This window comes from Lampetra planeri, chromosome 11 (assembly GCF_965212315.1).
Source record: "Lampetra planeri chromosome 11, kcLamPlan1.2.h2, whole genome shotgun sequence".
Classification (NCBI taxonomy): Eukaryota; Metazoa; Chordata; class Hyperoartia; order Petromyzontiformes; family Petromyzontidae; genus Lampetra; species Lampetra planeri.
In genome coordinates this window covers 9378981-9451069 of record NC_136117.1, presented here as the reverse complement: position 1 = coordinate 9451069, position 72089 = coordinate 9378981, and the positions used below count along the sequence as shown (strand labels likewise).

At 41.8% G+C, this 72089-nt stretch overlaps 1 protein-coding gene and 1 long non-coding RNA gene across 2 annotated transcripts; one reads left to right on the top strand and one right to left on the bottom strand.

Annotated features, from left to right (window-relative positions):
• The first annotated feature begins 21109 nt into the window (after positions 1-21109).
• LOC144721281 (semaphorin-3D-like) lies at positions 21110-65281 on the top strand. Its single transcript, XM_078598778.1, has 19 exons — positions 21110-21503; positions 29087-29283; positions 34056-34216; positions 35123-35185; positions 35749-35868; positions 36373-36466; positions 37008-37136; positions 38991-39133; positions 41018-41132; positions 42388-42457; positions 42976-43120; positions 45849-46071; positions 49000-49088; positions 49687-49728; positions 52138-52295; positions 53385-53455; positions 57059-57198; positions 60305-60548; positions 63085-65281. The coding sequence occupies exons 2-19, from the start codon at positions 29118-29120 to the stop codon at positions 63306-63308; spliced, it is 2397 nt and encodes a 798-aa protein (XP_078454904.1). The 5' UTR covers positions 21110-21503; positions 29087-29117; the 3' UTR covers positions 63309-65281.
• Positions 38404-68516, bottom strand: LOC144721282 (uncharacterized). Its single transcript, XR_013585875.1, has 5 exons — positions 68291-68516; positions 53240-53302; positions 42952-43112; positions 40752-40801; positions 38404-39237 (listed from the first exon to the last, which is right to left on the bottom strand). It is a non-coding gene; the product is annotated as an uncharacterized LOC144721282 (long non-coding RNA).
• Positions 68517-72089: the final 3573 nt, after the last annotated feature.

Sequence of the window (72089 nt, the reverse complement as noted above, 5' to 3'; positions counted from 1 at the left end):
GCACCGTCAAACATACCCTGGCTGATCATTTTACTTAATACAAATAAGTTTATGCAAACATTTAACTTTTGAAGGGTTTGTCTGCTGATGAATGTATCATAATGGTGACTGTCCATATGCCAATTTAAGACTTTTAATCTAAACAACACTTAAAGTGAAATTATCATAAAGGTGTTCCATGCAGTCCCCAAACATTATCTCTTTTATGAAGAAGGGCTATTGTCCGAAACGTCACCTATTTGAAATATCCTCTATATAATTTCTTCCCCCTTTTAGTGCATTTTTATTTACAGATATGTTCATGTTTTTATGTTTATACTCCACAGTATTTGACCCAGAGGATCAGCCCACTAATCAACATTGATAGTAGGAAAGTGCATGTGCGTTTTCATAAGAACAAACAAGGTATTTTTAAAAGGCAAAGGGGATTATTCCATTTGGGGGGGGGGCAATGTAGCAGCATGCAGTGCAGTTATACCGCTAAACACAATGCACCGCAAAACGTGAAATCAATAAGAATTAAAAATATAAATTGGTAATTCATCTAAACTGCTTGCTTTTGGAATTTCTAAAGCAAAGCTGTGAAAGCTGAACTAATTAGCACGATAAAACCCGATTCGGTTTGCGCGTTTGTGCATCCTATTAATCATGGTAAAAATACTGTACGTACGCAATTTTTTTTAAGTAATAATAAAAATACAGATTGGCATACGGCCCATTTTTGGCGAGTGTATACACCTTGATGGCAGAGATGATTGCCAAAGGGTCTCTGTGAGGTGCCTTCGGAAGAGCGTTGCTCTTGGGCTGCCCTGCTGTGCAATCAGCCAGCTACTGCAATGTGCTCTGGCTCGCTCGTGCTGAAGAGGCCAATCCCAATGATTGCGCTTGCAGCTGCCATCGTTGTTTCATTACCTCAGATAGGCCCATGAACCCTTTCATGTGCACCCCCGTGCCATCCTAAGACCACATCCCACGAGAGCACGCGTTCTTGGTTCCACCCAGTGCAAACTCGTTGTAACTAATTTGCCAATATATATTTTTGTTCCTGTAACATAATTTGTCATGGAATGACGGCCATTTTTTTCTATACTCCGTATATAGAGTGGTAGTTTAAACAAATGCTACAAACACTTAACTATTCTAAGACACCCATAATACAGGTTTTTTGGAGGGGTTAGATCACGTAAATATATAAATGTGTCGTTAAACCTGCCACCACCCGACACAGCCAATTAGTAAGGTTTGTCACGTAAACAGAACATGCCAATTCGTTACTAGTACAGCACACCGGTGTGTTGGCATGTTCTGTTCACGTGACAGCCCTTACTAATTGGTTGTGTCGAGTGGTGGCGGGTTTAACGACACATTTATATATTTACTTGATCTAACCCCCCAAAAAACCTGTATTATGGATGATATTCGTCGCGAAAGCCTACGTGTTAAACTAATCTAAGACACCTGGTCTGCATGGAAGAGTGGGCTCAATATCATTTGGGGTGGGGATCTCTCTTGAACGTCCTCTAGTGAAGGACCCTACTGCCAGTAGTGGCGTGAAAGAAAAGCAAACAATTGCAGGGCTCCACCTTTACCTAGTGCACACGTCTGATATGTATTGTAAAAAAAAGAACATGGACCTGTATTGAAAGTGTAAATTCTATTCATGCATTTGAAACGGCACAGGAGAGAGTGTTCTTGATAATTTTTTTAGCCATTCTCAACTTACTCCAATCGCATTGACTTGCAAATGTGATTGGCTGTCAAGAAGAGCTGTTCCTTTATAAATAAGTTGAACATTTTTGTCTCCTATTGTTGTTCGGAATACTTTGTTCAATTTAATTTCAATAAATAACATTTGCAGGTTTATAGAAATTCTAAGAAGTCGTTTTTTTTTACACTTAATTATTATGTTCTGCATGTTCAGTCTCATGGCCATGCTGTGAATTTTCAAAAGTCTCTGTGGGCAGCATGGTAATGGCAGATAATTCAAATTTTATAACATTAACTTAATCGGAAAAAATATAATACGAAGCAACCTATACCCACTCTCACCAGATCAAATTGCTTGTCCATTTTTTGTTGTTGTTTTGTTTCAAAGTGATGTGCTACCTTACCAATATTTAAAAAAGCAATACATTTGTCAAAACAATGTCATTTCTTGAGAATTTTAAGATGACATATTTAGTACTTAGTCATGCATTTGGTTATACAGCACAATGAAAGTGTCCAATCAATTTTTCGATTAAATATGTCAATTTGACTTGCCAAAACGTATCATTTTAACATTCCATCTGAAGTAGCTAATAAACAATCACCACATAGGTGAACAATATTTGGCACAAGACAAATGATTACGACACCCTAGTCGAGTTTCACTTCCATATTGTTCAGGTTACTAAAGGTAAATATTTAATGATTGTATTTCTTACTTTGTATTATTCCTCATCACAGTTCAGTGAAGTATGGCTAAGCGGTTTGACTCCAGGGGCAAGCTCATTTTGGGCTTGCGGTTCACGCTTAAAGAGAGGTGGTTACATAGGAGTCGTCAGGGAATAGATCTTCCTGAACAGCATCAGCATCAATTGTACATTCATCGCATTCAGTAAGTGTGCAATTTTAAGTTGATTTTAAAATCTTCCTTTTATGTAATGCTGAGCACACTGGACTCGCAATCCAAAGGTTGCTGGTTCGATCTCTCTGCATGGCTATTGTAACGATGGGGCCAAGTTTCTTAAATCCACTCAGCCTCTCCACCCAGCGGTGCAAATGGGCACACACACCACCAGTCGATGAGCACGTAGAATGTGGCGAGGTAAAGTGTGGGCACTCGTACGTATTCCAAGATGTATGTATGTTGAACTTCTTTCGCACCGTACGTAGATAACCGTGCTAATCGGAGGTACGGGGGAAAGATAACAATTCTAGATTTGAAGTTTTCGTGACTGCAAGGGTCCATACTCTTTGGTTTTTTCGGTAAAGTCACGTAGGTGAAAAAAAAGAAAAAGAAAATAAAAAATAAATGTCTATCTACCATTGAGTAGTCAAAAAATTAACCCGTAAAACAAAGTTTTTCACTATAAATCCTTTATATGCGTGGCGGCTAGAGTCCGCTCGTCCTCTGGCTTGAGATGGCTGCCACCTATGGGTCAGATGATTGCCTGCCACCATTAAGCAATTGGTAATTAAAATAAAAAAAAATCCTAATAAGTGTAAAATTTTGGAGAAAAAAAATTCACGAAAATAAATTGTCACGCACAACGAGTCTGTGTGCAAAATGTCAGCTCGATTGGATCACGGCAAGTGTGTTAAAAAACGACCTGAAAGATTTGCACGGTCGTAAGCGCGCAAGCAAGCGAGTGAACTTAATATAAAGGATTTAAAAATACCCTCCAGGGAGCGTCTCAAAAGCTCCCTCGAGTGGAGGTGCTTCCTCCAGCAGTGGTGTGAGCAGGACATTGCAGGGCTGCTCATTTGCATTCACCTTTCTAATACCCACTTGTGGACATTATACCTAAAATGTAATATATATGCATTGAAATTCCCAATGGATGAATAGAGGATCAAATCACCACTCAGTATCGTTGATTTATATCTGTACAATTAAAAGGAATTCATTGTGACCATGTGACATGACAATAATACCTATGTAAATACTATAGTTAATATGTTGATGTGTTTTTTTATTTGCAATTTCCACAAGGCGTCAGATTTGTACGGAATACACTTGTCATAGTAGTTCAGGCAATGAAGACGTCAAAATAACGAGAACAAAATTGAAAACAAATCTTTGGTGGAAGCATGTCCACTAAATACATCTTGACCACTACTAGCACGACATTTTGGATTCTAAAAATGGGTTCCACTTGCAAGAGACGAAGCCACGTAAACTTGATTATCTGTATAAAATACAAGCATTTTAATGTCTTTCATGTCATAAATAAAATCATACATTTACCATCACCTGCTATAAAATATGCATTATAACTTCTAAAGCGTCCTCATTCTAAAAAAAAAACTGCTTTGAAAAATATTTAACGAAGAAAAAAAAACGATTGCATAACCTTTGAAAGAGAATCCTACATTTTCAAATTCCTAAGAGAGAAATCAACTGCAATAAACATCGAGCACTTCACTCCCAAAAGGCTGGTAATGTGTAAGGTTATTCTGCTGATGATGTCAATTACCTTTAACCTACCAATCTCCTTGTCACAGCATTACCATTAGAAAAAAAAGAAAGTAATGATGTTATAATAGCTACATCTGTATAGCTCCCGGATGTGGTTGTGGATTGTGCCACAAGTTGGTCGGCATTGTATGCGACATTTTGCTCCGTGTGCTGCAAGCTTCTTCAGAAACTGAATGGAGCAGCTGACCTTTTTTGTTCTGGTTTTTAAAAAAAACTTCCAGCACGTGGAGTAAATCATCAGACACGCACCGAACAACACGCAGTATAACCCGAAATCACATCAGAGAGCTCTCCAGCTTGCAAGTAGAAGAAAAAATAGATACCGTAGAAGCTAAAACTTTGTTTTTCAATCTGAATGTCATTGTTGTCATCATCATCATTAATAGCCATAGTGTATCAACTGCTGGATGAAGGCTCCCCATGCTGCGATTCACTGTTGCATTTATAAAGGATATTTAAAAAGTGACCAATTCAATAATAACCCCGTGCTGAAAATGAAGATTGTGAAACCAAACACCCAGCCAGCGCTAAGTGACAGGGCTCCAATACCAACAGCAAGCAAAGTTGGGCTAAATTTCTTATGAATGAATTGCGTTGGGTAATCAATGGAGAGTGCCCACAACACACGTGGTCTAAACACTGTGCTTAAATAGAGCGGAATCGATATTATAATATTATAAAAAAAAAACAGTCTCCCCCCCCCCCCGCCACATCTTAAAAGAAAAGTGTTTTGCATAATCAACTGTATGGGCAGTCTTGGATATACAAATATATCTTCTTGGTTCTTTCGGTAAAGTCACGTAGAAGGGAAATAATAAAATAATATAAATAAAACATAATACAATAATTCTCACGACGTTTCGGTCACAACGCAAGCAGGTCTGTCGGGGAAACAGCGTCTGAATGTTCAGACGCTGTCTCCCCGACATTCAGACGCTGTCTCCCCGACAGACCTGGTCTTCACCTGAGGACGGCTGCTTGCGTTGTGGCCGAAACGTCGTGAGAATTATTTTATATGTTTTATTTTTATTATTTTATTATTTCCCTTCTACGTGACTTTACCGAAAGAACCAAGAAGATGAATCCCTGCAGTCACGAAAGCTTTAAATAGAAATTTATACAAATATAATTTAAATTCATTTTCAAATTTTCGAGCCATGATTTATTCCATTTATTCCAAGTGTGGCTGGTCTTTCATGTGGTAACAGTGCGCAAGCAGCAACTTGCCCTCGCTATAGGACTCGAGGCATTCAGCCAATCCTGTGGGCTATGGGTGAGAGGAGATAGTGGAAAGTCAGTGGGAGCTGGCCACATGGGTAATTGGGACATTTTTGAACCATGTGGTGAAAGGCCTCGAGCAAGGAACTATGAAGGTAGACACAAAACGTTTAAACGAGAGTACAAAGGCAAAGTAAGCCACAGTGTATATCAACCATGAAGAGTAGATGTGGCATAGTATAGACATGATAAAGTACTATTTGTAGAGTTTTATTAAATTTCTTGTTTACCTTATGTTCGCATGTTGACCTTTCGCACCGCACGTAGCCAACCGTGCTAATTGGAATAACAACAAACTAAATCAAAAAAACGTACGTCCTAGTTTTGTACTTTATGTTCATCGTTACTATAGATGAAAAGGCAAGATGGAACATGGACACAAAGGATAGCTTTTATCCGTGGTAATGTTGGAGTTACATTTGTGGATCCTATTATCTGTGAGGTTATCTGCAATATCACTACCATTATCTGCAGGAAAGACTTACAGATAATTGTGGACAATAGGATGAATATGGTGCTTAACTCCTCTTGTCCATGAGCACTTTTCGAAAAATATGAAGCTGTTTCACAAAGCAGGATGGGTAAAATCTCGGATAATAGTCAGGACTAGGGTTGTGAAGCGAATTTTCACGGACCCTACAGCTGCCATGGATAATGGGAGTCACGGGTAATAGAGTGGCAGAAAACAAGTGTTCTCCTGTAGATAGGTTTTTAGATCTATCTGCAGTCTGTGTAATACGATGTGCTCTATCAATTATTCAAATAAATACAGTATGTCTAGGGAATGCTCAGGCATGACAGTGTGATCTGCAATAAGGGAGAGATGAGGAATGATTACATGTGCGTATATATGTTAAACCACTCATACTCAGCTTGAGAATGCTAATGGTGATGAAGCATGCTTTGGATGGATGGACATGGAATAGGGTAGACAGGACGGATGCTGAATGGCAATTTCACTTGCTAGATTATCCTTGCTCCATGTATTCATGCAAGTATCCTTCTACACAAGGCTCCACTATTGGCTCCAAAGTATTGTTTTATTTAAAAAAAATAGCCTTCTTGCTGACACCATGAATAAGCAGTGCTTTTAATTGACTTTTAAATGTGAGCATGAAATGGTACGGGGTTACAAAAAAAGGGTTGCCATTTCATTTGGGTCGCAATACACCGTCAGTATATCTTGTACTTTCGCTGGTGCATGGATGCACGCATTAGCGACATTATCTTTTAATGACATTGCTTTGCGTTTGTTTAAAATGTCACATTTGAAATCACCTTGTGAACAAGCCCAATGACCCGACTTAAGACGCATTAGTGAGCGCCCTCAGCCACGGCACGTGTGGACCCACGTTGTCGTCTGGTCACGTTGTCCCAGTCATGAGGCAATGGCAAGTTTCGCTTGGTTGCATTGCTAGTACAAAGTTAAATCTAATTTAGTTAATGTATCATTATTATTGTCCACGGCATTCTCAGAGCGCAAGGCTAGCACGAAGATGTTATGTTTCAAGGACTGGTATTGTCTTCCAGTAGGGGGAGACGTCACAATGTGAATTGCCTAAATAAGTAATTTGCAGTTAACCTATCATTGCTGGCAACTATGGACCATGATGTCAGCACAAACGGCTTGACGATGTTTCGAATTACGTCACGGATTATTTAACGTCCTCTGTGAAGCAGAGAGTGAATATTTATTAAGGATACACCCGTGGTATTAACCAGGGCAGCCATCTGGTTCAAACTGTACACCTCTGAAGCAAAAGGCAAAAGCCCTATCACTTGACCATGTTTCTTTAGTGTGTGTGTTGCGTGTGCTTATGACATCGTGGGGAGCGGTAGTGTAGCGGTAACAGACCTTTGGGGCAAGCGCTGTTAGCGAGCACCTATGAAAGCCGGCACGGCACACAAGGGGGTGAGTGGCCAACACCACGCCCTTTGTCTCCCGAGTGGCGATCTTTACACACCGCACCAGGTACCAATTTGAGGCTGAGTCGACCTAGGGGAGGCCTAAGACCGGTTCAGATAATTGTCACCGGTGTTGGCCATGAGCGGGAATCGAAATCGGGTCGCCAGGTTCGTAGCACAACGCGCTAACCGCTACACTACCGCTCCCCTCATACAAACACGTCTTTGACATACGGGTGTATGTGTGTCCATCTTGCAAATGCCACATCCGTTTCATCCACCAACCCCACTTGCAAGTTGCATGTATGCAGAACATCTTTCGCACCGTACGTAGCCAACCGTGCTAATTCTAGATTTGAAGCTTTCGTGACTGCAATGATTCATATTCTTAGGTTTTTTCGGTAAAGTCACGTAGGTAAAAACATTAAAAAGTAAAATTAAATAAAAAAAATAAATATCACGACGTTTCGGAGGCAACACAAGCTTCCGTCTTCAGGTGGTAACCGTGCTAATCACAAGTAGTTGGACTTCACGCATAATGCACCACATGTCCAATAATTCATCAGTCATTGTTAATCCACTGCAAGATGATGATCTCTCCCAAAGCTGCCGCTAAATCCACCCAGTACCTGCACATGATTTGATTCCATCGCTCCGTCTCCTCAGTTGACACGTGCTCTCACACACGTTCCATTCCTTGGCTGCCACTCCATCATTATTCTCGACTGTCGGTCATCGTTCCTTCTCGCAACATATCCTGCCCAGGCCCAACTAACTTTGCTTCACAGTTTGAAATGTGTCTTTATGCAGCATTGTTTCCGCCAATCCATGCTTTTCCCTCTTTCGGTCTCTAAAATTAATTCCGAGCTTTCATCTGTCCACGATTGTTTGCTGCCAACACCTGGAGCGAAACGTCGGACATCGTGCCGAACGAGGAACGACGCAACCAGAAACCGCACCGGGGAACAGGTGGCCCCTCATGCTGAAAATCACCGAGAGACTATTTGCTCACACTTCTGAGTGACTCTTTTCATTCGCGAATAAGCGTGGCCAACGGGAAGAATGGACGAGTGGGTAAATATTATTTTCTGAAAATGAATTATGTGACCTGAATGAAATACAAGAGAAGAAAACGAATTAGGCTTAAGAGTTGTATTCTTGCTACGTATATAAAATCAAATGGCCTTTCTGAATATGTGAATTCCGTCGATTAGAAATACGTGCAACAGTGAGGAAGCCTATGACATCTAGGTTGTCATACGTGTATGTCATAAGGATGACATTGGTGATGATGGTGATTGATGATGGGTCATTTATTTTAGATGCTGATTTGACATGAGCAATGTTGCTACAAATATCTCTTATTGCGCCCACAAAGACCGTCTTGCTTGGCCTCAAAACCTTGTATCATGAAATTGCCTTCAATTCTAGCAAGGTGGTATATACTGGTAATTCGTTTTCAGATTACAACGAAATGACACAGGGCAATAAGAGATGCAGTTTCATTTAAATGCCCTACTTGACCACTCAAGCAAAGAAAAGTATATTGTGTTCTCTGAAGGGAAAAAACACATTGAATGCTTAATCGTTATCGTGTGTGTTATGGCCAAGCCAATAACACAGCCCTCTCTGCGCAGTGCATCTGGCAGAGAGCCCACATTTTAATTAGGAAAAAAAATCCTGACATTGTAGCTCAATTTATTTTTTGTAAAAAAAAAAGTCAATCCCTGAAAAGTCCATGATACGGAATTCATTAGACATTAAATATACATTAAAAGGCGCTAAACACTATTCTTGTTCAAAATGGTCTGTTGACTTGAATGAAAAATGGAAGTTGCGCGAAAAAACACTATCAATAATTCACGTGAAACTATGCATAGCTATATCCTCAAACTCGAAACAATTCGAGGTGCGTTTTCCTTTTCTGCTCGTTGAACATATTTTACTGATCATTGTGCATTTGACCTACAACATGAGGAGAGTTCAAGCAATTAAAATGCACTGGTTTTTCGTAAAAAAAAATCTATCCTATAACGTGGCATCTAAGCCAATTGGTTATAGAAAGTCAAGAGTTTCTGAACCAAATAAAAACAAAATTGTTATTAAATTAACAATTTTGCCGTGATAATCTAACAATTAAGATCTCCTGCTAAGCATGTTGAAATCAAAGACACATGAAGCACTAATTTTAGTTCACAGTCATTAGCTTTTATTACTTTGATACAATTAAAGGGAAATGCCGTTTCTTGCATTGTAGGGGAGCAAATTAACTACTTTGTCTTTGTCACAAAGATAATTGTTGTAATTAGTGAAGCCGCTGGATGTTTAAACTTTGGATTTAGAAGCTTTTTTTACATGTTGACATATCTCTTGTGCGTACTGTATGTGTATAAATAAGCACACATGGAAACATATACATGCTCCATTCTTATACATATTGAATCACATGACCATCGTTTCAATGAAGCAAAAAGCACAACCAAATAATAAAACGTTTCCACTGAAAACTAAAATTATTTCATGTTCATTATCAGTATGTATGTGTTATACACATACATACCGTGTGTGCAGTGAGTGCCATCTAGCGTGCACTTTAGATATCACCCGTTGAGGTGTCAGCGTCTTACGTTAAACTATATACACCAATGCTATTTTTAGAAACGTAAATGAAATCCTTACTACAAGGCAAACAGCGACAATGTACTGTGCCTTGCATGCAGATTCCGAGATGACGCATTGTGCCCGAAGGGGTTTCGTGTGATGCGAACACGTGCGGACAAAAATGTCAGTGAAAAAATGGCATTGTGTTCATGGAAGTCATATACAGCAAATAAGTGAAGTTATTTTTTCCCTCCACCTTGGGATGCACCACTGCACGAGGTTACCCGTTCCTCCATACAACACAGTGGGGTGAGCATTATCAGTCATCAGCCATGATAAATCCGCTGCTGGATGAGGGAGAGCTGGGAGATTCTCTCACCAGATTAAGACCGTGGGCCGATCCGACTTCGAGTCGTGGACCGAGAGGTTACCTGTGGTTTTTTTTGAGAGCCTGGAGGGGAGGGGAGGGGGTGAGGGTAGGGCCATGCCCTGCCAGCAGACCCTATGCAGAAAAATACGAAGAAAAAAATTACCCATAAAGGTTTTTTTGGAGGGGTTAGATGGCATGAATATAAATGTGTCGTTAAACCCGCGACCACCCCACACAACCAATGCGAATTAGTAAGGTTGGTCAAGAAAACAAAACGTTCGAATCAGTAACTACTTCAGCGCACCGGTGTGTTGGAGAGTAAACCCACAACATTTATAATTCGAGTACCTTAACGGTTCGCGTGTGATTACAGCCAGCATCATCTGGCGATAGCAAAACAAAAAGCCGAAGTGTTAAACAAAATAGAAAATACCCTCAAAAGTGATCCTAAAATCAGCCTAACTAAAACCTAACACTAACGGTGTGATCGGCGCAAGTGGGCAACAAGCTTTACCAGCCCCTTGAAGATCACCCATGGAGAAGCCAACTGAATCAACCCACGCGTGTGTGCATAAAACAAGACTTGCAGTGTCGCACACAGCATCAGAATATTCATTTATACTGGAGGAATCCGATCAGCTATAAAGCACTTTTTCGCAGATGTCCAAAGGGGCGGTTAAGAACGTTACAACATCAAACGGTACAAAAACACGATAGTCGTGCAAAGTGCAAAAAAGATTAAACAAATCACTCAAACGCATACAAATGAAACTTAACCATCCCCATCCTTTTGTCAAGGCGCTCTTCCCCCCTCCATCCCAGCTTAAATAGACGCTCCAAGCCTGGGGTGTGTCATTCAGACTCTGTCTTCTCGACAGACCTGCTCTCCACCTGAGGACGGCTGCTTGCGTTGTGGCCGAAACGTCGTGAGAATTATTTTATTATGTTTTATTGTTATTATTTTATTATTTCCATTCTACGTGACTTTACCGAAAGAACCAAGAAGATGCATCCCCATCCTAGCAGGAGAAGCCCACTGAGGTATTAACTTATTATTCAAAAGCGACCTGGCCACTCAGACGCTCGGAGGACCGCGCCTTCTACAGACCGTCCTTGGGACACGATCCCAGCCTGGGACCACTGTGCGGGTTTCCATGAGCTGGCAGAATCGTTTGGGACCCGCGGGTCAATGAAGGTTATCAACGGTGTAGACAGGGAGGGCTCACCCGGTTCCCCACGGGTGCGAGCAAGAGAAGAGATCGCCCATGACGACTGCGTTGCAACAAATTCCACCCAGCACATATGCACGAAATAAAGAAGGTTGCAAATTTTGGGGTTTTCAAGATAAATACCGCGAGCAAAACAAAAGTCACGCACGATTGTCCACAAACGACTGAAGATAAACGCTGGAGTCACACAACTGAAAAGTACATCGGTGTGAACGTACAGTTATTGAAAGTGGACTGGCATCGCACCGAAGAAATATAAATGCGGACGAGAGCAGGCTTCAGTGATTTTGAAAAAAACAATGAAAAGCAACATTGCAAATATGCCAAATTGTCTTGCAGGCATGTATGTATGTAGAACTTCTTTCGCACCATACATAGCTGACTGTGCTCGTCCAAAGTGCGGGGGAAGGACAAAATTAAATAAAGAAGCGGTTCTAAATGAATTAGTTTTCAATCTAGATTTAGCAGTGCATAGCACCAGTGGCTTCCTAATATCGGAAGAGCGTTCTAAACGGCCGCAGAAGCGCATCTGAACGCGCGATGCAGTAAGCATCTTTGTTAGATGGCTAGCAAAAAGCTCCTGCGAGGATGACCAGAGTTCACGTGATGGTTTATGTTCCTTGACGAGATCAGCAAGGTATTGAGATTCATTTTTGGCAAACATCGTGGTTCATTTGTAGCATATACACGAGCGTGCATTGAGCTTTTCGTTTAATTAACTTTTTTCATTGATGTACAATTTCCCTGCACAACACACGCATGGGAATACCCACTGGTCCTGGTATAGTTTTTTTTTCCCACCAGCTGCAATGCACACAACATGCATTTATTTAATTTGTGGTCTCAAAAGGCCCTTTTGTTTGTGAAACTCCACACCAGAACATTTATGAGGCCACAGGAGAGTTGCCCATGTGAGCCAATTGTGAGATTAAACAAAAACGCTTGATAAAAAGCTAACACACTTGGCACATTTTCATTGCGCAGTGAAATGTAAGACCATAACGTTTGAAAGAAAATTTGCCGACTATTTATCAAGTGAAAAAAACATGCGACTTGGGCGTAATCTGTATGAAAAGCATTTCACAGTACAGCAAGGGACAGACAATATTTTCTAAAAGCGCTCGCTCTTTGGCAACTTTGTAATAATGTACAGGATGCAATTGGGCTGCATGGTGGCCAGGTGATGGCAGCATGGCAACGGATTGCATCCTATTACTGCGCAGCCGTAAAATTGTTAACGCGCGTACGCGCATGGGTTCCCTTCAGATACTCTGTTTTAATGCCACCTAACAAACCCTCATTGACGGAATGGCCCAATCATAATAATGCAGGATCCTCCTGGAAATGTCTTGAAACTTGGTGAGGCTTTCCTCGGTTGTTAATTTACATCAGTGTTTTTTTAGAAATACGGTCCTACATATTTAAGATATTATGATTATGCCCTTTGTTTCCCCAAGTGAGCCTTAAGATTCTTTCAGGACGATCCTTCTTTTGTATGTTTGGATAATTCCGTGAACAAGTGTTTGGTATGTGGGAGGAAATTCGAGTTCTCAGAGAATTAATGTTATTAAAAAAAAAACTTTGTTTCCTTCTTACAGAAAATAAAAAAAATGGTTTAATGTACGTCCAGAAAAATTGCATTTGCAAATATTTTTTATTAAGAGATATACCATTTCAATTGCATAACATCTGCCACATGTGAACGAGATGCTTAACTTTCTATTAGAAAAATAATAAGGAAATGTAAACACGATTTCCACAACACAGTATGGTACTTTTTATTAAATTAAAACTATTGTGATGTGTGTGTAAGCTATATAATTTTAATTCACCTTTGATAGGGATACATGTATTGAAAGGGATATGAAATACAGTACTGTATTCATATCGAACAGTTGCATAATTTCAGCAATCGGTATTTAACTCAAATAATTCATGTTAAGAATTAACAAATGCCGATGAAGCCAATTTAAGTAATAATTTCCATTGGTTTTATTTTGTACGTCTTGGAGGCCCTCTGGGTTAAACGACGCAACTCTCCATTGATATCTGAGAGCAGAGAGGAAGTGAAGCACTGTCTAAGCGTGCCTTTAACCCCCAGGTATTGTCTTCTTCGTGTTTGGCGACAGGGAAAAAAACTCGGTTCGCTTGACATTTCCCATTGCCGGCAGCTAAGCAAAAGTTCAAGCGTCAGATGCGATGATTGAGGACACCTCACCCTAAGCATATACGCCGCTGCACTCACGTATGATTCGCACATTGGGCATTTTCGTGATGTCCTCGTGAAATAAAACAGCACGCGTGCTGCTGCTGCTGCTGCAGTGCAGCGTTGTCGGCTGTCTTGCACAGACACAGCTCTGTCACGTATTCCTGCTGAAGGTAATTAAAGCTCCAGCCACCACACTGACCAGTAGGGGGCAAATGATTGCAAATTAAATTGCAGTGCAGTTTCGCTACGCTTTGTTTATTTTCGCGGCCCTAACCGGAATGTATTTAGTTGCTGCGTGTTTCACATTTCGGCGAGCAGTAGCGCAGGGGTTAGTGCAATGCGCTGTGAACCTGGTGACCTGAGTTTGATTCCAGGCCACAGCTTACATCAGGGGCCAATGTTATCTCAGCTGATCCTGCGCCAGTCTTCAAAAACCCACACTGATTCGCGTGATGGAATTGTGGTTTAAAAAAGCAACCCATAGCTCACGGTGTGGAGAGGTTTTCACCCAGCAATAACTCAACCAATGGCTGCAGAATAGCATTATTTAACAACATTTGAAGATGTAATTGCAAAAAATTATTTCCATGTAAATCGTTTGCCAATATCTTTAACTAAGTTTCCCTCTCTGTATACTCTTTGGGTTCCTTTAATCACACTCGACTGACAGATCAATGGTCAGCCCAAGAACAACGTACTGCGCTTCCAAATTTGTGGTGGTGCATCAAAGTCCAACGGGAAAACCTCACGGCCGAATTGATCATGAGTTTCTTGGCAGAATGCAATCAATAGCTGTTCGCTCATCGTTTATATAAACATATGTACTGTCTAACATCCGGACCGTTGCAGGTTTCCCACGATGTACAGCTTCCGAGCTCATTGGACACTTCCTTCCGAAATACATCAAATGTACAGTAAAACTAAATGAATAATAAGCCTTTTCACCCGTGCCGGATTATCCTAGTAGCAAAAGTACGGGTCCCGCACTTTCAAGGGCCCACGCTAAATGCTTTCAAGATATCAATTCAGGTTCAGTGATTCTGCACTCGCTCTATTACTATAGTACTATACTGCCTTCAACTTTTATGAACGACTGGGTGTTTAAGGTTAGCGATTTGTCGTATTATATGGCTATATAGCAAATGAAAAAATACAATTACTTTACTGTGCAAGTTAAAAATGTGTTTTAATATTTGTGTGTTTTTATTTTATTTAGGGCCCCTTTATAACATATGCTACAGGCCCCGCACTAGTTTAATCCGGCACTGCTTTTCACAATCCACAATTGGTTGACGACCTCATCACACTGTTTCGGCCATGGTGGTTGTTGCCCATACTTAAACCACGTTGGCCATTGTGGGTTGGTGAAAAACAACCAGGTTGACGTCAGATATATCACGCAGAGGTTAGCCATGACCAGGAATTGAACAATGCACTACCACTCACACCCTTGTTATATAACATTTTTTTAATATATATAGTTCAATGATTTTGAATCACAAATATGACCCAGGGTTGGTTGCCATACCTGCTTCCACCTCATCATCATCACTCCATCGCCTTGTCTGCCAGTACTTGTATGGTAAGTAGTCTTCTGAAGTCTCTACCATTCACCTGCCTGTCAACACACTCACATTACTCGCCCCTCTCATCCTGCCATTAAAAAAAGAATGTTTCCTTGCTGATCTGCGTCACGAAGTGCATTGCCTCTTCCTTCAGATCCTGCAATTCTACATCCTGGAACCCATTACCCACCTCTGTCTCACCACCTGATAATAATTTCAGGGTTTTTTGTAAATAGTGATGTCAACCACTTAGAACTCTCCAAACCACATTGCTGGTGTAATTAGTTTCACGGTGACTTTGAAATCAAATTAAATACCGTTTAAGGCGATGCGCGCAACATATTGCATATAATGCTGCAAAGCCCAAAATTTTTTTGGATTGTTCAGTAAACAATTAGGCTCTGAATCCTAAGTTGTCGAGTTCAAATCCAGGTTGTCTTAGCCAAGTCCAACTCAGCCGAGCGTCTCTCTGTGTGCTCGGGAAAAAAATAGCACCACCTGGTGAGGCTCCAGAGTTTGGTGAGAAGTCAAAAGTGGTTGCGTCCTGGTGAGGCTGGATATTAAATACAACATTGAATCGCAAAGACTGGAGCAGGCCCACAAACGGAAATGAGCAACACCCACATTTTGCAGGACACAAGGGAACGTCGTCTCATTGATGTCACTGATGTCATTTATTTTTTTAACCATTAGGAGAAAAATAAATAGTCCCCCGATGTACATTGTCAGTGTCATAGCCTTGTACAAAACAGACACATTTTGCTAATGTTTTGGCTTGCGGTGCAACGGCTATCTGTCCCTTGGTGCGTTTGTCCCTGCGATGCACGTCCCGCCCATTGTTTTGATACGGCCACGCCAAAGATCACCCACAAGACCGACAGTTTTAACCCACCCCTTAATGCCACCTGATCAGTCAAGTGCACCACTGCACCTTTAGGTTAATCGCAGTGCGTTAGTGTCAACCTGCCAAACCCTGTTGCAGGAATGCAACGCTAGTTTGGTGCACGCAACAACCTGCTATTGTTTCTCATTCTGTCCTTCGGTTTTTCTGTGTGCGCGCTCATCTGGTGCAAAAAAAAACGCTGTTTGGCACGTAGTTCCGCCTGAGCCGTTTCGGGTCATCGGAGCTATCTGGTTGGATAATTTGGGCGTCAGACTATTTTGCCAGAGAATGGGTTCACAATTAAGACATTAACTGTCGTTCAGGCAATTGTGTGCAATTAGCTTCCCAGCGTATGGAGTGGTTGCACACATGGGCAGACATGTGGCTGCAACAGCCTTCACATTTAATCCAGACTCCAACATTAGCGATCTTTTAAGTGGACGATTTACGAATCATTCCACCGCTCAGCTTCGGGGAAAGTTAACACTTTCGGGAAGTGCATTATCCATTTTCTTTCGGGTAAAACCCATGTTTTATTTGTTTTGGATAGTTGTTTTTTTCGATACCAAACTCTATCTTTTTTAAATCCTTTATATTAAGTTCACTTGCTTGCTTGCGCGCTTACGACCGTGCAAATCTTTCGGTCGGTTTTTTAACCCACTTCCCGTGATCCAATCGAGCTGACATTTTGCACACAGACTCGTTGTGCGTGACAATTTATTTTTGTGAAAAAAAATTTCCAAAATTTTCCACTTTTTAGGATTTTTTTTTTCATATTTAATTAAAAATACCAATGTGATAAAAATGAAACTCTTACTCAAGAAAAACAGAAATAAATAATAAAATAAAACCGATGCCACGCATATATAAAGGATTTATAGTGAAAAACTTAGTTTTTACGGCTTAATTTTTTGTTGGTAGATTAGCTTCGGCTCTGAGCGCACACTTTTCAAGATCCATCCTGCCATCTGCTCACCCGGAATTTAACTTGACACATCAGGTAATCATCCCTCGACGGGGAGGCTGAGTGTAAGCGGAGGAGTGTACTTTCATCTCCACCTACAGGGTTTTACCTCCAGCCTTCCTGGCTCAAGCGCTCTCCCTTCCTGCAGTGCCGTCTGGGAGGTTGAAAAGGCCAAGAGGCTCATCTCTTCATTCAACAAGTGGGGTGGGGTGGGGGGGGGGAGGTTTAAAGGAGGTAGGGCAAATACTGCACACGACAATTGGCTACTTAAAAGATATTTACTTTTAGATGTTTTCTTTTTTTATATATTGGCAGACAGGAAAATGTTTTTAACAAGTTAAAGTGAAATAATAAAAATAATTAGACACGTAGTATACAGTAGAGCCACATACTTGCTGTAGCAGGGAGTCGCTGACCTTGCTTTGACTAAGAAGACGTTCATTTTGGCTGTGGATATTCACAAACATAACGTCAACAGCCTTATTGCCAAATTTCGAAATAAAACAAAAGAATACATGTTAAAGATCAGGAATTGTTAGTTGCTTGAAACAGTTCGTGAAGGTGTAACGTTTGCATCCCCATACATTGTCCAGATGTTATCTCTTTAGTATCACTAACCTCCGATCAACACGGTGGGCCACGTGTGGTACAAAAGAAGTTCAACATACATACATACATAAATAAAAATTATTAGAATGGATATATAACAGGAATACTTTTCCAATAAATCAGGCATCAATGTTGCATTGATTTCATTCTGAAAGAGAAAACTGCAATTTAGAATACATGCTCTTTTGGCTGGCGAAATCTTTCACCTGCGTTCGTTAATGGCCTATTAGCACTTCACACTCGGGTTTCAAACACGTACTCTGCTATCACATACATATGCAAGCCTAGATTGCAATTTCCATTTCACTCCCGTGGTTTCATCGCAAGTGTTTGCTACCATATACAACAGTGTGGGCCAGAGGAGTGAGAAATCCCACCTAACCCAAATATAATTGTACATACCGTGTGTATGTAAAGGCACAGCTCTTCTTGACAGTCAATCACATTTGCAAGTCAATGTGATTGGAGCAGGTTGAGAGAAGCTTAAAAGATGATCAAGAACACACTCTCTCTCTCATGCCGTTTCAAATGCATGAATAAAATTCACACTTTCAATATAGGTCCATGTTATTTTTTTTTTAATCCTTAATATTAAGTTCGCTTGCTTGCTTAGGACCGTGCAAATCTTTCGGTCGTTTTTTAACCCACTTCCCGTGATCCAATCGAGCTGACATTTTCCACACAGACTCGTTGTGCGTGACAATTAATATTCTGAAAAAAAATTTCCAAAATTTTACACTTTTTAGGACAAAAATATTATATTTAATTACCAATTGCTTAATGGTGCAATGCAATCATCTGACCCATAGGTGGCAGCCATCTCAAGCCAGAGGACGAGAGGACTCTAGCCGCCACGCATATAAAGGATTTATAGTGAAAAACTTTGTTTTTACGGGTTATACTTATTTACAATACATATCAGACGTGTGAACAGGTAAAGGTGTAGCTCTCCAATTGCTTGCTCACGCCACTGCTGGCAGAAGGGCCTCCACTAGAGGGACCTCCAGAGAGCCTCTTCTGATGTTAATTTGGCCTACTCTTGCATGCTGGCCTGATATCGTGAAAGAGAGGATATATGAATTCATAAGAAAAAATATTACATATTTTTCCAAGGAACACCTCAAGGGAGTGATGACTTATTTCTGAAGAGCCCCCGTATGTATTTAGTCAATAGCATTAATAGATTCCGAATGTGAGGGCAAACTGGAGTAACCGGGCAAAAAACTAAATACGAGGGAGATGGTGGAGCCATGTTGAGTTGCCTCCAGCGCATGGCCCCACTCGCCATATCAGTTTAACACGGGGTGATGGTGCGACTCTGAAACACCCCGCACGGAAATCTGCTCTCTTATCAAGAACGCTCATTCATCGAGCTAAGAAAGTGGCAGATGGTGACAGTCTGAGAAGCGAAATTCAACATGTTAAAGAAGCGCTGCAAATGAACGGTTACAATGATGCACAAACCAACAGGGCATTGAATGCCAAAACCAAAGCAAGTAACACGAGCATTGAAACTGCCCAAATAATTAAAACGATCAAAATACCGTACTAGCCAGATGTTTGGAAAACAAAACATCCGAGTCAGATTTGGCATGGTACATAAAATACAGAAATTAATATCTGGTACAAAAGATGTATTACCGATGCTATCAACAGAAGGTGTGTACAGCATTAACTTCACGTTTGGGAAATGCTATGTTGGGCAAACAGGACGAATTATAAGCAGGAGACTAAAAGAACATCAGATAAATATAACATTATCCCAAATACAACTGTCAGCAGTAGCAGAACATGCGTGCCAACAATCAATTTATTTTGATAATGTTGGAGTTCTGTGCAAAACTTGCTTCTACTGGCCAAGACTAATTGAACCTTATGGCGGTACCCCGGGGTACCATAGTACCCCAGCACTCGCATAACGTCCGTGATGCAGTCATTTTTAGTCTGTTGATGGTCGGCGATGCGGCAATCGACTCATCTCGACGAGCTGTACACGGTGCACCACTATAGTGCGTATGTACGTTCAGGGTTTTAGTGCAATCATCCTCGCTGCGTTTCGACATCGCGGAGTGAAGTACACCCCTGGAAAGATAGTGTCCCAGAAATAAAATATGTAATTGCCTAGGCCATTTAGTATTATTTGGTACCCCGGGGTACTGCCATGAGGATCAATTAGAGAATCTATCGAAATTGAAAGAAATAAAATAATTTTGACCGTTCGGATAGCTACCGCCTTAGTGCTGGTGGAAGTAAATAATCAAATAATACATTATTTTAATGAATATCTATAGGGGGCAGCATAATTCTATGGGGATTACCGTTGGTACGGCTATTTTATTACACACAATAGACAGGAAGGATAATGCACATGCATAATGTACGTTGACTCAGCAATCCCCCCCCCCACACACTTTGTGTAAGAGCGCATAAGTGTGGTCACCACATCTACGCCTCTATATAAGGAACGAAATAGTTCGACTTCTCTACAAATCTGTCTGTCGCCTGATGAAGCTAGTTGTAATTACTGGCGAAACGTCGTACTCAGATTGTAAATGTTGTGGCTTGGCTCTCAAACACAACCGGTGTGCTGTACTAGTGACGAATTGGCCACGTTCTGTTTACGTGACAACCCTTACTAGTTGGCTGTGTCGGGTGGTGGTGGGTTTTAACGACACATTTATATATTTAAACCTGTATTATGGAAATCATATCACCCTGGTCAGCCCCGGTGGTGACCGATCCAAGTGTGGTACTAACGAGGCCCAAGCCTGCTCAGCCTCCATGCCAGGTCTAATAAGATCAGGGTACATTTAGGGTGATTTGATTGCAGGAAAAAAAAAATGTAATTGAACAACCGTAACCAGTACCTTACAGTGAACACGTTTAATTAGTGAAGAAGATTCAGCTTGTTGTGTTGTCCAGTAAAAATAACAACATTAAAAATAAAACATCCATAGGATTTGTATTTTAATATCTGTATCCATTTACATCATTATGATATTATTTCTGAATAGACGTTCCCACTTGTTGCTTCTCTGAATGTTTGCGAGCGCCGAGGTTGTATTTTTTTAATCTATTATAACATATATATCTTTACATTGGCCGCTCCCAGCTATTGCAACCACACTTTGCGGACAAGTCTGGGTTCTCAGCCAACGAGCACGCCTTTGTGCCAACTTGTCCGCGTGCATTACAACGCCACACGAGTTTTGTTTGAGCATCCCAAGCCCTCTGGCTGCGGCGGCATTGCTATTACAGAATGTAAACCAAACCGCAAAAAGCGCCACACCACCAAAATCCCAGGAAGGCCAACCTCTCTGTGCGTCGCCCCACCCTACCCGGGACCGCAACCCCATGGCTTCACCGCCCTTGCCTCTTCCTTTCGTCGTCCTACATCCCCCCCACGCCTCTCTCTGTCTCACTCACGTCCAAAACCAACTGCTGGGGTCTGGTAATCAGACCCACCCCACACGCCCTCTCAATTCCCAAGTACAAGCTTGCTGTGTACGGGCAGCTGGAGCACCAGCAACGCTTTACTCTGAACGAACGTGTGAACCACGGACCGGGGAAGAAAAGACTAAATCAAGCATGTGTGCGTGAACATTTTTGGAAGGTAATTCCTGTAAGAAGTTGGAATCGAACGGATTAAATAAACCCGAAGAGACCGAAGATTCATCTGACACTTGCGGTGACAATTCTCAAGTCAAGTAAGTGCTCCGGTATTGCTTTTTGATGTATTGCAAATCATATTTTTTGGTGACTGAAAGCAGATCGATATATATATACAATCTCACCCAATGTATGAACGTTTAATAGGTTGTATTGCTTTTAGTTAGTTTTTTAGGGCTACTACAGAGTATTAGCATTTGCACTAAACTTTTTGAAGTATAACTTTGGATAATATGTAGACAAATTAATTTTTTTTTTATTTGATCATCATTACATTCCACAATTGCCATATATATGTCTAAACTCAACATCGTTGTTATTTGCCACATTGCGAAAGTCTATCCACAACGTTGTAACTGAACGGTATTTGGTTTGGTTGATCAGATGCTTACCGGCACATACAAGCTAAAAGTTAGTTTCTTCCACAAGGAAAGTTTGTGACATACAACACATCGTGACAATTATGCTCAGCTGAAGTTCTAGATTAAATTCACATTCAGTGAATCAGCCGTGTAGCAAATATAAAACGTATACATCATTTTAATGTGTTCACATGGACATATCAATATACTGCTGGATGAAGGCCTCCCCACACCATCAGGGCCATAAAAGTTATTTGACCATACTTCACCATGCTGGTCAGTGCACATTCATGAATGTTGAAAGCACAGATATGGGAACACATAAATCCAGCACATCAATGTTTTAATGTTTTAACCGGGCAGCGGCAGCTATACACATGGCATGTAATCCAGCACTGTGGAGGCAGCGAGGGTGTGTGGGTAGCACAGATGTTGTGAAACTCCCTTACCATGGGCGTCAAGGTGCCATACCCTGGCTCCCAGGAGAAGGCAGACCGGCAAATGGACTAATCGCCATCCGTTTCCATCTGCACGGGGATAAGGTGTTGCCCCCTCTCGCATGCGTGGGTTTTCTCCGAGTGCTCCAGTGTCCTCCCACTTGTACAGTAAACGCATTAATTAGCTGAAAACATCTTAAAATTAAAACCCAATGCAGAACTTTCCTAAAAAAGAGTCATTGGATTAGATGTGGCTTTCCTCGATAAATAAGTCATTAAAAGTAAATAAATTCTGCACTCCCCTCTTCCAAAATTGGACGAGACACGATGCGTTTCCAGGTGATTGGTCCATCAGCATGTGCATGGACTACAATGTGTCAGCCACAAACTCAATTGTGCTAAAGTAGCCTTCAAATTTAAGTAGGACTGTATGTCAATCTGTTCTGCATGACGCAGTAGGGGTTGACAAGCCAGTCAAGCTGTTCATTAAAGATAAATTAAAGACAACACCTATGTAAGAAGACGTGTTCCAGTATCAGAATAAACGTTTCCACAGCTTAAACATACAACACATGCACATATATTTTGAAAGGGCAAACCTCTAATGATCTGCTGAATTCTCTATATTACAATGTATCATCACACATTACAGCAATGTGTCTTGGAGGCTTTGAGTGTATATTTAGTCTCAGTGAATGCATAAAGGATGACCGAGCATGCTCATAGTGGCCACTTTAGTTCCCAAACTTGGCTTTACGCCCCATATAATAACACCCTTAAGAATTCACACTTCCACAACTCAGTCTGTTTCCTCAGTTGAAGGGTTTTATTACAGCCATTCAAGACATCAAAATCATGCAGCAAAGTGCAAGAATAAATATTGAGGTAACTGGTGACCTCCACGTGCTTGATATAATTGGCACGCTGCTCAGTGGCAATGAGATAATTGTATAGGTTTTAATTTGACCAAAAACCACAGCTCTACTGCCTAAAGCTTGAACAAATATACCGCCTTACATTTTCAGCAGACCCCTTACATTTTTAAGTGTTGATTTGTTTCAATTATTCAGCTTGCTGGTTAATATTTACATTTTTGATCTCTGGAATTGTAATATCTAGAAAACGCTTCAGCGGAAGTAATATAATTATAACTTTTAATGATTCCAATGTATCAATATTAACGTACCATCATTATTTATTTGCGGTATTATTATCCTCAGCAATTATGGAGTTTGAAAGTCCATTGATATGTTTTCCAAATGTTTTGAAAAGATTACTGAATGTTGACTGGGGAGCTAAATTACTAAATTTATTTATTCATTCAACAACTTATATTTCCCCTTTTACACGCTTTTTTTTATTCAGGCTTCAATTATATGGACCATTATGCAGATTAACCCTCATTCAGATAAGACAGTGTATGCCCATTGTAACTTAACATATAATTTTACAACAATTCAAACCATGTGTTATTGTGACAGCATCCTCTCTTGATTGAGGCACATGCTGGCACCGTTTGAATTACGAACAAATGGCAGCGGTTGTCAGATGAGCCGGGAATGTGAGGCATTCGGTGCACTCGCATCAACCATGGCGATGGCAAATCATGCCAATCCCACAAATTCCACATCTGGAATTCTTCAACCACCCCTGCGTCATGCATCAGTGCCGTGTGCCAACATTGCGTGAAAAAAAAAATCACTTGTTGAAAAGCCTGAATCTCAGGCTAAGAATGACGGACACCATAGTGCTAAGTCGTTAAAGAGAGAAATTGTGGTCAGCGCTGCTGAGGGTACACACTTGGTTTTGTGGCTCGGAACGAGAAGCCGAATTATTACTGGGCGGTCAAAATCGTACGCATGTAATGTTTTTTTGTCACCTCAAGCACATGGTTACTTGGGTCGCGCGTTAACTGCTCATTGCAGAGGATCACTGTTCATATCCAGCGGCCGCCCTGATCATTGCTGCGGTGTTAAAGATCACATGCCGTCATTCGTAAGAGGAGGCCATTGTGTGTCAGCGTCATGGTACAGAAGTTTATCACATTTTTTTGGTATTACTCGCGGATTCATTGATTGTGATCATACATAGGAATCATCCTCTCCACCTGCCCTTGCTGCGAAAACTTTCCAGGACCCGAATACAAAAATAATTAGACTCAGTTTTGCGAATAACTAGCAAAATAATAATATTGTGCAACGATTGAATTCGGAATAGAGTGTTTTTGGTGCCACCCTATCGCGCCAGTAACAGCATCATTTGTTCCCACTTTTAAAGTTATATTTACATAATTCCCTCTGTCAGGGTTAGGCAATTGTACAGAGGATTGATTCTAAGTTAAGAAGCTAAGATATGAAAGTGTGCCTTTTGGATTGGGAAAAAAAGAAGATAATTCAAACAAGTCCATGACATTTCTAACAAAAAAAATGAAGGAGAAAATGGAATGTGTTTATATCGTAAAAGCAATATCATTTAAGAGTTACATTAAAAAGTTAATTGTCAGTATATTAAAAAAAATCCATTTTATAATATTCACTGTGTTATAAAGTGAATGTTACACACAAACAAACACGAATGCCAAAAAAAAAGTTGGAACTGGTCCTATACTAAATACCCAAATACCCCAGTATCAGATTTCAGTAAATAAATACTTTCAAAATAAAATACAGAAATATATATATACATACATATATTCGTTCCAAGAAGGGGGGAGAGAGCACAGTATAATTCTTGAGAAATTTATTTTGAAAAGATGACTAACAAAGCTGACATTACGTGCAGGCAAATCAACATGGCTGTATGCCATGGTACCCAATGTTTGCTTTGCATCGAGGAGGATTTAAACCAGGATGACTCCAGGCAAGTTTTTCACCGTGCATTTAGATCACATAAAGGGAAATCACGATATAATTTAGCTACAAACATACGATACGGAGTGCCATACACACGAACCATTTGAATGTCACTTTTCTCAACCCATATCCACTTTTTCGTTTTTTTGTATCACAGGGGGGTTATCGGAAATGGTTATAATATGGGACCCATTTTCACGAAATTTGCGCAACATCTATGGGACGTTTATGCTAACCTCAGCGGTAAGGTTCACCGCATTTTTAGTCGGGCTCAGCTGTATTTTATGTCAACTTGCTTGCACTTACATACCGATATTCCCCATATGGGGGCATTTTTTATCGGTTTGGCTCAGGAACAGGGTTGAGATTCGCTAGTCTGGGTCTGAAGGTCACGTCTTCCCTTCACCGCTTTAAATGTAAAAAAAGCAGTTTGCAACAATGACAATGACCTCTATCAGAAAGCACATGGGTGGTCTGAAGAGTGAGAATGCCCACTGAGCAAGATGTGCCATGAGCATTACTTTGTAAGCTGGGAACACCACAAGAGGGGAGACTGACTGGGGCGTATTTAAAAATCCACAAAACCACAAAAGGGTGTTTCATGAAATAAAATGAAATGTAGCATTTTTGGATTAGAGTGATGAACTAAGAGCACTTTAATCATGTTCTCATTTAAAACTCAGCTTGGTAATGACTAGAAAAAAGTTCATTAAGGTTAATGGTTTAAGTCCCCCAAAAAGCCATAAGTCAGCTATACACACATGCATACACCGAAAAAGAATCTCCATATATTCCATATAGCCATTCAGAGTATTGCGACGAGTACAGATGTCCTCCAATCCATGCCGAGTTGTCCTCTTTCTGCGTGTGATTCCAAGCACGCATCTTCCCATGGTTATTTGCATCGTTTTCAGCTTCATTTTTTCAAAATTCTTCATCTTTATCCATGTTTCTAATCCACATATCATAGCAGACAATATGCAATGTTATAGACAAAAAAAACATCTGCCAGAGGCATAATGAGATGTTAATATTTTTTTTTTATCAAGTTCAGTTTTACAAAAGCACTTCAACCTGCTTTTGCTTTGCCTTTTTCTCCACCTGGATTCCGATCCCTCTTAAAACATTTCTCTTAGGAATTCCAGGATACATTTTCCAGTTTTGTTCCTCCAACAATTGTCTGCATTTTTTAGACAACTTGTTGGTCGTGAGTTTTGTTTTAATCATATTTACCTCGTGTTTATGGAACAATTGATGTTCAGAAGCCCATATAAATAAATAAATTTGAGTATAGTTTTAATGTTTTCATTATTTATGGTGTGCATAACATTAAGTGGCAGAGGGATGTTGAGGAGAGGAAAGTATAGTCAGAAGTTAATACACTGCCAGACTGAGAGTTTGTGATTACCATTGAGTTGAAGTTTACCATTGGGAAACTGTGGATTCATATTTCCATGACACCTGGGCAATGGAATCTGCTATTTAACGTTATCCAAACGGTATATGTTTTCTAAGTTATCAGTCGATATAGAACAATTATAATGATGTTATTTGCTTTTGTTTTTCACAATGAATACATGTACTGGGCTTGCGATGTGTATACCCTTCAATGTACCGCCTTTTTCTGATACTTTATCGAAAATATTACCTTGCATAAGGTACACTGCTACAGATTTTACGAATCAAACTTTTTGTTCCAAGCTTCACTTTCATGGTCACCCATACTTTTTGCCATTTTATAATCGATTACATGCAAAATATTGTTATCCTCCCTTACGTTTCATGCGAAATACCCTTTCAGAGTATGGAAATCGTAGCATATCAATCCTCTCTACTAATTTTACAAAGGTGTAATTAAACAGATTTAGTAATGGCAATATACATAGTTTATGTCATGTATATAATAAAAATGACACATCATAAAATTATACCTGGGTGGAGCAGTGGCACGGTGGTTTGCACACTGTAATATGAACCTGGCAGCCTCACCTTGATTCCCGGCCACAGCCAACATCAGTGGCGAGTAATCTCAGCACCTGTCCAAACTCCACTGCCCCCTTTTCAACCTGCACTGACCAGCGTGGTGAAGTATGGTCATAGCACCACTCTGACCGACACGATGTGGTGGAGACTTTCTTCCATCAGTGGATTCACAAAGGCCTGAAAACTAAAAAATTATCGCAACGATACCGCATATATATGTAAAACATCAGTTGGCACCACTGTCATGCATCCCTACTGATCCTGAGCAGCGCTCAACGATGCTCAGCCAGGGCGGTCCAGAGAAAGTAGAGAGCGATGGAGAGAGCGATGAAGAGCATTGGGTTGATGTTTCAGTTGAGAGTGGAGCGCCGCCCGCTCAGCCGCTGAATGTTTGCCTTTTGGCGTAGCTTGCAAAAAAACCCTCGGCGCGAGCACGAAAACGCCCAGGGCCACAACAACTGCCCCTCTCCGTGCAGCTTGGGAGTCTGGCCAGGATTAATAACGGGGGGATTTGTACAGCCCAGCTACAGTCCAGCTGCTCGCTCCAAACAATGATGTTAGTCCAGCTTTGGTCCGCGAATATAAAACAAAAAAAATGTCCCTCTTTGTATTGTAAGGTTTCATGAGCTTTCATCCCAGCGTGCCGGGATCTGTTTCCACTTAGCTCCAAGGTCAATGTAATTGTACTGCAAGGAGAGCCTGTTCCTATAGATATGCATTTGTTGTGATGGGCTGGTATGTTCAACGACAACATGCCACATTTTGTTTATAAATTGGGATGTACACAAATTATGGAAAATCTTTCAATTTATTCCAGAGATTATTCAATTTTCTTCTGGTGCAAGGGGTGAACATCCATGCCAGAATAAAAATTGTTGTTCGTTTCCTATTTTTTTCCAAGAAGTAGCTTGCAATAACAAATATAGAGGTATGTGATCTTCAACGTAAATTGTCGTTTAATTGTAAAAAAAATGACAGCATGGAGCTTTTTTATATAATTACTGAAGTGCAATAAAAACACAACCACGGATTAAAATTTACCTTATCTCTGCGGTGGATTATACATCTGAGAGCCAAGGGTTTACAAAGAGTTAACGGTGGGCTCAGATGATTTATTGTTCACACACATGCATGTTTAAAAAATAAACAGAAACAAAACCTCAAAGTATTTCTCTGTTGAAACAGCCTTTGGCATGTTTTCTAAAAATGCATTGAAGTGCACTTAATTAACGTAAAAGTAAACAAAACATAGATAAAAAATACCAACTTTTGAACAATTGCTTGGCTTGAAAAGGGGTATTTACTAGATCAACATAATTGGCATTTCAAAGTGACAGTTCTTATTCTTGGCTGAGGACCATATTCAACCTATGTACTGATGTGGACATACACATTTCTATGCATAGCTAACGGCACGTTGTACCCACATACTAATAGGACCACACATTAACTGAAAATTTCCAAAATCATAAACATGTAGTGTGTGAAACAGATATGCTCAAAATGCTCTTACATTCAGTTTCCAAAGCATCCCTTCAACCCCCCAGTGTCAATTAAAGTAAATGTGGATGGACTTGCCACCACCACAAAAGAAGTGGAAATATCCACCCCTGGCTCTAGGCTGTTAAAAAGAAAATTAAAAGAGGCTTGCAGTCTTTTACATGAAGTCATTATGAACATTCCTTATACGAGTACTACTTTGAGGAAAAGTTAACAGCAGTTATCCTCTGGACAGACTCGTCCCCGTCATGGGAATGTGAATTTCCACCACTGGCTCAGGGCTGTAAACAGAAGAGGAGCACTGCCTCAATGCTCATTTGAAAATAGTTTTTTTTCATTCCTATATGCATTATATATTACACACAAAGTCTAACGCACGCGCATCCACGAATTCAATGGATAAACGTGCCGATACAACAATGTACGTCCTCTTTATACACTACTAAAGCATGTATACTGTTGTGCTTTTGCATATTTACTGGAGCAGCTTCGTGTGCGGGCGGCGAGCAAGCGGAGCCATGAGACACACAGGCAGAGGGTACCTCCCCATCGGAACACGGTCCTTTGGAAGGGCACCCACCACCACCACCATCGTCGTCGTCACACTGCTCGTCTGTTTGCAATTCCCTGCTCCCGGTGACACCTGGCGACAGACTCTACCCCGCCTGAAGCTCTCCTACCGAGGTACGCCGATGAGGATGGTGCTCAAAAGCCGATACCGCTTCGTGCCATTTGAGAACCTTGCTGAGAAATTGTTACATCGGCTCTACGATTCCCAATTCTTACTTTTTTTTGTTCCTCAAATTCAGCTACACCGTTGAGCGACATTAGAAAAAAATGTGTTTATGCTTGCAACAGCAACAAAAAAACCCACCTGTGCCCTCAAATATTTCTGCAAACTATCACAAAACTATCCTCGCTTTGATCTCTGTCCATGGCGTTTGCTTAAAATGTGTCAGTTGCTGGACATTTTTCCATTTTGCTGGGGCAGTTACTGCATAGCAAACGTGGGGCGTGACAAGCTTGAAGAGAGACAAAGGGGGACAGGAATCTAATGTGCAGGGCACATCGGGCGTGGGCTCGAAGCCGTACTGTAGAAACAGGTGCGCGTATAAATTGAGGTGAAATTTTGCTTCCTTGGAATTTTAAATGAGTATAACATTACACTGTTTAAGCAGCAAGGTTAAACTCTTGTTTGTTTTATCCCCCTAAGATTTTGTTTTCGTTTGCAACAACTTATATTAGTGAGTTTAGAAACCACGTAACAACTCAATTTTGTTTTTCATTACGTGTTGCTACATGTTCCTCGCAACGTTATTGTTGGAGGGAAATTATGAAAATTAGTTTGACAGAATGACAGGTACAATCCTTCATTCACCATTTAGAAATTACCACAACACCGCACATGATTGTTCTTGTGAAAAAATGTGGTTAAGTAATCAGTGCTTTAAAATAAAAAAAAGATTGAATACTTCTACATAGCAAACATTACATTTGCTTTTACAAAATACAATTTGCAGCGGAAATTATTTAAAGTTAAAAGATGTATTGGATTAAGTTTTGAAAGTATATAGTTTAATATAGATTTGTATGCTTTTTTGTATGAGCTCGGTTGATGAAAATTATTTTAAAGCTAAACAGAACCAAATACTTTACCCCAAGTACTGGAGAATGATTTATGTAATGCATTTACCTTCTCATTTCACATAGGCAGTCTAATCCGCTGACAGGATGACGTTTATGCAAGAACGAATTCCTTGCAAAATGGACACATCAATTTTCAAACACTTCCACTCCCCGAACACACACTAGCATTTTGAATGCACAGATATATTACTCTGATTATGAGAAGCTATATATACACACAGTATATTACAGTGAATATAAGTTAGAGAATACATTTCTGCTTTAACTTAGCATGACATAAGAGATCTATGCCACATGCAGCTACAGATAAAAGTGCACTGCAGACACACACCACTCATGAGAGATTTGAGTGTTGAGCGATCCTCTTCATTACACAGGAGTTGTTTTTTTCCTGCGCACTTTGATTTTCTTGCCCATATTCACTCTTATTCATGATATTTTCTAAGCATCCCAATGCAGGACTCTCTTGACACATTATTGCCACTCGTTGAAGCATTTCTAGATGATTAATTGGCATTGTTATTATACTTAATAGGGTTACAATATTAAACAAAGGGTCTATTCAATATGGGGACAATTCATAATGTAGCGTTGCTTGTACTCTTGACACTGCAGTTCATTTGAATAATGTCTCCATATCTTAGCATGCACGGTGTAAATATTTAGTTTGATTAAAATTAGTTGTATCTGATTAATAAGACCACCCTAAGCCCACAAAAAAAGTGAAATGTCAAAACAACTTCAAAGTTGTAGATGGATGGAAATAATAAACCGTTTGCTAATGTGGCCACACACCCATACCTCATTTTGCAGGTTTAACACTTGGCAAACCCAACCGCAATTGGATTATTCACGTTGACGCCAGTCTGATAAGTTTATTAAATAAATAAAAATAAATAGAACAGCAAGTTTGTACTGCTAATGATGTCGGGATCTAGCTGTTTTACATTATAACTCGGCGAGAAGAAGCCATGATGCATGTGTCATTTTGCAGCCAAAACACAGTGGCAGCGGTGTTCAAGAGCATGCCACAGGTGCAAATATTTTTCCATGAACCGATGGAAGACTAACATTATTTTACACAACACAACTAAGCACAGCTCCATGGGGAAATAGGAATGCTGTAGAATTTTTATTTATACTTAATTTAAATAAAAAGTTCATTGAAAAAAATCAGGGTGGACCAGCCAATAGTCCGAAAATCGTTATTGGTTGTTACAGGCTTACATTTTATCTCCATTTAATGCTGTTCCTGACACTGACAACGATTATCAAGAGGTGAACTAAACTCGAGACTTCGTTTTCCAATACCTGCGATATCCAATAACCGAGATAGCCAAGGCAGATTACATTAACATATACACGCAATTAAATCCAGCCAACAAAGGGATGAACCTTTAAATGGAGACAAGATTTAAGAAAAAAACCGAATGAGTTCAGGGCAAGCCAAGCAATGATTGTACAAACGGTGCTTGAATTGCAGACGGTTCAGACGATCGTTGCGAGTGATGGGCACTGATGGACGCCACTTCGCAGAGGCGAACAGCTGACATATCTCAAAAAGACACGACGGACACGAAAGAGAATAGGCGGAGGCTGATCATTTCTTATCAATGAAACATGAATACGAGCGGCGTCAACCTTTCCTTGTGACCGTGATCTTACCATCGTCGAGTGTTAATTACTCGCAGATAACTCGACACAGAGGTATTGGGTCTCTGTGTGTCTATGTTGTGTGTCTCTCTCTGTGTGTCTATGTGTGTCTCTCTCTGTGTGTGTCTGTCTGTGTGTCTATGTTGTCTCTCTCTGTGTGTGTCTCTGTGTTGTCTCTCTCTGCTTATGTGTCTATCTGTGTGTCTGTGTTGTGTGTCTCTCTCTGTGTGTCTCTGTGTTGTCTTGCTCTGCCTGTGTGTCTGTCGGTGTGTCTCCGTGTCGGTGTTTTGTCTCTCTCTCAAATTTAGTTCTACCTGATGACGGTTGCTTGTGTTGCAATCGAAACGTCGTACTCTATTATTTAATTTATTTTCTTTCTACGTGACTTTACCGATAGAGCCAAAGAGTAATTCCTGCAGTCACGAAAGCTTCAAATCAAGTTTTTACTCGCAGATTTCCTTTCCTTGAACGTGAACTTAATGGCGTGTCAAAGGTCAGCGCATCAGCCGCGCGTTCCAGGAGTCTGTGGGCGATCGTCAGTGGACGAAGCGATACGACTTGTCCGCGTGAAATACCACAATCGTGGCCCACAATTTGCCTTCATTGTTTTTGCATGTAATCATCAAAGAAGAGGCCAAGTGTATGGCATTTGGTTTTGATTTCACATTGTGAAATTAAAACACTTGCGGGCCACGTAAGAACGCGACGCAGTAATTGTGTTTGACATTGAGGTACAAACTGTTTAACTTATGACGCATGTGCAAGGGACAGGTTTGAAGTGCCCTCAACATTCAGCGGCCGAGTATCTTGACCGTCGGGTAAATAATCAGCAAACTAAAACGTAACGGGGCGAGAACCAAATGCTTGCTGCATATTTAGATGCTGCAGAAGCGAGCGGCACGTGGAGAGAAGCTTCCACGCGGACAGCGCGCGGAACGACACGAATACACATCTCGCATGAGGGGGATAACTCTGCGTTTATGCTCAACGCCATTGGTCCGTTCTTTTATCCAGGGGCAGGGAACATTTTTTCTGCCAAGGGCCATTTGGATATTTATAACGTCATTTGCGGGCCATACAAAATGATCAACTTCAAAATTATCCTGTTATATTTGGTCAAACGTTTAATTAACTCAACCCTAATGCGATGGCTGGAACTGTTTCTCTTTGGCGAGGCGTGCGATGTTAGCCGGTATTGATGATGTTGCTGCTACTCGCAACTGCTTTTCCAGATTTGCTCCTAGATTAATTGAATTTCGAGTCCCGCCTGCGGTTGCCTTGGTAGGGCCAGACCCAAATGATTTTGCGGGCCTCATACGGCCCGCGGGCCGGACGTTCCCCACCCCTGAATTATACCAACGCACCTTGCAGCAATCTACATTCGTCTTGCTTGTAATGGGGCCTTGTTGATTGCCAGCTGAGTACATTGCTCAACATGGCAAAGAATAACAGCATTCGAGCAGCTGAAAACACCAAGCTCAGAGGCCCAGCGGAATGACGGCATCGACAAGGGAGGCTTTGGGAAGTGGGCACTGTCTTTGCGAGTCATCGCGAACGTATAAGTGCGGTGTGCTAATTATTACTTCGTGTATTTCTTTGAGATGTTTCGCCAAATTGTATCCAAATTGTGCCGTTAGCGTCATCTGTCCAGATTGCTCTCAAATCAGTGCAACTCTTCAAGTTAATGAACAGCGTATATCACATAGAGCTACCTCTGAAATACCTTCAAATGACCTCTGGTACAAACATCAGAAGGGCCTGCACTCCCTCACCCCCCCACACTTCTGCATATGCGAGTAATGTTCATTACATGACAAACTGATGTCTAATGCTCAGGAGCTAGCATTTAGCCAAATCAAGTGAAGACGCATTTCGGTTTTGCGTGTGCAGTCATTGGCGACCGGGCTGTATCGATCCAGCACCTCCGATTAGCACGGTTGGCTGCGCCCGGTGCGAAAGAAGTTCATCATACGTGCATGCGTAACATCGACTCTGAACACTTGAGAAGGCGGTTTAAATCACGAGGCGATTGCCTGGGATTCAAAGCCAGGATGACAGCGGTGTGTGCCATCCCAGCACCTCCGACCTCCTACCTGCCCGACCACCTCGGCACTTGGTGATTCCCTAACGATCGCTGTACATTTTTTTCGCTGCAGAGCTGCTCCTGTCCAACAGCTCCGCGCTGTTCCTGGGCTCCCACGAGAGCTCCGACTTCCAGACGCTCCTCCTGGATGAAGAGCGCGGGCGCTTGCTCGTCGGCGCCAAGAACGCCGTTTTCTTGCTCAATCTTGACGACCTCAACCACCAGCCGAGGAAGGTGCGAGGGGACCGCAAGAACCTAACGCCTCGTTAAAAAAATATATATATATAAAAGCACAGCAAATGTGTCTATTGATGCAATTGTGTTTGTGAGGGTGGCCCGGGTAGAGAACGTTACGAGTCAGTTCTAGATTTGAAGCTTTCGTGACTGCAAGGATTCATACTCTTAGTTCTTTCGGTAAAGTCACGTAGGTAAAAAAAATGAAATTAAAATTAATTAAAAAAAATAATAAAAAAAAAAATCACGACGTTTCTGAGGCAACACAAGCTTTCGTCTTCAGGTGAAACTGTTACAGCAAAATATCTTGATGCCTCCGAAACGTCGTGATTTTATTGTTTTTATTTTTTATTTTTATTAATTTTAATTTAATTTTTTTACCTACGTGACTTTACCGAAAGAACTAAGAGTATGTTACTAGTCAGCTCGATGACAGCTGAAGGAAGGGGGTTAATTCAAACCCAGATGGGAGATGCACCAACTCGCGTGTGGTCCACTTGACGACTTGACGTCTGGTTTTCCCGTAGGGCACACGTGCAATGCTATCCTTTCACATACAAATGCTTGGTGCCATATGTTAAGTGGGCACTGGGGCATTGATGTATTTAGTTAACGTTAACAAAGGCATTAATCCGGTGACTTGAGTTCGATTCCTGACCACAGCTACCATCAGTGGTTCGTGGTATCCATACCGGAACTGGGCACCAATAACCGTGCCCCATACGTAAAGTGATTCAAATCACAATTTACTTTACAAAATATAAAAACCTCTTTTGTCCCGAGTTGTAATCCTGCGTAGGTTTTCACGGTTGTGCTGTACAGCTCTCCAATGCAGTTTCGGTTTGTACTGCGTGTAACTCAGCATGGTGTCCCGTGGGGTTTGTATTTTTGTGATATTTTCTGTAGATGGTGTGGAACCCCAACAGGGACCAGATGAAGAGATGCTTGCTGGCAGGAAAGAGTGAACAAGTGAGCAGTACATGTGACGGGCTGATGAACAAGTCGAAACGTTCATGCTATTTTGGTTAAAAGCGCACACAGAAGTAATATTGTTAAACAAGTAAATCCAATGAGACACACCTAATACATTCAAAATAATTATGTTGTTAGTAATAAAAACGTCTATTAAGCCACGTAGACAATCAGAAGGAAACAAGGGACCAATCGTCTCTTATTAGAAAACTCTAGGGTTTCTTATTATAATGACTGGACATTCTTCATAACATTTGCTTTCATGCCATGCAGCTGCATATTGTTTTTCTCATTCCAACATTGCTCACAATTTGCCAACCCAACGAATTAAAGCGGCGGGCTGGCGATTTGTAAACCCTTTTAGCGCATACCAATTTGTAAAGTAAAATTGTGTCAATTTATGTTCTTTTTTTCACTATTTATTTTGTGTTATGACTAGCCTTCAAAATATGTATTCGTCGGTAAAAGGGTTTTAAAATATCGGTTAAATCTGTAAAGTTGGCAAGTCTAGCATGGCCTGAATTCCTAATGCCGATTCTCATTTGACATCTTCATTACAGACGGACTGTGCAAATTTCATCCGGGTTCTGCACTCGTACAACCAGAGCCACGTGTATGTCTGTGGGACCGGGGCTTTCCACCCGACTTGTGCCTTCTTGGAAATGGGCTTCAGGGTAAAGGTAACGTGATTGATTTGTTTTTAAATGGGCTGGCAAGGGTTAACCCTTGCAATCGTTTACAGTGACTTACAATTAAACCCAAACGTACGTTGTACCCAAACTCGTTATGCGGTCCTTTCTAGGCGAATTCATAAATGCAAGCAGAACGCTGTTATGTTTCTCCGCATATTAATAAAACAAATATTTGTATGTCAAGAGCCTATTGGCTTTCCCGACCAATATTTAGTTACATTTTACTTCATTAAACAACAGCTGGTGGGTAATATCGATCTTCAAAGCCAACAGGCCAATGGACTAGCACATATTTGTATAACTATGTGGAGACAGAAAGAATGTCTGCCTAGAAACACTCAAAACCCAGATAATAAGCGAAGTTGTCAGGCAATGGCCATTATTCAGAGGAGAGGACCCATTGCACTGATGTATTGGCAATGCTGTGAGTGTGTAATTGGTTGTTCGGATTGTTGACATAGTTCTGTTATTGTTTGTCTTTGCATAAAACAGGAGCCTTTATTTATGCTGAACTGGCACAGTGTTGAGTCTGGCCGAGGAAAATGTCCCTATGATCCTGCACAAGCTACCACGTCCGTCATGGCTGGTAAGTTGTAGAAAAGAGAAAACAAAATTCAACTTAAACACTGCCTGCATACTTGCCTGCAGTACAACAGAATAGAAATGCTAGGCACAGCCAACACATGAAGATTTAATGGTAAGGGAATATTGCGTTGACATGTCTAGTCTATGAGATGAACATTGTTTTATTTGCCTTCAATTTGTAACCATATTGTTATGAAATGTCCTATGTTGGTATGCTCCTCTCATTGCTAACTAGAAAATACGTTGATAAAAAAAAACACATTTCACGATAATTGCATTAAAGTGATATCCAAAAGACAAATGGTATTACGAACGATTCGGTGGCTTTTAAAATCAGGCGAGAGTCTCATCGACACACATCCATGGAAATAATTCAAAATATTTAACCTCATCAATAATTACGTAATTTCATAGTTTAGTGAAAGTTATCACACAGTTAATGAAACGCACAAGCCTTGCATATATTAATAAAATACAAATAAGATACACGCAATGTGTTTATAAAGCCGATGGGTATCATGAATGTGTGTGAACGTTTGCAGGCACAGAGTTGTACGCAGCAACAGTGTCGGACTTCATGGGTAAAGACTGGGGATTATTTGGAAACAAAAATCACCACAATGAGATACCGCTAATCCGAACAGAACAGTCTGATCCACACTGGCTTAATGGTAAGTGACACAATGCATCATGTTCGTGTTCTGTTTTTCTATGTGTATAATTTATTAATTATGTCACCACAAAATAGTTTACATTTTATACATATAAATATGAATGCCCTTTTTTTGTCAATGAAAACATCACAGAGCCTCAAGACTAGTTAAAACAATGGGCCTGCATTGGGATATTTGGCGCATTGTATTAATGAGTGTGATGAAGTATTGCAAGGCAGAAACCTCATATGGGTCTCAATAATTCAAATACCTTAACTTCCTTTAATTTTTTAAATAAATGGTCATGTGTATTACAGGAAGCAATACGTTCAGTTTCACGAAAAATTGCAATAAAATTTCCAGATGCATGGGACATCTGCTGCTGGTGGAAGAGGAACAGTGGCTTTATTCAAAGAGTTGGGGTATTGGGATTAATAGGAAACAAATGATAGTAATGTGAGCAAGACTTCCATAAAAAAATATATGCACAGCGCATTCCTGTTCGTGTGAACTGTATAGATATAGATTTTTTTTATTCATAGCGAGATGAGCTTTATGGGCTTAAATATTACATCCTGCCCAACTCTTTCCTACACTTTTACGAACCACAGTTATATGGGGTGTTGTGACCTTAAACTTTGACCAGCATAAGTCTCACTGTTTAGTGCCACTTTTCTCTATGGTCAATTCACACATGCACCACACACACTGGATTGAGTCTCATCAGGAGGAAGTTGGGATGTCTGGTGGGGGCGATGGTCATCTTTTTTTCCAAAACCCCACTATTTCTCAGTTACTGCCACACAATAAGGCCACCATGAACACATTTTTACAAAGCGTCCTGTATTTCAAAGTGGATCAAAGCACAGTACTGTCCATTCTCCTTGCAGTGTTAATAAATGCATTGTACCAGATTTTCCAAGTGAATACTGCTGTGCTCTTGAACAAATACTTCACTGTGTACATGCACCTGGCTGCAATTAAAGTTTGATTTAAAGTATCGATGTTATAATAGACTTTGAACATTTTCAGTAATTTTAATAGTTTCAAATTGGTATTCCACTGTTCCGCCACAAATCCTGCCCTTACATAGCCACTCATGCACACACCATTCAAACATTTTCGTAAAAAAGCATGCATTATCTTTCTCAGTTTAACACGTAGGCTTTCGCGACCAATATTATCCATAAGGTTTTTTTTGGGTTATATATATAAATGTTTCGTTAAACCCGCCACCACCCGACACAGCCAGTTAGTAAGGTTTGTCACGTAAACAGAACGTGCCAATTCGTCGCTAGTACAGCACACCGGTGTGTTGGAGAGCCAAGCCATGACATTTACAATTTTCTATGCTCCCCACAAATCTGGCAGGCGCCTGATGAAGCTAGTTGTAGTTACTTGCGAAACGTCGTACTTAGATTTAAACTATTGTGCTTGGCTCTCCAACACACTGGTGTGCTATACTAGTGATGAATTGGCACGTTCTGTTTACGTGACAACCCTTACTAGTTGGCTGTGTCGGGTGGTGGCGGGTTTAACGAAACATTTATATATTTACGCGATCTAACCGAAAAAAAACTGTATTATGGATCATCTTTCTGATTATATACATTGAAATACAAAGCCATTTGTTTAATGTCTATAACATTGTCTTTAAAAGGAAACGTGTATATACTGTGCATATATATAACAGGCAACATTTCAGGAAATAGCCCCTCTTCATTGCCAGTGACATTTCTGTCAGCTTCTCGAAATGCCACCCATTTTTATTATCAGCGAATGTTTTGTGTTTTTATTATTTGTCGCTGTGCACCACTGCCCGAATTGGTTTATTTTTAAGCTGTTGGGTTTTTTTTTCTCTCCCCCTTGCAGAACCCAATTTTGTGGGTTCCTTTGTAATCCCAGAAAGCCAGAACCCCGATGACGACAAGGTTTATGTATTCTTTTGGGAGTACGGCATTGAGGCAGGAGCCTCAGACAAAGCCATTTACTCTCGGGTCGCTCGCGTCTGCAAAGTAAGTTCCAATTGAAGCTTCTAACCAAGTTATCTTCCAGCATCTAGTTCAGTAGTCATGTACTGCGCCTGCTGCGATGTTCCATATTTTGCTGAGTTTTTTTTCTGGAGAATGCAAAAGGACAAAATGGCTTGGTTTAAATTCAAACTATTTGGGGGGGGGAAATGCTTTCGCGTTTTTTTGGATGATAAGTTAATTATGGAATAGTATTTATACGTTAATAAAAGGTTGTCACATCTACATGTGGATTCATAATGTATGTTCTCTTTATCCAATAGCAAGGGCTAATTGTAGGGAATACCAACTCGAAAATTCAAGAACCATCAAATAAAAAACATTGTGCAACAAACGTTGCAAATACATCCTCAATAAACCCATGTTTCTACTCGTGTGTAATGCATCATGCTATAAAAAAGTATGTGTTACTAACTTTGCGTTTATCGATAACATAAATCTCTGAGCATTTTACAATTGCTTAAAAAGACAAACTTTATAGGAGAATATCTAATCTCATATATTTCTTATGGGTGTATTTTTATGAAAAGCATATCGCTTTGCCAACACAAAGACTGAGAGGTATTTTCACCCAATAGGCGATATTGTGATGCTTACTTGTGGCAAAGTCCATATCGCAAGATATTCTTAGATAGTCCCTGCAGGCTTGCATTAATGTTTAACACGTAGGCTTTCGCGACCAATATTATTCATAATCAACGTTTTTGGGTTTAGATCGCGTTATTTATAAATAAATGTGTCGTAACCCTCCACCACCCGACACGGCCAATCAGTAAAAAAGTGTCACATTGACAAAAGACAAATAGTTCACTGCTTTAGCCCACCGGTGTGTTGAAGCGTGAAACCACAACATTTACAATTTTTGAGTACGACGTTTCGCTGGTAATTGCATCCAGCATCATCGGGCAATTCGCTTCAACACACCGGTGGGCTAAAGCAGTGAACTATTTGTCTTTTGTCAACGTGACACTCTTTTACTGATTGGCCGTGTCGGGTGGTGGAGGGTTACGACACATTTATAAACAACGCGATCTAAACCCAAAAACGTTGATTATGAATTGCATTAATGTGATGGAATACCTTGTAGCGACTGCAGCTTAAGAACGTTACATGCAATACAACATCAAATGAAATAAAGGCCAACTCAACTCCAACTTTTGTTTCTCAACACTCAATTACTTGAGTTGTTGCAACGAAAACAATGAGCGTTCCATTTCGATTTAAAGCTTTCGTGACTGCAGGGATTCATCTTCTTGGTTCTTTCGGTAAAGTCATAATAAAATACAATTCTCACGACGTTTCGGCCACAACGCAAGTAGCCGTCCTCAGGTGGAGACCAGGTCTGTCGAGAAGACAGAGTTGTATTTTTATTATTTTATTATTTCCATTCTACGTGACTACCGAAAGAACCAAGAAAATGAGCGTTCCATTCTCTCCACATTTTAGTCCTCTCTTTTCTTCTGGAAAGGTCCTATATTGTGAAATATGATCATTTAAATGTTAAAAGGGTTGTTGCATGTGGGAAGAAATTATTTTTAAAATATCTAGGAGAAAAACCCGTGCCTACAAAGAGGTGTCACTCAAATGTCGACGCAAACCCCACCTTGACTGGACTCCCACTTGGCGACTTCACTGCCCGGCATGTTTGGAAGTCTGAAATCGATGCGATCCGTCAACCCTTGCCTCCAAAGCACCGCATTGCAGGCGTCACGTTCAATCATTTCCTTTCTTACGTCATTGGAATGCAGCCCCCGAATAATTGAAATCGCTTACTTTGGGAGGCACGTGACAGTCTGCCTCTCTCTCTCTCTGTGTCCGTTAGGTATCGTTGACCCGGTGTAAGTGTTGTGTGACCTTTGTGTTCGCCAGAATGACATGGGTGGCCAAAGAAGCTTGGTTAACAAGTGGACAACGTTCCTGAAGGCGCGCCTCGTGTGCTCTATCCCAGGACCCAATGACATTGACACACACTTCGACGAGCTCAGTAAGACTTGTGTTCTTTCGATCATGTTACAGATGTTATGACAATAGCGCCTGCATGCGGTGTGAGGGGACTAGTGGCCACGGGAGGTAATGACAGGGGTATCAGCTGCGAGTTTGAAGGGACTGGTGGCTACGGGAGGAAATTACGGGGGAGTCAGCCTGCAGTGTGAAGGGACTGGTGGCCACGGGAGGTAATGACGGGGGAGTCAGCCTGCAGTGCGAAGGGAATAGTGGCCACGGGAGGTAATGACAGGGTTATCAGTTGCGAGTGTGAAGGGACTGGTGGCTACGGGAGGTAATGACGGGGGAGTCAGCCTGCAGTATGAAGGGACTGGTGGCCACGGGAGGCAATGATGGGGGAGTCAGCCTGCAGTGCGAAGGGACTAGTGGCCACGGGAGGTAATGACAGGGGTATCAGTTGCGAGTGTGAAGGGACTGGTGGTTACGGGAGGTAATGACGGGGGAGTCAGCCTGCAGTATGAAGGGACTGGTGGCTACGGGAGGTAATGACGAGGGAGTCGGCCTGCAATACGAAGGGACTAGTGGCCACGGGAGGTAATGACGGGGGAGTCAGCCTAGAGTGTGAAGGGACTGGTGGCTACGGGAATGATCGAGAAGGGAGCGTGGTCAGGTGACGGAAGAGGACGGTGGAGTCTGCCGGTGGAGCGAGCGTCCAATCAGCGAGAATGATCGAGAAGGGGGGCGTGGCCTCGTGTCGGTATATAAGGGGGAGATGCACGGGAGACTCCGGGGTTGTTCCAGTGGGGGTCTCTGCCTGGTGTCAAGTGAACGTGTCTTCAATAAAGTGTCGTCTCAAAAGAAGTGTGTCAAACTCGTCATTACACGTATATATTGTGATCCATTTATAGATACCCCACTAAAAATAACATACAGGAAAAACTTTAACTCCAAAGCCTCTACTCTGCATACCACTGCGTAGGATGTCACTGTGCTGCTGTACAGCTGTCCGTGCCATGTGTTGTTCTACACGATGGTACAATGCATAACCCCCGAAACACACTAGAGAAGTGTATAGCCTCTAGCTCTGCCTCCCACCAACCTCAATACAAGTTTCATATCTCCTCCGTTAAAATATGGAGCTGTCACTTTCACGGTATCAAATGCCCTGTCGAGAAGGGTGTCGTCATAAATCGGCGGGGTGTCTGTAAATGGATCACCACGTCCATTATGGTGATGGGCAGATACAATGCTCGATTGGCCTTTAACTACACTTGTGGATTTTGTTTATTCCACAGGAGATGTGTTTTTGCTTCCCAATAAAGATGACAGAAACCCAATTATCTACGCTGTGTTTACAACATCAAGGTGAGCATGCAAGTCTCAATTTCGGACAGACGATTTATCCTAATATATTCACGACACAGGCATTAATTCTACATCTTAAATCAAACTCTCCCAGATGACTAAAATAAATGCTATATCTTCTGAATGGAATTTCTAAGAAAAATTTAGATGAACTTGAAGATATAAAGTGGCCAGAATATGGCAATACATTAATGGATCATTTAATTTATCTTTGCAGAGGTGGGAGCATTACTCTTACATATGCAGGGGGTTTTCTCCGGACACTCAAGTCTCTTCCCACATGCCACACTGCTTAACGGAATTCGCTATTTATCCAAATTGCAAGACCCCCCCCCCCTGCAAAAATGGCTTCTTAACACTTGGCGAAGCTTCCCTGTGCAAACGAAGGGCAGCGTTATCAAACAAAGTGTCTTATCAGCTTTATTCAACATTCAATTTCTGCTCAAGGAGCCCTGTGCCTGTGAAAAATGTGCGTGACCTTGCGAGCGACTTACCGGATTTTTTTTCTCTCATTTCAGCTCGGTGTTCAGAGGCTCCGCCGTGTGCATGTACAGCATGTCCGACATCCGTGCCGCGTTCCATGGCCCCTTTGCACACAAGGAGGGCCCAGACCACCAGTGGGTGGACTTCAAAAACCGGATTCCATATCCACGACCTGGCACAGTAGGTGGTGGCACAACAGTCAACTTTCGACAGTCTGGACTTTTGAAGAAAAAAAACATTTAAAATGTACACTAATTGAATGTCTGTTACATTATGGACCTTAGTATACAATGTAGTCTGTTGTTGATGCTGCTGTTTATGACAGACAATGGTCAGGGCATAACATTTGATAAAGAGCCATAAAAAATAATGAATGGTTTCCAGCAGATTTCATTGGAAAATTATGATATGAGAAACACAACTAACACTGAGTTGATGACTGCAGACATAAATAACGAACTTGCCATGGGTCCATCATGCGAATATTACTTAACACATCACCTTTGAGGCCTTCTAATTAACTTTGTGAATGATAGCAATCGAAGTTAATATTGTACCATTTTAAATAACACACCTGACGAGTTGAGAAATACCACAAACAATTTAATGTGTTTTTTCAGACTACGCAGAAATGTCACAAGAGTTCATAAACTCCATTAACTTTTTCCACCATTGAAAATCATTTTAGTGGGCAATGCGTACAAAAAACTACATATATTTTCAAAGACTTGTGTTTTTATATTTATATATATATATACACACACATGTTAATTAATATAAGCAATATGTGAAATAAAATTACGTGTTATGCTGGCAGTAACTTGGACTTCCTAATACGGGTCCATTGCAAAGAGGCTTCGACCACGTAGCTGATAAATCCAATGCCTTCAAGGTCTTAGGTAGTGTACAATTATACATTCTGGTTGTTAATTAAAATGTCATCCTCCTCTATTATGAATTTTGATAACTGGGCTCAAGGAAGTCCATATTAAATTTAGAAGTATTAAACCCAAACAGATGGGGTTTAGAAACCCTTGTAAAATTTGACAATTATAGGATAAAATAGTTCATACCGACAGCCAAATACTTGAAGGAGTGCTTCATAAAAAGCCACGCAATTTAATGGTAAAACATGTGCTAAGTGTCTGAAAATACCATTATAATACCACTCATGTATACAGCATGACGAATAACTGCAGATGTAATTGGCAAGCACTAATGTTCCACATACCAGAACAAATGAATGCTTAGCCCAGTAACTCTTCAAAGGCCCTCTCTGCCATTGATGCCATTCCAAGGTAGTCGTTGTGTTATTTGTTATCCCAGGAACATTATTTCATCATTTTGACAGTTAAATTACTCGCCTTGGAAAAACACATACTTTGCTCAATTATAACTCTAAAGCAGCCAGCCTTTGCAAGGCCATTCTCCTCAAGGTGATAGTTGTTTTCATTTCAGTAAAGCGAGACCAAAGCTTCTTCAAACTGTAGAACTCCCTCCCCATCCCGTGATCCACCTTACGTGTTTATCAATTTGTTGAATGTTGCCAACAAAAGTTGGTCTCATCGCCAAAAAAGGTTATGTACTTCGTAATCGATTCTATTTTTATGCTTACCTTTTCCAAATTCTCAGCCAAGAACTCCCCTTGTTCCATGACATCTCCATGTGCCGAGGCATCCGATCTCCCTCGCGCAACATCGTCTGCCTCTGCAACTTATTTGCCCCATCTGCCGCCAAAACCCTTCTCGTACACCTCGATAACATCTTGATTCGACTTCTGTAACTCCCCAGCCATGTCCCCATCCAAATCCCTGGCCTCCGAAACCCAAAACGATACGAAACGCAGCAGCCAGACTCGTTACCCACACACGTGAGTGACACCAAATTTCCCCCATTTTCAGGTCACTCCCCAAGGCTTCCAATATAATCCCAGATCAACTACAAGATCACTCTCATCACCTTCAAAATCATCCATCGACTCACCGCCACGTATACCTCTCGTCTCATTTCACTGCATTACCCTCTCCATCCCATCGGCTCGAGCAACCAAGGCTTTCTGGCAAAATCCCCAGTCAATCTCTGTTCAGTGGGTGGTCTACACCTTCACATCTACTGCCACTATGCCCCAACTGTCTGAAATCCAATCCATATTGACACCCACACTGCATACACTGTTCGAGTCGAGGCACAAGACCCTTCCTTATCTCCTCAGCGTATGACTGACGGTCACTGTTGCCATTAAGTGTCTTCATTCACACCTTTAACATGTCATCTCCTCTTCTGCTTTGCCCTGTACCCCCTTAGCCCCCTTCCCAATGCCCGAGTAATAAAAACATGACCTTCCTTATTCGCTTGCTCTCAAAATACACATTCTCCTATGTATTCAAGCATTATGAGAGGCAGTTGCATTTATCTGCTCCAGGATTTCTATGGTGTAGTCCGCCATATTGCACAAACATACCACAACTTATCTATCATCATACGATTGTTATAAGCGTGTAAAGTTACCATGCACAGTTGAAACACAGATCCTGATAACGACGCTCCGACACGTTTTCAGGTTGTGCCAAGTTTTAGTTTGGCACGATGTTGGCCGTTTCGCTCCCACTAAATAAGTCTCCCAGCACGTGGATCTAAACGTCGGACATCGTGCCAAACACCACGCAGTGCATATGTACGTTGAACTTCTTTCGCGCCGCACGTAGCCAACCGTGCTATTATCGGAGGTGCCGGTACGACCTGAAAAAAACACTTCGGAGAACTTAGTCGGCACGCCGGCGTGCACCTACGCGGCGACGCTATCGCAAATCGTGCAGCATGAGCACGGACCGAGAGGGAGAAGCGCAAGAGCACAGGCCAAGCTGCCCACACCAACAACCCGCTCGCTGCTGTGCCCCGCTGCCCGCAGTGCCCAAGCAGGACGTACGACGCGGCCTACGCGTCCACACGGGAGCTGCCGGACGACGTGCTGGAGTTCGTGCGGAAGCACCAGCTGGTGTGGGAGGCCGTGGCGCCGCTTGGAGGGCGGCCGCTGCTCGTGCGCGCCGGCACGGGGGACACGCTGACCCGCATCGCCGTGGACCGCGTGGAGGCCACTGACGGCCAGTACGATGTGCTCTTCCTGGGGACGGGTGAGTGCTCGCCGCCGCTAGTGCCGAGCAAGCGATATCCTCGTGGCGTTATGACGTTACGGGATTCTTATTGTTCGTTTGGGTTTCGAGGAGCGTAAACTGGTCACGCGAACTCCGGTCATTCTCGCAAGCAGCGGCGGCGTTTGGCTCGCCATCGACGCACGTAATGCGGTAACCTTCAGATGCGCTTCTGCGGCCGTCTGGAATGCTCTTCCTTCCGATATTAGGAAGCCACTGGAGCTACGCACTTTTACTGGTAGGAACCTCCTGGTTACACCAGCCCACAGGGGATTATTGTGTCCGTTGTGCAGGGAGGGGCTGGGTGGGGAGGGAGGGGCTGGGTGGGTAGGGGAGGGGAGGGTGGGGAGGGGCTGGGTGGAGAGGGGCTGGGTGGGGAGGGAGGGTGGGGCTGGGTGGTGGGAGGGGTAGGGCTGGGTGGGGAGGAGCTGGTCACCCCGTGGTGCCCTTATAAAACTCAATGTTTAACCTACTCACGCCGGCTTGTGCCCGCCCTCACAGTCGGGCATATTTGCGGAATACACCACGCCGCCGTTGACCCTGGCCATTGACCGAGCAACCCAACGTCCCAATCAGCTCCCTCCGCAGGAATGTGTTAAATTTAGATTGAAAACTCATTTCTCTATTACTGTTTTTTGTGTTTGGTTTGTTGTCGTCCCCCACACCTCCAATTAGCACGGTTGGCTACGTACGGCGCCAAATAAGTTCAACATACATACTATATATACATTTAAATCAGCTCATGTGCAGGCACTCGATGAATTATTACGTCTCTGGATTGAGAGAGATGGTGGCAGAATGGGAGTGGGGGGAAGGCATTAATCCAGCAGTGAATAGATCATGGCTGATGACACATTTTTTGAGACCATCCAGCATCGGATTGACTCTGGCCGATTGTGACCAATGACTTTATTTTGACAAGATCACAGCGAAGATTGGTATCCCGTTTACTGTGTGGTCCTTGGGAGTGGCAGAGGGTTGCATTCCATTGCTGATAAGATAGACAGTTCACATCCAAGATGCGTTACACAAACATCAACACGAAACACGGCGGGAGATAACGCGACGGTTATAATGACCTGCTAGAGATGCAGATAAAAAAAATAGCAGTTTTTAAAGAAGATAGCCTTATATATTCCAAAACTAAATTCTCCTAAATGTCTGGAGGACTTAATTTATGTAAACTCTTTACATTTTATTACTATTATTACAGTGTGGGATAAGCCCAGTGTAAAGTGTTTTGCTACTTTCTTTTCAGTCTCTTAAGGGGAGATAGAGTTGATATATTAGGTGGTAGGATAATACGAGCAGAACACCCATGGCAGTCCATTTTGGCCAATTGACAGCGTAAAGTTATTCCAGTGATTTGTGCTTAATTGTCACCATTTAAACCCGTCTCACTATAATTGAAGCCCTGAGCCGCATGCGTTTTTATATACGCCAGCGTCTACCTAATGGGCATCCAGCTGCTTTACGTTAGCTCTTAAGCGTGATTCACTTCAAGCCTTCTGTTTTTAACAACTATGCCAACTTCCCTCATCAATCTTTCTCTGGGTTAGGGTTACCGCTGGAGGTCATGGTCCCTTTCCTAGAATCTTTGAAATGTACCTGGGGCTACATCACCACTCTTATTCCACGCACGCCCTTTACACGAAGCTATTGTTTAACGGAATAGAAATAATTTTTTTTAAGCGTATTACACGACATCGATAACATGGCTTTAAGAGTATGTAATACACAATATCAATTACATTCAACGGGTTTAATTTTATTTATGAATAAAAACAACCAGTCGGGACATGCAAGCTCAGCAAGCCGTCAAAGTTCACCCAGTAAAATTCACATGGGATAGGGGCCCTTAGGAGTTGTGCCTGGACAGACTGTTCTTGTTTCTTGATAACAGGCGAGCGAATGGGACCGCATCTCTGCACAGCTTGGTGCAGGGGAAGGCTAAGGGGGTGGGGACAACTACCTGGGTGGGGTGGGGAGGTGATGAGAGGATGGGGCACGGTTGAGGAAAAATAACTTTATAACTTTGCCCTCAACACCCACATAATTGTATCATTATGTTTTATCGAGCTATTGTGTTATTGTGCGGCCATCAGTGTGTTTTTAACACTCTGGCAAGCTATGGGCGGAATGGAATAGAATGCCAGCAAAGCGCTAAATGGGCAAATGTTAAGTGGAACTTAATGACGTGGTCGTGAGGACAACGTCTTGCCTCATTATTTCAAAATCTGTACGACTTTGAAAGCACAATCCACCAATAAGTTATAAATATATATAAATAATATAATCAACACTAGAATTTTACATAATTTAGTTGCTTTGTCGAAACAATTCCCATATACACTAACCATGCCTTTGCTTACCTATTACCCACAAGGATCCTCGTGTAAAAGCGTTCGTAATTAAATTTCGATTTAAAGCTTTCGTGACTGCAGGGATTCATCTTCTTGGTTCTTTCGGTAAAGTCACGTAGAAGGGAAGTAATAAAATAATAAAAATAAAACATAATATAATGAAATAATTCTCACGACGTTGTAGCCGAAACGTCGTGAGAATTATTTCATTTTATTATGTTTTATTTGTATTATTTTATTACTTCCCTTCTACGTGACTTTACCGAAAGAACCAAGAAGACGTTCGTAATTAATTTCTAATAACGTAGCCGATTTTTAGCGGTCCTGCCTAACAGGTCTCTTTCTTAAAAAATCGTTCGAGTGTTTGAACATTGTTTAAACGGCGTAACAGGGTAACCCGAGCCTCGGTGTTCTCATGGTGATCGTAATAATTGTTCGATCCATAAACATCTTTGGTTACAGCTTTGTTCCCTAATGCCCAGAAAATGACTCCATGTGAATAGGTCATGGCGAGACACTTATTGAAAAACTGATTTATTGCCCTCAGATTCCGGCTTGGTGCTCAAAGCAATAACCATCAACAAGGAAAACCGGTTCACAGAGGAGGTGGTTCTGGAGGAAATTCGAGTATTTAAGGTAAAAAAGAATGCCACACGCATGCCGCACACTTGCACCCAACACCACTATAATGTGATAATGTGAATTATTGCAACGCCAGCAAACGTGCACTGCATTTGGTTTGTTTTGAGGGGAGCTATAAGAAATGCCACACGTGTTATTTTTCGGTTCGTGAAGCTAAATTTACAACATTATCTTTAAACTCCATTCCTTGCACCTCACAAGTCGGGCCTTTAAACACTTTTACCAGTCTCCTCTGTTAAAAATATAAAACTCGCTATTCCTTGCTACATCCGCCTGATGTTTGGTAAACGATCCCTGCGATAGAGCTGAATACAATTCTGCATCCCATAATTGTATGCGTGTGATCATCTTTCAACGATTATTGGTTCTGTCCATATCATCTTGTATGCGTTTACCAATAATCAGGTGCGTGTGGTGTGTAATTTGTATCCAAATGGAATTGATAAAAGTGAAAATGGCCGACAGTGATGGGTCTCGATCATTGGAGTCTGAGGACCCCCCCCCCCCCCGAGTTAGGTAATGTTATGAATGCCACAATGTTAACGACCTTGTATAAGTTTTAAAACATTCAACCGTTTTCTTTCACTTCCAGGAACCATCGCCAATCATCAGCATGAAAATATCTATAAAAAGGGTAAGCATTCAAATCATACTTATCAATTGCTTTCAACTTCAACTCTCGAATATTTTTTCTAATATATATTGTGTGATGTTAATAATACATTACTTTTTGCATGAATTATATCATAAATCGAGAGACAATTGCAAGGACTCAACATTACAAATCTGCTTCGATTCCTCTTACATACATTCAATTCCATCTATATAAATCAATCAATGTTTGTGTTACATAAAGTCCCATTGAGACACTTAACCAGCGAATTTTCGAGGATCCGTGGTGCATCAGCATAGAACAACGTCAAAGTGATCCGTAAGAAGGAAGAGGCCACAATGGAAGGGAACGCGTCAGATGGTGCAGGCAGGAATGGTGCTTAGAGAACACACATTAACAATATTTACTAAATAACGGGCATATTGTACCAGAAACAAGGACAGGGTAATGAATTGTTGGAGGAGTTGTGCACTCAGCGAAGCGAACGTGTCTGTTACGTTAGCCATACATTTACCATCTCTCACCATCTGTTATCAACTCTTGACTGCATTCCAAACAAATTTTTGTTTAATTCACCATCGTGTTATATCACTCTATAAAGAACCCCAAATATATAGGAATTAAATAACCGTCCCATCCAATGGTTCACGAAAAAATCTAAAATATGTTGGGGGGTATGATTATAATTCCAAATTATTGTAAGTACATACACACACCGACATTCCATTAAATTCATCAGTTCAATTACTATGCATGGGTGCACAGCTGACACGTGTAAGAGCTCATTCTAGCTAAAACCTGGGGGGATTGGGAAGCATCTTGTGAATAATAATCATTTATAAGCGTTCTGCTCGGCTGAAAGCTATTTTCCTTAACGAGAGCAAACACTACCAACACCAATAGTCTGAATCTCAATTACCACATTTGTTTGTGCACATTCACTGTGCAAAATTAAAACTCCGCATTGAATGTGTGCGCTTCTGTTACCAAGAGATATGGCTTTCATTGGGGTGCCGTACATAAAGGACTATGTTCGCATCTAGGATAAAAAAATACAGCCCCTAGCCAATTTTCCCAATTGCAGGTGACAAAAGCATCGCCACATATGCCACCAAAAATCTAATGAAAAGAGACATTCGTCAATGTGTGAATCGGAACCGAAATCCGCACAGGAAGTAAAAATAAAATACGTTTAAACAGACACCTCTTTCAATACGGTATTCAAATAAAAGTATGGTATTTGTCAGTGGGCACAGAGTGACAGCTTGGAAAAGTACCAAAGGATGGATGTGTTTAGAAATGTTGACATTATAAAAAAAAACTTTTAAAAATTCGAAACCGTCAATTTGAGACCGCGTTTACCTGTAATCTGACTGCTTAAAGGGCAGGTCTGGCGAATTGCTTGACAATGAAGGATTTTACTGAACAATGGAAGCATTCTTCCTGCAGTGGTGAATGCTAAGCAGCTGTCCAACAATGATGTAAAGTTTTTTTTTTATTTTACGCTGCATCTGCTGTTGGGGAATAAATTAAAACTATCAGTAATCACAATGCCAAATAACAACACACTTGGCACCTTGCTTGCTATGTTCGACTTCTCACGTGTATTTCTCTCATATTATTTGGGTCTTTCGGTAAAGCCACGTAGATAGGTTCAAAGAAAATAACAAAAAATAATAAATAAATAAACTACGACATTTCGATCGCAACACAAGCGTTCGTCATCATCTTCCTGATGACAAACGCTTGTGTTGCGATTAAAACGTTGTAGTTTTTTTATTATTATTTTTGTTATTTTCTTTGAACCTATCTACGTGATTTTACCAAAAGACCCAAAGGATATGAATTCCTGCAGTCACGAAAGCTTTAAGTCAACATTTATTTTTCTCCTTCGTCTCTCTTATACGAGAAGCATGTTGTCCCGGTGGCCTGTAGAAGAACAGTGTTGTACATTTGAAAGTTCATGACAATGATTAGGATTGTCTTGAGAACACACTAAGTCATCATCACCAGCCATGATCAATCCACTGCTGTATGAAGGCCTTCCCAGGCAGCTGCCACCTTTTATGCCTGAGGCGCTATATTAAATATATAAAATAAAGATGATCCCGTGATACAATTCATAATCCACTTAGCCTCCTGCAGACGAGCCGAATTCATCGCTCAATCTCCTCGGTGGACCACCTCTTGGACACGTTCCATTCTTTGGCTGTCACTCCATCATTCTTTGGCCATCAGCCATCGTCCCTTTCTGGTGATGCATCTTTCCCCAAGCCCCGCTCACACTTCCCTTTCACGGTTTCAGTTCCATTGCGGATCAACGCAACGCAAAAAAAAATGCCAGTCTCATACAAATGAAATCGTTTTTTTTTGTTATCAAAAATATATTCACAAACATCATCGCCGGGTGTTTTTTTGTTTGTCGTGCAGCACCAGCTGTACGTGGGCTCTCGCACGGGGCTGGCTCAGCTCTCCCTGCATCGCTGCGAGGTGTACGGGAAGGCGTGCGCCGAGTGCTGCCTGGCACGTGACCCCTACTGTGCTTGGGACGGTGCCACCTGCTCCCGCTACCTGCCCCTGCCCAAGAGGTGACACTTCGGCACCAGCTCCGGCAGCGAGACTCGGCGAAATCTTCCCCGGGGGGGGGGGGGAATTACTGAAAGCAAACCCAGGAAAGCTCTCACCGAGTCTCAAGAGTCATCTTTAAAGGGGCCCTCGTGAGTTGGATTGTTTGGCCCGTTCCATTAATGAGCGTTTTGGCTTCGTGGTGGGAGGAAACTGGAGGACTCAGGAGAAACCCCTCGATAGTAAAAATGGAATTACGTGCAAAGCTCTGCACAGATTGCTACAGGAAAGCATTGCTCGTGTGTCCCTTCAAGTTCAAGTTTATTTATTAGGTATAGCCCTGTGAGCCATTCGGCTCTTGAATCGGGTGCAACTGCAACAAACAAAAAACAAAAACAAACAAAAAACATCTTAAAGTGAATATGTGACTAAGTGCAAACAGAAAATCCAAAAAAAGACAGCAAAATATTGCAGAAAAAAACACCGTACACCAACGCTGTGTGCAAAAATCCCAGGCTCAAACCGGGTTAGCTTCTAAGATCTGACGAGAACTTGAGAGATTATGTCTCCAATTAGCATGTTGCTCAATGCTTTGAACACAATATTTGTAGGCCCTATATTATGAGCACAGGATCGCACTTTTAATTTCAGGGGTGGATTTTTTGAAACACAGACTACGATTAGGATGATGTGTTCATTAAAAACATTGTTGAGCCTCAACCATGAACCAACTATTTATTTTGCGTGCCTTTATAAAACTGCTCTTAAGAGGCATGCCAACTCCCCCTTACGATAACAGCCATTACAAACCATGAACCCTAACATAAACACAATACAATTGTATTTCAACACAATCAGAATTTACAATGGGCAAATTTTGGCATCGGTTCACAGTATCTTTACAATTCGCCTCAGCCCCTCCGTGTGTAAATATTAGTTGCTTTAAACGAGTTTTTTTAATACGTACAGATAAATCGTGATGACCTCCAAAAGCTGTGAATCTCGTTGTCTCGACTTGTCATACAACATCCTTTCAAAAAAAAGGGGAGGGGAGGGAGAGGATGGAGAGATGCTTATCCATGGTTTGTCCGGGGCACTCTCTGTGCACGCAGCAACAGGCGGTCCAGACGACAGGATGTCCGCCACGGGGATCCGAACGAGCAGTGCCGGGACCTCAAAGATAGTAAGTCGGCTTCACATCGTCATCATGTCTCGGTATTTTAAACAGATAGGCGTTGAAGGTCGACGCCGCTGTGGTGAAAAATGGTTAAAACGCACTGGGACGTTGCAATCCAGAGGTCGCCCGTTCGATTTTGAGTGTCCGGCATGGCATTTGACACGACGGTGCAAGTTTCTTAAAATTCCCCACCAAGTTGAAGGTAAATGGACACATCACAGCGAGTCGTACGTGAGGAGATTAAGTGTGGGCTCTTACACTTTGTCGATTCTTTTTTAAATCCTTTATATTAAGTTCACTTGCTTGCTTGCGCGCTTGCTTGCTTGCTTGCGCGCTTACGACCGTGCAAATCTTTCGGTCGTTTTTTAACCCACTTCCCGTGATCCAATCGAGCTGACATTTTGCACACAGACTCGTTGTGCGTGACAATTTATTTTCGTGAAATTTTTTTTCAAAAATTTTACACTTTTTAGGAATTTTTTTTTTATATTTAATTAACAATTGCTTAATGGTGGCAGGCATTCATCTGACCCATAGGTGGCAGCCATCTCAAGCCAGAGGATGAGAGGACTCTAGCCGCCACGCATATAAAGGATTTATAGTGAAAAACTTTGTTTTTACGGGTTAAATTTTTTTCTGGCCACCCTGAAAGAGTAGGCCAAATGCCCACTTAGAATCTCTACAGACATAACTCTAGCAGGGGTCCACTTCCGCCAGCGGTGGTGCAAGCAAGCAAATGCAGCGCTGCACCTTTGCCTTTCTTTACCTTTTATTTTAGAGGTCACTTGACGGAAGAGTTGGGTAAAGGTGGCACAGCGCGCTACGGTGAGTTTAGCATGCTGCGCTATGAACCCAGCGACCTGGGTTGAATTTCTCCACCACTGGTAACATCAGCGGGGAGTGAAATATGAACCAGTCATGGGCACCCCCTCCAATGCCGGCATGGTGAAATATTGTCAGATAGCCTCCGTGACCAACATGGCAGGCATAGGCGTTCATCCTAGATTGGATTGATTCATGGCAGTAAATAATTATACATACAAAAAACACATATATGCAGTACATATATTAAAACATTAATTGCATATATTAACACATTAATTACAGCCATTATCCAAGCAACAAGATGTTTGAAAAAGGTTAAATGTGTAGTACACGGATAGTTATGCGAGATGTATATTTAAACTTCTGGATTAAATATTCTACAAAAAGGTTATTATGCAATGTTAATGCAATTGGTTATTAATAAAGTATGATACGTACATAATTGCACGTATGATTGTAAGCAAACAAGAATGTTGCAAAACGCCAGACATCATGATCTGCTCAGTCTCTGGCGTGGCAGTGTCGAGTGAGATACATCAAGCCAGTCGCTTACCTCAAGGAGGGCTTTGAGCATTTTCAGAAATAAACATAGCTCTACACCAGGGGCAGTGACATTTCTCATAGCATTGTTTATCAAATTGTGTATTGTTTTACATTTTAACAGTATTCAATTCCATTGTGGCGCAGCAGAGAAAAATCTCGGAAATAAAAACAGATTCGGTCTAAAATGTCCCTTTGCTGTTCCATTTAGTGCAAATTATTCGAGTGAATAAGCAAAATGTTAACTATGCCAGGGTTGAAACAATAACACAGTGATAATTATTACAGATATAAACGTATGGCCTGGACAAAGCATTCCATGTAATGCAATTATCTGCTTTGCAGTCTTCCACCCACTGGAGTGAGACGCGTAACATCTTGGCATCATGTCGTGTGACAATTGAGATTTAAATGTAGGAAAATGGTTTTGATATACATTACCTTAAAAATAAATTATCTAGAGAAATGTTAGTTCCTTTACTAGCTTCAGCATTGGCAGTGTGTATTACAGTTAGCACTGCAATTGTGTTTTTTTTTCTGGAGTACAATTCCAGTAAAAAAAACTAAATGCAACCACATTGCAAAACGCTGTTTTGAGATCATAGGGAAGAGGATGGAATGCTTCTGCGTCTGAAACGCTCTTCCTTCCGATATTAGAGAGCGGCTGGAGCTGTGCACTTTTAAATCCAGATTGAAAACTCATCTCTTTAGAACTGTTCTTTGTGTCGAGTTCGTTGTCCTTCCACCGCACCTCCAACTAGCATTGGTTGGCTACGTACGATGCAAATTTAGATTTAAAGCTTTCGTGACTGCAAGGATTCATCTTCTTGGTTCTTTCGGTAAAGTCACATAGAAGGGAAATAATCAAATAATAAAAATAAAATACAATTCTCACGACGTTTCGGCCACAACGCAAGCAGCCGTCCTCACGGCTGCTTGCATCGTGGCCGAAACGTCGTGAGGATGGCTGCTTGCATTGTGGCCGAAACGTCGTGAAAATTGTATTTTATTATGTTTTATTTTTATTATTTTATAATTTCCCTTCTACGTGAAAGAACCAAGAAGATGCGTACAATGCATTTGTTCAAAATAAGTTCAACATGCGTACATACACAACAACTGCAGGGATGCACCTTCACCTTTAAGTCATTTACATACACACTTCGTAGCTTTGGGAAATAAAATACTCATTCTCATAACTGGAGCCACATGCATGGTCACAGATCAACAGCATTTGGAAATCCTCGTGAAGAATGGAACTTGCCGCGTGTGTATCTGCGCCGTTTCTCAAATCTACAGCTGTTTACAAGACCATCCAGCCACAGTGAAGACAAACGTCCAGCTGCAGGCCACCTTGATTTATGTTTGTTAGTCAAATTGTGGTTGTGAAGCTTACCAGACAGCATCCTCCTCCACTGTAAATAGCCAATCGCTCCACTTTCAAGGTCTTTGTATAATAATATTTTTTTTGTTACCGATTTTAGTACAAATAAAAAATGGGTGTATTTATTCTTTTGATGTTTTCCGACAAGTTTGGAACATGATCATTTACATAATTGACATTTGTATTGGCGGCTTAAGGAAATTGGATACATGTTCAATGGACTAAATGAAAAAATACCAATACCTGCATTTAGACACTTTTTACCAACTTTTTTCAGAAATCAGGGGAGTTTAGCAGGAAAAGTAATTTCTCATTTGATATTCCTTGTTCAGAAATCAATCGGATGATTATAACATCATATATGTTTCACTGCCAAGGGAAATTCGAAAATGTTACGCATTTTCTTGGGCATATGGGGTTGGACACATTTTTGTTTTAACCGTGTAATTGTAAGGCACCCTAGACCTGTACAAGATGTAAACCCTTTTTTTAATTAACTTAAATTGACCAAATAAAATCATACCGCATTAATTAACAAAAATTTACGAAGGTGAAATATTGTTTTGCATTTGTTAGTCTTTCATTTTTGACGTTTTTGCAACTCGTGTGGTGATAAACATAGGCACAGTAAATATAAGTGTGTATCTTAGAATGTCATCATACAGCGTGGGTCCAAAAAATGTTTTCACGAATTAACAATTTATACACAAAGCTACAAAAAAAACTGACCAACTTCCATTTAAACATCTAAACTGAGTGGTGAACCCACGTACACCGCCACGATCGACGGATATTTCACAACAAAGTAGTCTCCGATTATGTCACGACTAACCGCACAACATTCCCCCCACCTCCTCTAGGGTCAAACGTGGTCCACACCGAAGAGAAGATCATATTTGGAATGGAACACAACTCCACCTTCCTGGAGTGCTCGCCAAAGTCACACCAGGCCTCCGTGGTCTGGTTTATACAACACAGCAAGGACGAGCAGCAGGAGGAGGTAACTGTTGTGTACACGTCCCTGTTGACTTTTGCTAGTCTAGCGGCTGACCAACGGCCAACCTTTGAACCCGCGGGTGACAATTGGAGGAATTATGGCGACTCGTCTAATCCTTTGTTGATGTTCTCAGGAGGTTTCGTTTTTAGCGTGTATCCTTGAGAGCGCGCGTGTATACGCTTGGGATAAATGCTTTACAGATGAAAGGCGGTTACTTGTGCCTGAGCGTCTGCGCAAATTATGCACCGTTGCAGTGAGGATTCATGTTCAATAAGTTCACATGTGTATATGCTTAAAGCTTTTTTTGGGTTTCTACAAAGAAATGTATGGACAAAACAATGTACTCGATGCGAGTGCTGTCGGCAAGCATTGGTTAATGCTGACATGGCACAGACCTGCCTAGGTGTCCCAACAGCACTTCGTTTGGATTTCTACAGACTCTAAATGCGAGTGAATCTCAAGACGCTGTACAAAAATCAGAATGTGGGTCATCTCTCCGGCGATAGTGGTGTACACAATTTAAAATACACAACTCATTTCAGGCACAATGGACCTACAGGCTATCTCGAGATAATATGATTACTTACATTCTCTATGACTTCACTCATGATTATTTAGGTTCATATATTTGCCACTCGTGTTTTCCATAGCTGAGAATCAAACCCAGATTTATGGGATTGCAGTACCATCCAATACTAGTGTCATCACTCCATACACAGGATATATAAATACAGCAATTACCCCGCTAACATAGCCTGCTGTAGGCATTGCTGTTAGCGAGCACCTATAAAGACCATACATGGTTCAAGAACATGTGGTGGGGCAAGAACTATGCCCAGTCCCCTTTGTCTTCCCAATGCTGATGTTTACAGAACACAACAGGTACTCATTTAAGGCTGAATCCACCTAGGGGATGCCCCAATCCAATTCAGATAATCGTCATTGTTGTTGGCGGCTGTGAGCAGCAACACAATATCGGGTGGCAGGGTTTGTAGTGCGGCGCGCTAGCCACTCACTACCGCCACACATTCTATAAACGAAACTGGCAATTCACCAATAACATGGTTAAATTGCAATTCACCGCTTACTGGACCGCAGACCAGAGCAATTTATGCTTCCTGAACTTCGAGGATTTTTCCACGGTCACGTGTATTTAGAAATGCTTCGAGATTTAAAGTTGAACAATTGTAACCTCTGTCTAACTTCAACGACGCGAATTATTATTTGATGTATTGAATGGTGATGCCTAGCTAGTTAATTGCCTATGGTCAATGCAGAATGATGTTGGGGGGGGGGGGGGATTATTGAGACCTACATCATTGTCACTGTCTACAATCCTACCTTAACACTCATTTTATCCACGCTCAAGGACATGCCCAATACAACGGCTTATTGGGTTGCATCCGTTTCATAATCTGTGCACGTGCCACGACCGAGACTTACTCATCACGTGCTACAAAGGCTCAAAGGCTGCCGGCAGTGAAATTAAACTCTGTTGCATTGATGTTGTTCCAAGCTGCACTGGCAATAATGGAACAACCGTAATTATGGCTCAGGCCATGAATACGCATGAGCACATGTACATTATTGATTCTACCAATACGTACACATATATACAAAGATGTCCCGTATAGCCTTTAACAGACTGTTGGGGCAAGTTCTGGTCGCGAGCACCTATGAATGCCGGCACGGTACACGAGGGGGTGGGTGGCCAGCACCACGCCCGACCGCCTTTGTATCCCCAGTGGCGATGTTTACACACCGCACCAGGTACTCATTTAAGCCTGAGTCGACCTAGGGGAGGCCCAGGACCGGTTCAGATAATCGTCACTAGTGTTGGCTGTGAGCGGGAATCGAACCCGGGTCGCTAGGTTCATAGCGCAGCGCGCTAACCGCTACACGACCGCTCCCCACCATATTATTATACATACATATATACACACACACATATATACACTCTTTTGTCAATCCAGCGGTGAATGAGGACCTCCAAATTGTGCGGACCATGAACTGAGCGATATTAATCAAACGCTGGTTCAGTGAAGGTTGGTGAAGTGGGGGGTGGGGGGGGACATTTCCAGGTAGCATAGGAGTAGAGTACAACCGTGGATTTTGCTGCACTGGCCTCTGCTGGCAACCACTTTTCCCCACAGCCTCCAGAAATCTGCTGCATATCGTCCTCACCCATACAAGCACTATCCAGACTCAAATCCCTGCTTAGCCTATTCGATCTGATGCGATCAGGCACATTCCGGATTATTTAGTCACACGCTGTAATATGCATAGCTTTTAGAACAGCTTGGTTGTTAGAGCACCTAGGGACTCCCAATCATGAGACCATGAACTGATGTCCTCTCTCCAGGGTCAGTAAAATGATTGCCACCTGTTGAATACCACATATGTATGTAGAACTTCTTTCGCACCATACGTAGACAGCCATGCTGGGCAGTAACATTATTAAGCTTTGGGGAAAACTGGTCCCAGCCGTAAGAATGTATAATGTCCACCACTTGCTTCGGACCACCAACAGAGATGAAAATCATCCAATGGTCGATTGCCCATCAGGTGTACCCATGCATTTGACTACTTACGGTGCGGCTGTCAATACGGAGATGTACACTGGTCGAGTGCATTGAAGGCGTCAACTAAAAAAAAATCTCCATCAGGGACAGCTGGTAAATCGATTCCACATTTAAACCTCTGCAATTTAAAATGTCCCTCAAGGGTCCTTTATTGCCCAAGGAGTAAATACTGAATAAACTGTTGCAATTATTCTTTCCACCACAGTCCTAATATCCGTTTCGCATGACAGCCCCGTTCACAAACCCATGTTCCGGTGTTCTTCATTGCAAAGCGCGCGAGCCACTGATGGCCTTTAGTGTGGCCCCCGACATGCGGCCCCCGACAATACGCACACAAATGTGAATACACCCCTCATCATGCCGTCATCCCCCAATGGTTTAAAATGTGTGGCGGGCCCTCACACCACTGAGGTCTTCTCGGCGAAAGTATCCGCCACCGCCACCCCCGCCCCCCGCCATCTGAATATTAGCGAAGAACACTGCCGTAGACAGAACGCGTGAACACCGCGCGGCCGCTTGCGTTCCAGATCAAGACGGACAGCCGGATCGTGAAGCTGGAGCGCGGGCTGCTCATCCGCCGCCTGCACCGCAAGGACGCGGGGCTGTACCTGTGCGTGGCGCGCGAGAACACCTTCGCACAGACCGTGGCGCGGCTCAGCCTGCGCGTCATCAACGCGGAGCGTGCCGATGGGGCCCTGGCACGGAGCGACGACGTCGACGACGCTGGCGACCTGCCGGCCTCCGTCACTGACCTCAGGCAGCACTACAAAGGTGGGAGGCCGAGCTACTCGCAGCCACCCGATCAACATCGCATTGTCGCGGGACCCTTTTTGGCAGTATCACAGCCACGAAGGTTGTCTCTGGTGTGGGCCAATCAGTTTCAGAGACAACGCATGTGTTAGAGTTATGTTTGTATGTTTAACACGAGTACGTCCTGTTAATGATGTAAACCGGATTCCTTGCAAAAGGTATTGTTTGAACATCCTAACACCTGTTTTATTGCCAGAAAGGGTAAAGCCTATTCTTATTTGTCAACATCACATTGTAGGACTTCGAACACTAAAAATATATATATACACAAAACCTATCTTTATCTCTGGATGAGCATGGTTGGCTATGTATCGTGTGAAAAAGATCAACATACGTACATAAATAGCATGGTAAAATAAAAAATGCTAGTTTGGGCTTTTATATTACTGTCTTAATATTAGATCACTCATTTGAGTAACAAATGGCAACTTTGGTGGGAAAAATATCCACACTCACATATTGAAACGTTTAAAAAGGCTATATTTGTATATCAATCACTTGAACCATCTGGGCATAATAACCACGGTGTTCCACAAAGGCTATTTGTCAACAAATAAATAAACAAACACCTTCGTATGGAAACTGCCGGCAATTAATGTGACACAGGTTCCATTGTGTTTGCCTTCTCACCAAATGTGTTTCCGCTCGGAGGAATTCTAAATGTAAAAAAAAACTCCCGAAATTTCCACACAGCGTGACGACTAACAAATGTTTGTGAACTGTGAAACGCGGTTCACAATGGAACGTTGATGGCAGATCATCGTTTCATTGAGTTAACAGCAAACCCCACTCATACGGTGACTGATTGCAACATTTGCCCATGACCACATCACAAAGTTCAAAGTTCATTTATTAGGTATAGCCCTGTGAGCCATTCGGCTCTTGAATCGGGTGCAACCGCAACAAACAACAAGTAAACCCGTAAAAACAAAGTTTTTCACTATAAATCCTTTATATGCGTGGCATCGGGGCGGCTAGAGTCCTCTCGTCCTCTGGCAGCATTAAACAATTGGTAATTAAATATTTTTAAAAAATTCCCTAAACAGTGTAAAATTTTGAAAAGAAAATTTCACGAAGATGCATTGTCACGCACAACGAGTCTGTGTGCAAAATGTCAGCTCGATTGGATCACGGGAAGTGGGTTAAAAAACGACCAAAAATTTGCACGGTCCTAAGCAAGCAAGCGAACTTAATATAAAGGATTTTAAAAAACATGAACAAGAAAACATCTTAAAGTGACTATGTGCAAACAGAAAATCCAAGAAAAGACAGCAAAATAATGCAGAAAAATCACCGTACACCAATGTGCCCGAATGTGCCCTTAGTTAATCGGATTACAGAAGTGAAGCAGGGAAGCAGGGTTGAATCTGGTTAGTACTTGGATGGGTGACCACCAGGGCTTGTCAGCTGTTGTAGGTGGGGGACTGCAAGGTGGCCAGGCAGTGTGCTGCATGCGATGTTTTTCAGTCACTCTGTTTTCCACCCACATGAAGCCAAACGCTCATTCGATGTTATTGGTCCAACATCCCACTGCCTGACCCTCCTTAGAAACGGTATTGAGACTCATTTGGGGCATACGTGGGTAAATAATTAGTATTTTTCTTCATTAAAAGCATTCTGCTTGGTGTAATGGCTAACACATTGGACTTTTAATCCAGAGGTCACCAAGATAATTCTACTCATTTGGCAGTTGAAACAATGGAGCAAGTTTCTTAACCCCCCCCCCCCGCCCACCTCTATCCACCCAGCAGGAAACTGGAACACACCACAGTTAGTCTATCGGCAAGTCGCATGTGATAAGCCATAGCGTGGGTACTCCCATCTCTTCAAAGATATCTGACGAATAGGCCGGATACCCCCTCGAGCAGGGCTCGCCTCTCGAGCCGCACGCGGCTCTTTAAGGACGGTTTCGTGACATTTATTAAAAGGACCACCGTCTCGTATTCACACATTTCGACTCTTGAAACGTTACGTTTTTAAATCCTTTATATTAAGTTCACTTGCTTGCTTGCTTGCGCACTTACGACCGTGCAAATCTTTCGGTCGTTTTTTAACCCAATTCCCGTGATCCAATCGAGCTGACATTTTGCACACAGACTCGTTGTGCGTGACAATTTTTTTTCGTGAATTTTTTTTTACACTTTTTAGGATTTTTTTTTTTATATTTAATTACCAATTACTTAATGGTGGCAGGCAATCATCTGACCCATAGGTGGCAGCCATCTCAAGCCAGAGGACGAGAGGACTCTAGCCGCCACGCATATAAAGGATTTATAGTGAAAAACTTTGTTTTTACGGGTGAATTTTTTTTTAGACCTAATTTGAAAATCATCGCTCTTGTTATTTTGGTTGCCGACCCCTGCTCAAGGAGGGAGCTCCCTCGAGCTGCCTCGACCAGGGAGCTCCCTTCCAGCAGCAGCAGCGGCACGAGCAAACAGAAGCGCAGCGCTGCTCCTTTACCCACCAGCGCTCACCGCGACCCGCGTGTGCCCTGCAGAGTTCGCACAGCTGCGCCACGGCCTGCCGCCGCTGGAGGAATACTGCGAGAGGCTCTGGCAGAGGGAGCAGCGACCGCCGGGGAGGCCGCACCGTCCCACCCACAAGTGGAAGCACACCCTGGAGCTGCGCAAAAGCCGCAACCGGCGCCACCCCGATGCCCCGCTCGCCTCCCTCCAGCCAGGCCTCGTGGCGCGGCCGCACACGCAGCGTCCGGCCAGCTAAAGCATGGGCGCGGCATTCACCACCACCACCACGTAGGGAATGGCACAGTAATCCGGCAAGCTCAGCGCAGATGCCCCACGATCCTACCGTGCTGACCAGGGTTAGCCCCTAATCCAGCTTGCTTATCGTGGCTGGACCTTAAATCATCACAATTGCCAGGTGCAAACCCAGCATGCTGAATAGAGAGTTGCCCTGCCTACTACCGTAGGTAATGGAAGTTTAAGAATTAAGGGGGCACGGGGGTGTGTTTTAAAGGTATGTTTTTTTTTCTTTACGGTTAGAAAAACATCCTGTAGAGAAGGGGCCAGGGGAATGCCACGGTAGGAACGGTGGGGGCACAAGGTCACGTGTTCACATCTTTTCTGAACAATGGTACAAAGCTCACAAATGCACACGGACCAAGCTTGCATTATATTGATATGATTTGAATGTGTATATATAAACAGTGTAAATATTAAAATTCCAGATCCCACAGAAAACATGACACTGTTCAAGCACAATGAACTGTTGTTGAATGCCAATTATTATGTTGATAGAATAAATTATCACCACCAGGGCTAGCTATGGATTCGTGGAGCTATTTTATATTTGTTATGTTTAGTTTTATAAATATATTTAATGTGTATAGCAATTTTAAACAAGCAACCGTAATATGTAACCGTAGCTCTGAATGAAGCCTGCTGCCAAAGAGTTTCTATTCCCAAAGAAAATCAACAAGAGTTGCCTGCATGTGTAAAATTCTACGCAACACTGAATATTTCCATAGATTTTAACGTTAGTAACGTACAGCGTGTTGATATTCTGTTTACTCGCAACACCAGTGTTTCACCATGCATTCTGGATTTTTAGCGGACGCAGACAATCATTTCGGAATACAATTTTGTCACCAATTATTGAGAGATGTGGCCAGGTGGTCTATGTGGCCACCTCCTACACCAGTGGAAAATGAAAAGAAGATCCAGGTTTGCGATTTGCATACGCCGAAGCCGAACCTTGAACCACATTGTCCGAGGCACTGCCCACTTCGACAGGTCACATCAGCATCACAGACATCTACAACCCACAACATCACTCTTGCAGCCACTACATGGCTCAACTGCCTAGACATTAACATAAAACCAAATACTGGTCACCACTCTCCACCATGCGCAGGAGGACGACGACCTTATTAAAAGAAAACAACAAGTAGTATGAAGATTAATTTTTCTACATAAAAGAAAAATACGATTCTACTACTTGGAGAAAATATACATTTCACCAACTCGGACAAACATTTTGAAAACTCGTTTGAATCATTTTTGAGCAGGTGTATTAAAATGGAGGTGCCTCATTATATTCATAGTACACTGTATTGTGTCAACCTAACTTTTAGACTTGAAATGTTAAGACTGCATACAAATGTATCGGTTTAATCTGTGTATTTGTAGTTAGCCGATTACTGAAATCAAAGGTGTTCATATTTTTTACATGTTATATTAAAATGCAGAAAAGCATTTGAATTCAGTACTTCAAAAAGCTGCAGCATAAAATGTAATATTTCAGCAGCTTTCTATGTTCTACCCGGAGCAAAACGTTCAGATAAAAAACTTGTCACAGCAAGTTCTACCAGATTTCAAATACATTATAATATGAAAGAGATCAACGCTGTTTAAATTAGACTATAATATAATCATTTATGTTACAAATTCGCCTTGAAAAACCCTTGTGAACAAGGGTTGCATCTCATTGAATGCAGCATGCCTGCAATGTTTGATCTTTATATCGTTCAGTGTCATTAAAGCTTGTAACGTGTAAATTGCATATATTTTAAGGGCCTGAATGCTGTTCTCTTCATTTTTAACTATACAACAAAATATAGAACTTTTATGCATAAAGTAAGTTATACTAAAATGTGGGCATGTCATTCGTAGATTTGAGGCAAACGAAGTACTGATGAGTTTCATTGCATTAATAAATTATTTTTTACAAACAAACAATTGTCTGGTATAATTTGTACTGCCACATATCCATGTGTATAACAAAAATGTATGTGTTCGTGCACTTTCTGTATGGCTGTAGCAATTTTACTATTCATCTCGAACCGCAATAATGTCGTTCAGCAGTTCGCAAAGAATGCAACCGATTTACCGCAAGAGGTTTCCGTTGCTGCTCTGTATAGCGCTCTGACCGCGTGTTTTACGCGGCACGATGTCTGACGTTTTGCCCAATTTCATTCAGTTTCTGAAATAACTCTCACCACGTGCAACGATAAACGTCTAACATCATGCCAAACGCCACGAGGTACAACCCCCAAAATCCCATCGGAGAGAAAGTCAACCGATCTGTTCAATTTCCCTTGCAGTATTTACGTACAGATTTTTCCAAACATAACAGCAGTCGCGTACCATATCAATGTACGTTTCCGAGTACCTATGCACAACTAATTAAGTGTAAAACTCCCACCAAAAATGTTAGCTAAGGAAAGAGGGCGTCGGCCCTGGGGTGGGACGTGGGAACAGAATTTGCCATAGCGCCAGACATACAACACCCACACATTAGCTACCGGCCGAGTTAATTCTGGTCCTGCTTGCTTCGGAATGTCTGCAGTGTTTTAAAATGCTCCCGTGCAGTCAACCCTTTGATTTCAGAAGCTGTTTGTTTGCCAACGTTCCTTTTAAATAAACCGATCGTAAGCATTCATTTCCAGGTCAAACCCCACAGTGGAGGGGGCGGGCAGCATTCAAGAAAAACACTAATCCTGGAAACAACAGGTCACAGATGAATAGGCAGAGGATGGCTTCACAATACCATGCACATAGTTAAAAACCCAACCACAATTGTCTTGCTGAAATATAAATGGTATGTTATTAAAATGAAGAATGCTAATGGTTTTTTTGTTTATTTAAGGTTGGCCTTAACCCCACCCCCCCAAAACCACCCCCACAAAAAAAACTTCAAGAAATATAAACGTCCAAAACGAAACGACTTTTCAAATAAACTGTGAACATTTCAATAATGAGCCGTGAAATACTTTTTTGTTGCCGTTGCTGGATCCGTGTCAGTCTTACAGCACCGTCATCCAGCCATGCTGACGCACTAATAGCCCAAAGACAGGGAAAGGTCAAGAATGAGATGCCATGGGGAGGAGAGTGGAAATCCGATGCCACACACCGAGGCCGCTCTGGGACATCCGAAAGCACACGCAGTTGGGGCTGCCAAGGAACTGCCAATAATTCTCTCTTGGGCTTGAACTACTAGAGAATCGCGCAAACGCTCCAGTCGTTACCATTCGAATTTGTGATGGGGCAGAACAATAACTCGCACAGAAAGCAAAACCGTCCATCAAAATGTGAATTTTCACTCTTGACCTCATCGCTTATTAAATGGAAATGTATGCCTGTAAACATTTGATTTGTGGATCTTAATGGAGTTATGCCAGAAGATAATGTCATATACGCGTTAAAAAATATAACGAAAACAATCTCCTGACAGCAGTGCAGATGACAGCAATTAAATACAATTTAACGTAGATAGGTCAGTCACCATACACTAAAAAAATAAGAGAAACACTATGAAGAGCTTGCCTACTCTCAGTAAGTGCATGTGGAATGCAAGTAATTGAATCTGAAAACCTGCTAAAGCCCATTCCAATCGTGTGCATTCTTTTGTCTAACTTATATAGCCGTCTTGCGCTAATCCACTACTCCAGTGTCATTTAATGCTCGCTATTGTGTATCCTTAGGATGTGCTGAATAATGGTAGATTGCTGTTTCAACTGGCGCCAGTTAAGAGACATCCTTTTTTGCTATGGCTCTTATGGATCACACATGTTTCAGTGCAACTTTGCATCGTATAACAATCCATACGGATCCGAGGAGCAAACGTGTTTCCTCTTCCTCCTATCCCATCATTGCTTATTTTCGTATTTAAAATGATTAGCCGACTTGCAATTTATCGCAATTACAACATTTGCAAGGACTTCCTGAACGGCCTGGGAATTGTTTTTTGGTATTGTAAATGGGACAAATCTTAGTCTGATCTCGTTAGCAGATGGAGTGCATTTTAACCATGAGAAAATGAGAGCTCATTCCTCCATCAGGCAGCTGTCACACGGAAAACTACAAACTAGACACTTTTCTCATTCATGTTTAAAACGGGACCCGCCCAATAATACAAATACATTTGCCCTATTACGTTACTCACCATGTGCTTTATCTTCTTTTCGGGTAAAAGCCGTACAAAAAAACCCCGTGGCATTTCTCAAGAGATTGCCATTCCCCACGCAACATTGCTGATTGACATTACAACAGAGCAAGCACCATTTTTATTGCCTTTAAAAACACATCCATTTGTAATGCAATGGAGCGTCAACTTAGCCACAGGATTGCGCCATTGTCAGCCTGCAAAGTTGTGTGCTTTCAAAAAAAATGTTATGTTGTATAACTCACGTTAGATGCATGGCTATTTGCCGTGCAAAGGCAGAGACAGCAGCTGGGTATTCAATATGCCCCTAAAACCACAAACATTTCAAATTCTCCATGCCTTTGAAACGAAAATCCACTTTGTTTTCAGTTGGGTTTTTGCCTATCGGCTCCTGCATCAATCACCACCCTCGCTGCCTCCTCTACATCGGTTTCATTTCACTCGGAGAGAGTAAAGCGATCGTTAAGCAAGGTTTGTCCCCTCTCAGAGCCCCCGCCCCCCGCCTTCCTACATCAGCACCAAATTGTTGAATGAATAACAAAGTTCACCGAGGTACGTGAGCTACTACTCCCCAATATATGTTGCCAACAACATCTTGGTGTAAGGCATGGGAACTTTTATTTTTTTACACTCCATCCATGCGCAAAATAAACCGCGCATAACAACTCCCAACAGCTAACACATATACATTGTGTGGGAAATGTTACATTAAAAATGTTATTGATGTTACGCATTACGTATGTATTACTTCTGCATATACAGTACTTAATTTTACAGTATCACTTATTTCACAAACGTACCTTTAAGAATCTTAGAAGTGCACTTTTAAATGATAGGATATTTTTTTTTGTTTACAGAAAAAGCTCTTTTTACTAGGGAGTCAAAGTAATGACAACAGGAAAACTCAAAGCCAGAACCGCAAATGGGGAGCAATGTGAAGACCAAGAGAAGACAAACGCAATGCAGGGTTCACACATAACAGAGCCACCACCTTCCACGTGGTGCTTATCGCAGCTCATCCTGTGCAACTAGTTCATGCCACCATGTCCCCTACGCCCTGCAAAGTAATTTACAAATATTTCAATAACGTGCGCTTCTTCTCAAGTGGATCAAACGCATGCGTATGTGTGTGATTATTGCCATCATGAAGAGAATTCAGATAATTTGATAAATTCCCACGTGTGATGATATAAGCCACTTCAATTGGCTATCACGTGTGGACAGGCCCCATCTGAACAAGAGCTAATAGCTTAGTCGGCAATACCTGGTAAAATAAATTACCAGTAATAGTAGTCGTATTTTACAATGTGTAGGTGGTGATGGAAATGAAAATAGCATGTGTTGAGATCGACACGTCGTAGTTTTTTCATCTTTTCTTTGAACCTATCTACGTGCCTTTACCGAAAGACCCAAAGAATATGAATTACTGCAGTCACGAAAGCTTTAAGTCAAGATTTAAGCAATGTACAAATACAACACTGCGACAGAATCTTGTTATTAAAAAAAGCATTTCACGGCACATTATGTCATCGGACCTTTACCACGCAGCCATTTGAGTGACACTTGAAGTGCTGTGGATGACATCGATTCATAGAACTGTTCTCAGTGTCACACGTATCTCTCAAGAGTTTAACATCGTGACTATGGTTTCACCGAGACAGATAGGTGAAGACGAAATAACTTTGGTTTCTCTTCGGCTTGAGTGAGACTGCGACAACACACTTGCCCGGGTGTGCCACCGTGCCAACAATCCATCATCTCGGTCATACGAGCACCCTTGCTGCCCTCAGTGACAAGATGATCAAGTGACGTTAGCAATGGACTGGAAAGACAGCCTAAATTTGGTGATAACATACAACGAATGTGTCCCTACCTCTATCTCGTTCTTTTGTTTTGACAAAAATTGCAAATTTATCTGATTAATGATTAGTTTATTTTGGGTTAGATCGTCTAGTAGGTATAATGTAATTTTATTTAACTATAACTCTCCACCACGGATTTAAATCTAGTTGTCATGTGGGTAAATATGGCAATTGATTGGAATTTTCAGAAAAATGCGAATTTTTTTTAAAAAATTGTGCCTACTTTTAAACATTCCAGTTTGACATTATGCATACACGATCTTGCCCAAAAGAAACTGATTACGAATCACAATTGTGCCGATGTATACAATGTGTCTATTTATCTATTCCTCTGGCTGAGCTAGCGGACTGAAATTGACTGCCCGTAAATTTGTTTTTTTTTTAATAATCGGGAACAACAATCACCGGAAAAAAAATATTAACCTCACCCTTCACCCAATTTAAGTTCAATTACGGAATTAGCCAATTTCCTACTAATGGAAAAATGGAAGTGCCTTCATTAAAGCCAGGTGGTGTTCGATGACCATTACAGGTCGGCCGTGATTTGAGGCCTTCTCACACACGTTCCACAAGACCCCACATTTATGCTACTGGGGACAAGGGCCGCAAGTTTGTTTTCCACACGAGATATACTTTCTCTAGAACTGTATAGCGGCAGGCTATATGCGAATTGCCCGATGATGCTGGATGCAATTACCAGCGAAACGTCGTACTCAAAAATGTAAATGTTGTGGTTTCACGCTTCAACACACCGGTGGGCTAAAGCAGTGAACTATTTGTCTTTTGTCAACGTGACACTTTATCACTGATTGGCCGTGTCGGGTGGTGGAGGGTTACGACACATTCATAAATAACGCGATTTAAACCCAAAAACGTTGATTATGAATATATGCATATAGATATATAGAGTGGGATGCAAATGTCAAGACCTATCAATGAGGCCAACTTACCCGCTGCTGAAGTACTGGATGGACAGAACCTTTACACAGGACCCCAATGTTTCATAAGAGGCAACAAATAAAGGACAGATTCACACCTTGGCAAGCGTTCGCGTTCGTCCAATTTCAGGCAATATGTGCCATTGTCTCTATCGGCAGCAGCACAGCTGCCAACATTTGTGAGTTCAGCGGAATGTGGCGAAGTTAGAAATCCGAATAGAAATTTTCAAAGCGAAATTTTTACTCGAAAACTTAAAGTTTAAAGAAAAAGACTATGAAGCGGTATGCTTAGCATTGGAAATCGACATTGTATTTATTTATTTATTTTACTACGAGGTAATGCCCACTGAGCTATATAGCTTTTTTAAGCGACCTGTCCACAAATGAAAGCTCAACGAAGCAGCTTATCATGTGAAAATGTATCGGAGCCAAACACTCTAAGCACACCTTTCTAAATGTGGAAGGAGAAACCTGAGGACTTTTAGAAAAATCCATGCGACCACGGAGAGAACATGGAAACTCCAAATATACAGGCATCAAGGTCGGGATCGAACCCACGACCTCCTGTATAACCGGTGATGTAGTTAACATCTCGCCACAGTGGGTTTAACAAGGTTTACCAATCGGCAGCCTACCCCTTAAATCAGTGGAATTGCCAAGTATGCAGTCGTGGGGCAAATTGCCAGAGTGATGTGTTTAGGCTGTCTGTCAAGATGTGAATCTGGAACAAACCATACAATATGCAGCTCAGAGGTGGGCCGAACGTTGTCCCAACACAGAATGTGAACCGAGTATTATTTCAAGAACCTACAACTACCAAATTACAGTTGCAAAATTAAAAACAACTTTAAAACACTCAAATGCATCATGAGTTTGTGATTTTAAATAACGTGTTAAAGCTGCTCATGTATATTGGTTCAGTGAGAGAAGACGAATATATTTGAATGCTTTTCACATGGAAAAAAAATAACAAAGTTCAAATAGTCATGCCATAATTATTCGCCTTATTAAAATGCATAATGCCATTGGTTATTCATGACTTATTTCACAAGTACTACAAATCTAAAGTTGAATGTTTATTTATAGCCATAGCTACAGGGGGAATTGAAAAACCAGACACCAAAATGCATAGACATGGATGGGGAGGGGAGTGTATGTTAAGATTTTTTTTTAAACCATTTTCGTCTTTAGTTAGCACTTGCACTCACAGGTCTGTCTTTTGTTAGTGGCCTTCTGCAGGCCGTCGGTTTGGCTCGGGGCCAGTGGAGGAAAGACTGTACCCCAAGAAGGCATCAGAAGCGACGGAGAGCAATGGGGAAATGCATTTAAAAGGACATTTCGTGCTTCTGTAATGGATTTCAAGAACAACTTTCTGTCTTGGAGGTGTTTTGTCAAAGCGTGAACATTAGCAGAAAACCCACTGTCGTGTTCTTGCAAAAACACTCGGAATGTATTTTTGTTACATTTCATTAACGCTGCACCATATTAATCTTACAAACCCGGGTTGTACAGAGATGTGGCGAGGGGGGGGGGGTTAAAACATTCTTGGCCTTCATTTGTTCTTAGCAAAAGTCAAAATAAGTTTGTATTTTTTTGTCCCTGAGACTTAAGCCCCACAGCTTAAAGGAGACAGGGGTCTGTGGCACAAAATATATAAATAAATTTTGCCAAAGCAATTAAGTGTTTAAAGAGCAGGGCAGACAGGGGGGGGGGGCAGGTGATGAGCGCGTGTTGTCTGGTGGGATTTGGCGCAGCGTGTGTGGTGGTGGTGGTGTGGTGGGGAGGAGGAGAGCGAAAGG

Coding starts and splice junctions, on each gene's coding strand:
- LOC144721281 (XM_078598778.1), top strand. CDS start 29,118: ATGAGACACACAGGCAGAGGGTACCTCCCCATCGGAACACGGTCCTTT. Junction 41,133..42,387: donor CACACACTTCGACGAGCTCA/GTAAGACTTGTG, acceptor TTTATTCCACAG/GAGATGTGTTTTTGCTTCCC. Junction 49,089..49,686: donor AGGAAATTCGAGTATTTAAG/GTAAAAAAGAAT, acceptor TTTCACTTCCAG/GAACCATCGCCAATCATCAG.